Below are 60948 nucleotides of genomic sequence, written 5' to 3' on the forward strand. Positions count from 1 at the left end.
CATCCAGACAATGATATTGATACCGAATGCGGAAATTAAATTGCTTTTGACACGCGGAAATTGGGCTGTGTTTTGTGTATGGTATATGCTTAAAACTCAATTTTAGAATCCTTCAAGATTCTCTTTTGTCGAAAACAATTTTATACCACATGCTTCAACCAACGTAAAAGATTGGTGTGAATCACAACACATTTTTCACTCGTCGTTTTCGTCAAAACTGTGATGCACATTTGCTATTTCAATAGAATGCGAATATTCCATTTCGGCACATCCAGTAAAGTAAACGCTTAAAATGATATATTTTTTCCATGCGTATATATGCTATAATTCTCATCACGCAAATGAAATAGTAAGCCTTCGCAGTTTTATGACGGGAAAGCAGTCAGTGTTTGCAAGTTTTAAGGAGGCAACTACTTTGTGATCTTTATTCGGGTATGGTATATATATATATATGGGTCTGCTACTATTCGGTGAGTCCGATTCGGTGAGTCCGATTCGGTGAGTCTGATTCGGTGAGTTCCTAACTTCTAACCCCTAACCTTAACTCCTAACCCCTAACCCTAAAACGGCAATGATAATTAGGCTATGGTACCCGATAATTTAAAAAAAAAATTGAAAAAATCCCCCGTTAAGGGATCGGACTCACCGAATCGGACTAACCGAATCGGACTCACCGAATCGGACTCACCGAAACGGGCCATTCCGATATATATAATATTATATATTTATCATGCAATTTATCGTTCCATTTTTACTAATTTTTCCCATTGATAGATGAACTTTAACCCTTGCTTGAGAAGTCTTGCACTCAACACCTACCTTGTGAAGAAGTTTTTTTTCGATTGTTGACGGACTCACTCAGCAAACTATTGCTTTGTACATTTTTTCAACGTTTACAAACATTGAATCAACTTAAAAGAATTGATTTACTGACCTGGATATTGCGGATTGTTTACCGAAATGCCTTTCAGTGGCGAGAGGCTTATGTTAAGATCCTTTGCTTATTTTTACTCAGAATAAAACTTAAAAGAAGCGGGAGTCTTTGTGTCACTGATGATTTATCTGATGAAGATCAGGGCTCAGATGAAGAATCGTCGCTCTCTTCCAGCATTTCCATCAATCCATGGATCGTTAAAGTTCACAAAGAAGGATTAAAACGCTATCTACGGAGCCAGGACAGAGCAGTACAAAGTGAGCTTGTTTGGGGTTTCGTTTTATTTACTTCTCCCGTTTTAGCTTTTATATATGTAAAGAGCTTTATTGTTTGCCACTAAATATTGTTTTTGTTTTCTCTCCATCATTTAACTTTAAAAGAACAATAACGATGGCGGAAAGTTGAATGTCTATGCAGTTTGATTGAATGTCTTTGCAGTTCTATTTAAATAAGCTGACGATGCTATTAGTATTACTGTAGCGAAATCGATTCTTAATAAATTACACTGAGAGGTTAGATTGTTGTGCAAATGCCAGCATTTGATGAATGCGAAATAGCAGTACTAGTTTGACTGACTACAGTCTACTCTTGAGTGCTATTAATTTAACTACTTTTCCAACCTCTGCTGACTTCGCAAAATACACGCCATCATGTAGTGATGTAGCCTACTGCATTTGACTCGGCACGAAGTACAAAGTTCAGGGACATCACAGTTTGACCTCAATGTTGAACCGGCCCAGACAGCAAAATCCGTCTTTTCTACAACGGATATAGACGTTAAATCAATGTAGAAAGGACCGATTTTGCTGTCTGGAGATTTGAAAGTTTAAGATCGGAACACAAGTGTTGCAGCTAGTTTGATTACTGAAGAACCAAGGCGTTAAGTGATAGTTTGTCTGGTATGTTTGTTCTAAAACTGCCTCCGAATTACCTTAATCAGCTTGCGATCGTGCTTAGCGTGTGGTGAAACATGGGCTGGTTAGTAAATTGCTTAATCGTAAATTGCTAAATAAGCTGTTTCAATTTAAATTGTTTGGACAATTTAATAATCGGTTCTAAGGAGGATAATACTGTATTGTCCCACGAACATGTAAAACAAAGCAGTAGAGTTTTTGACATTACTTTTATTAAGGGGATGTGCCGATTTTGTGAAGTCATTACGGCCCGATCGAACGAAACTAAAAGACACCTACTCGAGTTTCACCCTTGTTTGGAATCATCAGCGGTGCATATTATTGTGCTTTCCTATCAAGTTGGAAGTTTTATTCCTGCTTAAGGCGCATGGATATGCACCACTTCTATTTTCGTTCGATCGGAGCCTTAATTATTTTTACTCAACACATCAACATATTGAATGAAAATTCTGCAATTTGCACCTTTCGGATTTCTTGAAGCCCTCATCAGAAAATCAATATGTGTACCTTACATAGTAACTACAAACAGGTCTGCTTTCGTTTTGACCCAGATAAAAAGTAAATTTCAACTTGCAAACTACAGATGGTGCTGTTAAAACGGAACAGTACAACATTAGATATAATGGCAAAAGCAACAAATCGCATATCAAGGTTTCTTGATCAGCCGAAAGGAGCCGAAAACGTTCGCTTTATTATATAAATTTTCATTTCCCCTTTTTGTGTTTGAATAAAATTAATGCTACATTCTGTGTTGTTGCTCAGTGTTATATTATCATAGGTAGTAAATTTTCCATGAATCTTGTGCATTCTATGCACTACTTTACATCATTTTACATTATTGTGTCATAACATGCGTTAAAAGAAATGGCTGCCATGCAATGAATAATTCACGACTTGCGGGGATGCTGTGTCGAATTATTGCATTAAAATTCATCTAATAAATCCAATCGAGTATTAAACTCACTATGTTTTAAGACGGAATTTTTGTATTCAAAAAGTGACCGATCTTCATCATAATTTATTTTTAAATAACAAGAAGTTAAATTCACGTGTCCTCATTTCATTCATATGTGATATGCCAACTTTGTTAAACCGAATGTTGTCAAGCTAGAATTACCGTTTCTTGCGTCACCAGTCTCCTGTTGCGTATTACAAACGATTGCTGCACTATCCCATACAACAATGCTGCAATCACGTTTTTGAAACACCATCTCCATTTAATCTATTGCAAGGACGTCGTGCAGCTTCATTGTATAATCCAAAAGTCGAGACAAGACTATGTGGCTCGATTTGTTGAACCGCTATAGGTTGTATATATCTTAACGCTCAGGCGCCATGAAGCAGCCGGCGTGAATTTCTATGAAATCTATTGAAACGTGAAGCTGCTATACGTGCCGAGGTCTGTGTCTTGGTGTTTTTTATGTCGTTCGTGTTTTGCATCGTCTGTAATAAGTGAGCACATATAGGTAAAATGCATTGAAATATGTATGTATTTCTTTATTATTCCACAATCACTTAGGACCTGGGAAATTCTTTATGCTAATTTAATTGACTTCCTGTTTGTCTATTCATGTCATTCTTTGAAAAGGCTAAAGTAATCTGCACTGCCATCGTTTACCACAGTCTATTAATTCAAGCAGTTCAAACAATGGCTTTTTTTCAGAAACTTGCGACGTGATCAATTATATTTAAATAAACTCCTCCTACAATTATTGATAAATCCTCCTACTCTGCGCTTTCTCTTCAGAGTACATTCTTCTTGAGAACGTCGCCTCCCAATTTCGACGCCCCTGTGTCCTCGATTTAAAGATGGGCACTCGTATCCATGGCGACCATGATGACGAAGACAAGAAATTACGCCTCGAAAAAAAATCGGCGACGACCACCACACAAAGCCTTGGTGTGCGCTTGTCCGGCATGCAGGTATGAGTCGTTGAACGTTTGGAAGTTTGACAAGTTATTCCTTGATAGACGATTAGTTATTAATTATAATAAATTCTCAATGATTAAAAATCAGCACTTGATACATGCATAAGTTTTGGTGCTTTCAATATTTCTTATTGAAAGTACGTCTTATGATGCCTTGCGTCTTGTAAAGCCAGTTTAATCTTTTGCTGTCATGAAGTGTTTCGTCGTATAAACGATTTTGCAAATCAACATAATCACGTGCAAGCAACTCAGCGATATGGAATCACACATCGCTCAATCGTTGAGTAATTGGAAATGCAATGCCCGATTATTACTTTGGGATAATAGTCTATTCTGCATAAGGTGACAAAGTTGTTTCATGGGATTTCACCGTGGCAACCCTGTTTATTTTCATACTTTCTGATAAATGATGTCAACAAGGCATTCGTCATCTTCGTAGTTAGGGACAAAAGATTTATCCAAAGCGAATGACAATTAATTTAGTCTTAAAATAGTCCTCATCAAACACATGTGGCGACAATACGGAAGGTTCTTTTGTCTTGTTCGTAACAGAAGTAGTAAACAATCGTTCGGATTCATTGTTTAAAGATAATGTTTACATTACACGACGTTAGAACATCGTGTGATCAACATAGCGTGTGCTACTTATATAGAGTCACAAAGTAAACAGAACTTCTAATAGTGAATATGTTTTGCTAAACAATGTTCTTCATTAGTGTTTGTGCTGAAAAGTTTTTGGTTTGTTTGCACATGAGCACAAAACTTACAGCATCCGCTGCTATGATCGTACGCCTTATATTAATATCTGTATTGCCTACAGTGGGTACGCAAGTTTAAAAGTAGATTTAGGTCTAAAGTGAAATTACTTTTTTGGTTCTTGGATGACTACTCCTTGAAATTTTGCATACCCGCTATAAAAGCAATTTATGACTTTTCCTAATCTGAAGTAGGCCTACTGTAAGTATATGTTCGCAACGTAATCGCTGATGTGCTAACAATGAAAGAATTTGAATTTAAGGCCCATAGCTTGTGGAAACAGAACCTTCAGCGCTAACTCTCTTCTGTATCGGAATGGCCCGTTTCGGTGAGTCCGATTCGGTGAGTCCGATCCCTTAACGGGGGATTTTTTCAATTTTTTTTTTTATAAATTATTGGGTAGTGTAGCCTAGTTATCATTGCCGTTTTAGGGTTAGGGGTTTGGAGTTAGGGTTAGAGATTAGAGGTTAGGAACTCACCGAATCAGACTCACCGAATCGGGCTCACCGAATCGGACTCACCGAATAGTAGCAGACCCCTTCTGTATAATTACTGGGGCTGATTCGTTCTCTCCTCGGTTATAAAATTTTGTTTTAATTAAATCAATGATGTATATAAAATTTGACTTTGCAACCAACTTCCCCTTATATGAAAGTTTGATAACGATGTGTAGCGCTACTTTTCATGCGAAATAATAATTACTATGAGCCTCGTCAGTGGACGACCAAACACTTGTGCAATTACGTCATAATGTTATCCTTGAGTGTTATGTATGATTTAATCCGAGGGTTTCCATGATTTGATTGTTAAAATAATTGGACGCTGGTTTTCAATCAAAATAATTCGAGGGAGACAGACTTCAATGAACTTATTTTCTGCCAAGTAAGAATTATCAAATCTCTAGCTGCTTTAATTTCTTGTTCAGATGTTTGGCTTTTGATGTAAGTTATTTTTAGAAAAAACAATTTTGAGAGAAAAATAATTAAATTTCTCAGGCGACATTTGTAGTATGCGTTAATTTGCTTTTCAATAGCTTTGGTCTTTAGTAGGCTATCATGACGTAATGTTTTGTGTACTCACCGTGGCGTGTGTGTATTGTTTTCAGTTCCATGCCTTTTCTATAATATGTTCATAGGCCTGATTTCTGCCTCATTTGGCAGACTGTTGCTATCTGCAGTTTACTAAAAACCACACTTTCTCCATTGCGTACCTTTAGGGATGGGCAATTCAGAATAATTCACTATTCCAGAATTATTCCGGAATACTAAATCGAATCCAGAATACCGAATCCTATTAACTTCCAGGCTCCAGCAACGCAGAAAGTAAACAATTTCATGCAATGTTTATTTGCAATTTTAGACACAATATGATAAGCAACACAATCAAAGTAGATGTGTGCTGCAGTGCAACATATTAAGGCATTCCAAATGGAAGAAGGAAGTTTTCTTAGAAAGGCACTAGATCTAAAGGTGGATGAGAAGAGGAAACGCGGTCGTCCAAGAAGAACGTGGAAACAACAAGTGAAGGATGAATTTTAAAAAGTTGGACTGAAGGAGGAAGATGCAAGGGACAGGGTGAAATGGAGAAAAGGGATTAAAACAATTGCTGCGCGGAAACAATCGGCCACCCCCACTAGTGGGAAACAAACCGACGATGGATTATGATGATGATGATGAAATGACTGGCACCAGTCAAACGGAAGTGCAGCTTAGTTGCCGTCAAGCCCGCACGAGAAAAGCATCGCTCGGAAGATGCTGATGTGGCAGGTATGCCGAGATATTTCAGAGCCAACTCCTTTAGCAGGGACATTTGCTCAATGTTATTACGCCACCAGTCAAACTATCGCAGAGTCGCATACGCACGTGGATTGCAAAACAAAGCATTGCATGATGTGTGTGTACGTGTGCATGTGTACAAAGCGTGAAGAAAATTGCGCGCTTAGTTTCTTTGATTGCTCATGCGAGCGAGTGACGTAGGGATGCATGCGCTGTGCCTGCACAACCCGTGCAAAAGGTTTTTGAAAGTGTGGGTGGTGTCAGTGCAAAGAAAAAAGTGAGTAAACCACACTTTTTTCCGTTCACTGTCTCAACTCTCAAGCTGACAGCTTGCAAAGTTGCAAGACTTATGCATATCTTTAAAACCGAATTTTATTACCCCGTTTTATTGCCATTTTGGATTCGGATAGTTTAAGGATCAGAATCCTTCTGGATTCGGTATTCTGAATTGCCCATCCCTGCGTACCTTCCTGAAACCTGATTGGTGGTATCTTTCATGCTTACGCCAATAAGTAGCTTGCGACTGCCCACTTCAGGCTACAGTATGATGCATGATTGTAAGGAGGTTTTTGGAAGTTGAAATTGTCCAGATCTCATTTGTGCTAAGGCAGTACTATTTTTGCATTCCTTGCCAATGATGTATTTTTGTGAAATGGCACTGAAGATATTTTGCGTGGGTGCTTCAGGATTTTGTGATGTTTTCAGTAGTGATGTATCTTATTTCTGTAGAAGGATATATTTGAAAATTTTTCAGTTCAATTCCATCAAGTTATCCTTTGAACTATTGATGCCGTACGTTGCACCGAACTGAAGTACTTGGTACAGTTTTCTATTCTTTATTGGACCTACATGAAAGCCATGTACTTCCTTCCTTCATATCATATTGAACCAAAAAATGTCAAAACGAAATGAGAACAGAGCTTTAATATACATCTTTTTTGCATTATATCTATTAATTTGACCTGTGTAGTCTAGAGAATCTTTCTTGTTTCAGGTTTACAACGCAGATACCAGAGGATTTGTCTGTCACGATAAGTATTATGGAAGGACATTAGATGTCGACGGCCTACGGGAGGCTCTGCATCAGTTCTTTCATGATGGACTCCACACAAGACATGAGCTTCTTCTACCGGTGATTAAAAGATTGCGATCCATCCGGGACAGTCTGATGCGGCTGAAGAGCTATAGGTTTTACTCCAGCTCCCTTTTGATCATGTACGATGGTGACCCCAGAAGCATTACAAATCTTCAACCGAATATTGATCCATCTGCACACGCTCTGAAAGTTTCATTTGCTAAACCAAATGAGCATAATGTGGAGAGGCAAACCGCTGTCGTATCCGATAATTGCGATTCGTGTCCGGAGCAGGATACAATTGATCCATTTCCTTTGGATTCGGTGACCTCTACTTGTTATTGTCATTCGCATAATTGCCATTGTGTCAATGACAAGTGCACTGAACAAAGCGGTTTCTGTTGTGACAACATCCGTTTGCAACGATCGCCATGCCCGTGTGTGCGCGTTTCGTCGCCGGGAAATGAAACTGGTAAACCCAATATGGCAGCAATGAGCAGCCAACTAACCACAGCAGCACCGCGTCACGAATCACGTTCAGTTCATGTTGACATCCGAATGATCGATTTCGCGAAATCCACTCATCAACATATGGACACCTCTGTCGTTCACGATGGCCCAGACCATGGCTACATACTTGGCTTAACAAACTTGATAAAACTTTTCGAAGATATTTCAAAGGGAAACTTCTGATGCCGTTGTCTCCTGCAAACTTTAACTTTCCTGGTCGTGACGTCATGGTAATTGACACCGTCAGAGTTTCTGCATCAAACAAATTAATTATCGCAAATAGACGTTTATTCAGGGTTTAGTGTTATTACTGATTTACTGTGCTGCTTTGAGATGTAAAAGTTGTTATAAATCTTCTGTGGATTGTATTTATGACCAGATATCATGTTGTTTCTTTTGAAAATGCAACACATTCCCTTTTATAAATGCTTTTATTTATGTGCTCAAAATATTTTCCTCTTATTGAAGGGTTTTCACTCCCTTATCCGTTGGTTGTCTTTAAACTTGAACAGTTCCAGTTTTCAACTATTTGTCATTTTGTGTTTCGATAATTACAGTATATGTCAAGATTAACAGTTCCATTCAAACCCAATGTTAATTGTCGTTTAGAACTTGGTTGATGCCGCGTGTAGCCTATATATGATCTGTTTCCATGTTGACAAAAAACAAACCAATGTTCGGTTTGTTTAGATAAGCTTGTATTGTAGTACTTTGTTCATCTTTCGGTGTTTTAGTTATGTTTATATAGACACAGTATATTATATCACAGTATAATGTTACATGATACAGTATTGATTCATTTCCGACCAAACATTTAATCTTAGTCCAGTCGTTCGCTTACCGTCCTCGACCGTACTGAAACTTACTGGCAGACTACCGTAGATTTATTACAGTAAGTACATTGGAAACATGATTATTTTTAAGAGGAGAGTTATTTCGTATGAAGTTTATTTTAGCTTCATATTAACTTATTCAAAGATTTGCTGTTAAAGAAGAAAGCTGTAACACTCAAATTACTCTCACTTGTCAGAAATAATCTATGTTCGATCGCTGACGAAGCGAATGATCGATGAAGCAACTCTCCCTATGCGGTTGCCTCCTTCGCTGCTTTCACTATTTAATTTATGCAATATCACTTGCCCCTATCCCTGTCGGCAAATCGGTCATTTTTTAGGTTGATTCAACGTCTGTGGACTTGTAAAAAAGGATTTGCAGACTGGGCGTACTGTACTTACTACCGTGTTTTTGCGTCAAATATACGTCTTGTATCCAATAAATGCCAACTGCAGGCTGCATTGTTCGAGAATATTGTGTAACTATTGATGAATACAATAATACTTTGTGGTCTGCAGCAATATATTGCAACGTAAGTCCTTCTCCATTAAGGTGTAGTTCGATGACGTACAATCCTCAACGGCCCTGGGCACAACTTACTACTGTACATTTTATATTAAAATGTCACCACGTGAAAGAAACATGGATTTGACGGCCTTCAAACTATGATGAATTTATTACAGCGTGCTCTTGAATGGAAGACATAATATTAGTGTCTCTACCATTAGTTCTACCTGGCCAAGGTTTATACCAGGTTTGACCATTGTAAACGCTTCTTCATCTTCAACAGATTAATTATGTATGATCAACTGTCGCCTCCCATATGAACTCCCTCCATTTCGCTCTGTTTATTGTAAACGCATTAACCATTAATGCCCAAAATTAAAAAAATTAGAATTTTTGTATTCCACTGTCTTGGTAACTTTTTCAAAATGGTCTTTAAGCACATTGTATGCAATTTTTCTTAAAAACAAACTCTTGAAAGTATTAGTTTTATGGCGTATGGTATATCATACACTGGGCATTTAAGTTAAGTTTGTTACACATTTCAATCATCTTCTGGTGTATTTTTATTGAAAGCTTCGTCTTTGATAGAACTGTTAGTAGGCTACAGTCATTACTAGTTTTACTGTGATTTAGAAAGTGAAATAATTGGCATCAACACAAAGTAGTCAAGGCTAGGCATGTTTCACAAAGTAAACAGTCAAAAATTGATCACGGCAAAATATTAATAAAATAAAGCATTTTTGTAACAAAGCTTAGCACATAAAACAAAAATTGCGATGGGAAATCAGTCCACAACATTCTTTTCAGGTGTTTTACTTTTTCACTAAACACGAAGCAGACAAATAAAATGGCAAACATCTACGTTTTTAGAACACTACATATTGTAGGCCTAAAGGCTATCAAAATAATGTAGTGCAGTGCAATAACAACTTGACTGGTGTATTTAAGCAAGGACATTTTGTTGTCCACATACCTCCACAGCAGACATAATTTGATTAAGCTAGCATTGAGGCAAAACCTAAAAGCACTGCTGTAAAATAACAATTTACTAAAAAAAGTTTGAATATTTGGACACTAAAATTTAACACACCCTCTTCTTGGCAGGTAGTTTGACACTCCGTACTTTTAAAAGCCTCTGACTTTATCGAGTAAACCTGATGTGGCAATGTCTTCAAGTTTTCAAAGAGATCTACTCTCCCCATTGTTTGGTTGTATAGCTTTATGAGACTTGGCTGGGGTGCAGCCACCTGCTTCCTCTCAGACCTCTTTCAACGCTCACATGTACCAACAGAGGCCGCAAGGCTTTTTATTGGTGATAAGTGATCAATAACTGCTGTCGTTCCAGTATTACCTTTTCCCCCCTTAACGTAGCCAAATCAATGTCTTTCTCAATGTTTCTTCTCAATGTTTCACGTTTTTGACGCAAAGTGTGACGTCACTCGACTTGCAAGGTGATTTTTGAAACCTACCCGACAAACAAAGTAATTGTAAGTTTAGAAAGTTGTTCGTGTAATTAGGGATACTTTATTAATGACATCATAATACCTTTTGTTACATCACAATTGAATTTGAAAACGCAGTTTCCACTTCCAGTAGCAAGTATGAACAAACAGCAACTTGTACAAGTACTGTACTGTAGAGTTTTTTCTTTTATATATATCTATAGAACTTAGTTGATAAAAAAAATGGTTGTAGAAAGGCAGAGCCTCATCTTACTGAATGTATAGCCATAAAATAGCTTACCTGCATGCTGTAGCCTACTACAGCCTCTGCAGGTATACTTCGGAAATAGTTTTTACAACAAAAACATAAAATTGCCGAAGTGATAAGCATTGGTTAATCATGCATCCAATATTTTGTTTGCTAGCAAGAGGAGGATAACAAACGTTTGTTTATTTTTTACCAGAAAACGATTTACTTTTTAGCAATAACATACTTTATGGATACATTAGACTTGCTTGAAAGATTCATTGAAGATGAAGAACCAACGGTTAACTTATCACGCAGGATGATTAGGGATGCACAAAATCCATATGACTATTACGAGGATGACCAGTTTCATGCACGCTACAGATATAGCATAGCTGTTGTAGTAGAACTGTGCCAGCAACTATCCGATAGTTTCACAGAGCGAAGTCAATCCCTCTCACCAATGCTACAGTTGCTTGTTACCTTGAGATTCTATGCAACTGGACATTTTGAACGGAGTGATGGTGACTTGATTCAATGTCACCAAACGACTGTATGCCGTACAGTAAAAAAAGTTTCAGCATATATAGCTGCAAGGAAAAACATATACATAAAGTTTCCATCATCGCCAGCAGAAATTCTGCATACCAAACAGAAGTTTTATGGTATTGCCAATTTTCCTCGTGTAATAGGTGCAATTCATTGCACACATATACGGTAGGCCTACCTATAGTTTTACCTGGTGGTAAAAACGCTGAAAGTTTCCGGAACAGGAAAGGCTATTTCTCAATAAACACCCAGTGCATTGTTGATGCAGAATTACACATTACAAATATTGTCGCATCATGGCCAGGAACAACCCATGATTCACGGATCTTTCATAATAGCCGGATTTGTTTCCAATTTCAACAGGGCAATGTTAATGGAATACTGCTAGGAGATGGTGGTTACGCTTGGCGAAGTTATTTACTGACTCCGCTGCAAAACCCATTAGGTGCAGCACAAGTGCGCTATAATAGAAGCCAAATCAAGACACGAGGAGTTGTGGAAAGAGCTTTCGGTGTTCTTAAACAAAAATTCCGCTGCGGACCAAATTAGAAAATACATTGGTTATCATTGTGGCAGTGGCCTGTCTGCACAATGTTGCTATCTCTCACAATGATATCATTACGGGAATGGACTTCCATGAAGACTTTTCAAGTGATTCACATCAAAATGACAATAATCAACAAGGCAACTTGTTTCGAAGCCAGTTCATCACTGAACACTTTTCTTAAAGGACTTCTGTTGCTCTGCTGCATTACCATCATTTCTGTTAACTCTGTATATTTTATTGTCGAATTTACAAACAAAACCAATGCAATGAATGGTTATAGGTAAATTGTTCGTCAACAGTTGTTCGTAAAACAATTGTTCGTAAACAGTTGTTCGTAAAACAATTGTTCGTAAACTGTTGTTCGTAAAATGATATCCGTAAAACAATTCTTCGTAAAGCATTTCTTCGTGTACATCAAATTTCAACTGCATGCACGAAAAAATGCTTTAGGAAGAATTGTTTAACGAAGAATTAATTTTACAAACAATTATTTTAGCAAGCTTCAAAAAGTGCCCTGCACGATGGACTGATTACACAACTTCACCGCAATCCTTTGTAATCCAGTTTGCAAAAATGCTTAAGTCAAGATCCGCCGCTGTTAAGTCGCCTTTTTTGGCGACTTAAATTGGTAGCTCAAAACCTGGAATGAAACGAGTTTTAAGCTAGGCTTAAAGTAAGAATAGTTTCTGCAGCGCAAAACTCGGCTCAAGCCCCCAGCTTGCTCAAAATAAACCTAGCTTAACGCCAAGCTCTTCTCAGGCAAGCGGAGTTTTAGTCAAGCTCGGTTTAAAACTTGAGCGCTCTGCAGAAACTAATTTGCAAGGTCGCTTGGCCAAGCCACCCTTTGAGCTGCACTTCATAATAAAACTGGTTTTAAGCCACGTTTTTGACGCAAAGTGTGACGTCACTCGACTTGCCATGGTGATTTTTGAAACCTACCCGACAAATAAAGTAATTGTCAGTTTAGATTTTAGAAAGTTGTTGGTGTAATTAGGGATGCTTTATTAATGACAACATATAATACCTTTTGTTACATCACAATTGAATTTAAAATGCAGTTTCCAGTTGGTGGTAGCAAGTTAGCAGCCTGTTACAACAAGACAAGCATACATATTGATGTACAGTAGTAGCAACAATTTGTAGGCTACAAGTAGCAGTTGTTTTTTAACAACTTTGTAACTGAAAAATGGCAGTGAACCATAAATGTCTGGAGGTTTGTCAAGGGGCTAAATAGGGAAGGGTATTAATAAAAACAAAAATTAGAAGTATTATTGAAGTCTACAAATAGATTGAATGAAGTTGTAGCCTACGTTGCATCATTCATAGTTTCAAGCAATAACTTCTTTTCTGCCTCTGTATAATTGCTGGATCTGCTTTTTTGTATTCCACCTGTAACTCAAATAAATCTAGTCAGAATTTTCTCTTTAACCTGGTCGTATGAGATGCTGTTAGTAAGCTTCAGCATTTCCAGAAAGGCCTACAGTTCTACAGACGGAGAATGCACATTTTAGCAAGCTTCAAAAACTGCCCTGCACGATGGACTGATTATACTGCGTGGTTGATCCATTGTTTGCCCAAGCATTGATCTTGTTTAGTAACCAGGGCAGGCCCGGACTTTAGGGGGGCAGAGGGTGCAGGTGCCCCGGGGCCCCCATCAGCTAAATCCGGCCCTGAACCAGGGTATGGGATGGAAGACGTTTTTCCATCCTGAGATTTTCTTCCGTTCCATCTTAGATATCTTCCATTCCATCTCAGAAATCTTTTCCATTCCATCTTCACATTTTGTGATCTCCACGTTGAATATGCCACAAATAAACCTAAAACCATAGCTTTCTGATTGGTCAATTTTGCCTCACGACAGTAGGTTTGACAAATACGCGTCAGGCAACAGTTCCGTTGGTTTAATACGAACCGAAAATCGAGTTGTTTCAGCAAGCAACGCAATATTTTGCTTGTCTTGATAAAGTGTAAGAAAGTTAATGATGGAATTGGAATGGAATGACGGCAGATTGTCTTCCATCCCATCATCAAGATCTTCCATTCCTTTCCATCCTTGACATTTTCCATCCACAATCTGTCTTCCATCCCATCCCATTCCCTGTTAGTAACTCGTTAGATTGCAAAGTTGTATTCTCGAAAGTTGCATTCACGAAATGAATACCGAACATATTTTAGAGGTAACGAACACACAACTTCACCGGAATCCTTTGAAATCCAGTTTGCAAAATGCTTAAGTCAAAATTCGCCGCTGTTAAGTCGCCATTTTTGGCGACTTAAATTGGTGGCTCAAAACCTGGAATGAAACGAGTTTTAAGCTAGGCTTAAAGTAAGAATAGTTTCTGCAGCGCAAAACTCGGCTCAAGCCACTATCTAAGCTCGGCTTGCTCAAAACAAACCTAACTTAACGCTAAGCTCTTCTCAGGCAAGCGGAGTTTTAGTCAAGCTCGGTTTAAAACTTGAGCGCTCTGCAGAAACTAATTTGCAAGGTCGCTTGGCCAAGCCACCCTTTGAGCTGCGCTTCATAATAAAACTGGTTTTAAGCCACGTTTTTGACGCAAAGTGTGACGTCACTCGACTTGCAATGGTGATTTTTGAAACCTACCCGACAAATAAAGTAATTGTAAGTTTAGAAGTTGTTCGTGTAATTAGGGATGCTTTATTAATGACATCATAATACCTTTTGTTACATCACAATTGAATTTGAAACGCAGTTTCCAGTTGGTGGTAGCAAGTTAGCCTGTTGTAAGACAAAGCATGTTGACAGCAACTAGCAAGCATGTAGTAGACAACAATTTGTAGGCTACAAATAGCCAGGGGCGCCGGGAGCGGGGGGGCGAAATTCAGTGGCGTAGCCAGAAAAAACTTTTGGGGGGGGGCCAAATATTTCATGAATTGAAGAGAACAACAAAATGTTTGATTTAAGACATCGCTACCTGATGTGCAGTGGCGCATCCTGGTGGGTTAAGCAAGGGAAGCAATAAAGCTGGTGGGGGTTAGAGCGTGCCGAAGGCACGCGTATTCTAGGGGGGTCCGGGGGCATGCTCCCCCGGAAAATTTTTGCAAAATTACACTTAAATAATGGATTATAACGCTTTCTGGAAACACTTTCAGGGTAAAATTTGTATGAAACTTATTAGCAGATAAACAGCTATTAACTTATTAAAGGTAGCTCTTATCTACACACAAACGGGCAAAAACTGCGGCTAAAATTAGAGAACACAAAAAACTCAGCTACACAAAAACCCTACAGAGTAAGCGATTCTGAAATTGCTTCCACAGATTAGTTAAAAGAAGCGTAAATCGCGTAAACTTTGCGCGATTTACGATTTGCAAAATTTATTGGTGTCTTTCTGTGTGTCTAAAACAAGTCCTGGGGGGTGTTAATAGCCAGATGTCTTGGAAAACAATATAAATTTATACAAATTATATTATGTTTTCAACAAAGGGTTCAACTTCGGAATCCAAACTTTGAAAATTTGGGGGGGGCCATGGCCCCGTTCGCCCCCCCCTGGCTACGCCTATGGGGCGAATGCCCCTCCTGCCTTCAATTTTTGTGTGGATTGGGGGGCAATGGTGCCCTTTTAAGATCATTTAAGCTACTGCACATTTTGCAATATAGCAATTTCTGCTATTTCCTTTCAGCCTAATTATAATCTTTTATTTTTGCCTCAACATAATATTCACGACACAAAATTCTGTATCACTGTAGGTTACATCATTATAACATAGCATGATGCCCTTCCGTTCCATTGTTCTTTGTATACCTGACACTTGTATCATTACTCGATAATGAGCTGAAAGATGAGCATTATCGCTATATGTTGTTTTAAAACTATAAAAAAAATGGGCCTTTCAGCAACAAAAGTGCCCTTTTTTTATAATCCTGCCCCCCCAGTGAAAACTCGTTCCGGCGCCCCTGCAAGTAGCAGTCGTTTTTTAACAACTTTGTAACTGAAAAATAGCAGTGAATCAAAAATATCTGGAGGTTTGTCAAGGGGCTAAATAGGGACATTCCACCTGTAACTCAAATAAATCTGGTCAGAATTTTCTCTTTAAAATATATCTATTAATTTATAAAGTTTTCTATGGTTTTGCTCGGAACTATCTGGACACTTTGCTTGTTCATTATAAACCTGCCAGAACTTTGCGTTCTCAACATCAATTGCTCTGTGCAACCCTTCATGTAAGACACAATATGGAAATCGTACCTTCTCAGTTGTTGCTGCCAGTTGCTGGAACTGTTTACCTATTTGTGTGAAAGAAGCTGAAAATTTACATGAATTCAAAGCTCGCTTGAAAACGTTCTATTTCAATGAACATATGACTGAAAGTACCGTATTAATTATCACCATTGTCATGTACAGCGCCCAGGAGCATAGTTTGACTGTGGATGTGGCGCTATATAAATATTGTTATTATTATTATTACCGTATTTAACCTGGTCGTATGAAATGCCTTTCGAAAGGCCTACAGTGTTCTACAGACGGAGAATGCACATTTTAGCAAGCTTCAAAAAGTGCCCTGCACGATGGACTAATTACACAACTTCACCACAATCCTTTAAAATCTAGTTTGCAAAAATGCTTAAGTCAAGATCCGCCGCTGTTAAGTCGCCTTTTTTGGCGACTTAAATTGGTGGCTCAAAACCTGGAATGAAACGAGTTTTAAGCTTGGCTTAAAGTAAGAATAGTTTCTGCAGCGCAAAACTCGGCTCAAGCCACTATCTAAGCCCGGCTTGCCTAAAACTAGTTTTGAGCTACGGTACCTTTCTGCATTCGACCCTAAGAGTATCCTGCCGAAGTGATGTAAAATAGTAGTTACCGGCAGGGCCTCCAAGAGCCCTGCCGGGCCCCGGTGCAGATGTTGCTGCCGGGCCCCCCAGCACGACATGTCGCATGATATCTCACAAATCACAAGCAAAATTTGCGGTGCGCATTAGTCCACAAGGCCAATGCATACATGGTGTTCCGCACAGTGTTTTTATTTTAAAACCAGACCTGTTATAAAAATTATACAAAGAATACAAGAGGTTAAAGTGTAACACTCCACCATGTCACAAAGAATGCAGTATTGTATGTACTGGTGTTTATGACTTTGAATTCACAGATACACACTAGTTATACACAAAGATAAAAGGCTGTGGCTATAGTTACACTATGTAGTGTAAATATAGCCTCAATAGTGTTGCCAGATAAGGAATTCTGCCCAAATTTTAGGAAAAGTTTATAGCTGTTGAAAACAAAAACTTGTACGGTACTGGTATCATGTTTTGGAAATTTTTTTTAGTCCTAAACAAAGATCAAAACCCTAACCTTATTCCTAACTCTAACCTTAACCCTTCCTAACTTTAATCCTAACTCTGGCAACATCTGATTGTAACCATGGCAAAAAGTGGGTAAAAATATCCACTTTGAAGATAAAAATGGCAACACTATCCGGCATGGCTGACATACATATGTAGCATTACATATGTAGGGGAGACCGGGGCACAGTGAATCACAAATGTTTATTTTTGCATTTATTCACAGTCAAATCAACAGAGAAACATCAAATTTTGTCACACGATTCCGCATGATCTAAACTATACATGACTCTAATGCAAGATCTGTTGCACTTTTACTTTTTGAAATTTTGCATTTTAAATGTAAACAAAAAATTGATTCACTGTGGACCGGTGCCGGTACACAGTGAATCACGGTTACAATCAGTTACTTTTTAAAAGTGAGACATAAATTTCTTCTTGTAAATAGGCAAAAGGAACAGATCCATGAGCTACACAGAGGCGTCGCCATGGGGTGGGGGAGGGGGAGCTATCCCCCCGATTGCAAGCTTTCCCCCCCCCCGGCATTGAAGTTTTATTTTTGATGATCTGCTCTACAGCTTCTTTTCATCAACTCCGGAGGAGTTGCACCAATGTTTCTTGGCTTATTTTTAGCTCTAGGCATATTTAGTTACAAACGTATCTAAAATAAAAAAAAACTTTTTATACACATATCACAGTATGCCAAAGTCCGGTACACAGTGAATCAAATCCGCCATTGATTCACTGAGGCATGATTCACTGTGTACTATGCCTATCCTCAAAACAAAAATGAGAAAAACGTGCTTTTCTCAAACGAGTTTAGTTTTAAGTTTTATTCCTATTTATGTCCACTTATAACTGTACTTTTCTATATAAACACTCTTGCATAAGTTTGACCATGCACAAAGATATGATTAAAACTCTTCAACATCATTTTTTTACTTTTTACTAACGAAATCGACAAATTCTATCTTGGACAAAATGCTGAACTATGCTCCGCCTGTGGTTTTGCACGTGAAACGAAAGCTTTACTGTGGTCACGCAACAGTGATTACAGAGAAAATTTAATATATACTTTTTACGTTTGATCGGATGATTCACTGTGTACCGTGATTCACTGTACCCCGGCCTCCCCTACTGTACAATATCATTTCTGACCTTAAAATCAGCAGAGACTAGGAGACCAAACTTGGATGAATGCATTGGTATTGTTCATGACACTAAGAAATATATATATATATTTTTTTTTTTATTATCTTTATCCTGCATTGCGGGAAAGCGGACTTGAGCGCTATGCATCGGTGTACGCCTTCCGACGTACACCTGACCCATGCTGCAGCCGACTGCAATGTCTGTTTCCGGTTGTCTACTCTATTTATGACTTAAATTTGGTACTACCCATTACTCGAAATCGATCACTGGGTAGAGGCAATTATCGTAAAGTTTCTTGCCCAGAGAAACAACAGCAAGTGCGGGTGGCTGGAGTCGAACACGCAGGCTCTCGACTGCGAGCCCAACGCGCTAACCACTCGGCCACTCCTGCCGACATATATACATATACCAACTTCATTTCAGGATCAATAGGCTGCTTCTTATTTTTACTCCTTTAGTTTTCTTTGCTTGTTTGAGTGAAACTGCATTCAAGCACGATTGAGGGTCACTTTCTCTTCATTTCTACAGCAAGCAGTCAGTAGAAAACAAAGTTGAATATATTTCTATTTTCAAGTCCTATCAATGTAAATGTACCTACATCTATCATTATATACTATGTATCGATACCTTTACAAATACTCTGCATAACTACAGAATGGCTGTTTTGAGTCAATATTGACACTGTTCCTGAAATTCAAGAGTAAGATTGGATTGGCCTGGCTGGAGAAGACTGCTAAGAAATACTTAGTGAAAACAAATGAAAAGGAAAACTTAAGATATATAAAAAAATACTTGTTTATATACTAAGCATATTTTAGAAAATCAACACCTTTCTGCAATGCTGGAAAAAGTAAGTTGCATTGCAATTAGGACACTTCTGATTCTGTCTAGAGTTAAAAGAAACTGTACTTCAACAGAAGTAAAGATCTATGATTTTTTACTCAAAAAATCACACTTTCACTAATCTTTTAACTTTTTTTCGATTTTTGTTAAACTGCTATGACATTTGGCCCTGCTACAAGGACAAAATTATTTTCCAGCACTGCCTCCATGAAACTTGCTTGCATTCTTCCAATATAGCAAAATCATTCAAGTCCTAAAAATTCAAAAATACCGAATTACATCATACTGTCTCAGGCTATATTAGAGAAGTTCAGTATAATTATTATCCAAAAAAAAAACACTTGAGCATTTTTGTACTGAAAAAGTTACAGTAACTACTTCTTGCTAAGCAATTCTAACAATATTTCAATACCGGTACGTTTTACTATTTTCTGAACTCTTAGAATATCACACTAAACAAGATTATCTACAACTAAAATTGTACCAGTTCAACATGATTACACATAACTGTCACTGCTTGCTTGTGTCATAAATTGACAAGATGTCAGAAAAATGCATGGAATACCTTCTGTGTAATGACTGTAACCTAACCTGATCAATCAATTGCTTATTAAAACATACCGTACACACCCAAATATTCACATTAAAACACCACTGAAATTAAAACATTGAAATAAACTGAAATATTCATTCACACTGCAATGTATGTGTTTTCTGTAGTTTTTTAAAAAATAATGCCCATGATGGGCCCAATCGAAATACGAAACTAACATAAAAAATGATATTTCATGCAAAATTGACCTTGGCATGCAAATTTAAACATTTTGTCAGGCCCCCCTGAAAGTAAAAAATTGAAAATTCTGTAGTCATAAAAAAGAGCATACCCATGAGGGGGGCCCAATCAAAATACGAAACTAATATAATATAATATGAAGTAAAAATCAATATTTTATGCAAAATTGACCTGAGCACGCAAATTCAAACATTTTGTCGGGCCCCTTAAACTCAACAAATTGAAAATTCTGTAGTTTTAAAAAAGGGCATACCCATGAGGGGGCCCAATCAAAATATGAAACTAGGCTACCGGTAATATAAAAAACAATATTTTATGCAAAATCAACCTGAGTACGCAAATTTAAACATTTTGTCGGGCCCCTTGAATTCAACAAATTAAAAATTCTGTAGTTTTGAAAAAGGGCATACTCATGAGGGGGGCCCAATCGAAACACGAAACTAATATAAAAAACAATATTTTATGCAAAATCGACCTGAGCATGCAAATTTAAACATTTTGTCGGGCCCTTTGAACTAAAAAATTGAAAATTCTGTAGTTTTGAAAAAGAGCATAACCATGAGGGGGGGCCCAATTAAAATATGAAACTACCGTTAATATAAAAAACAATATTTTATGCAAAATCAACCTGAGCATGCAAATTTAAACATTTTGTCGGGCCCTTTGAACTCAAAAAATTGAAAATTCTGTAATTTTGAAAAAGGGCATACCCATGAGGGGGCCCAATCGAAACACAAAACTAATATAAAAAACAACATTTTATGCAAAATCAACCTGAGCTCGCAAATTTAAACATTTTGTCGGGCCCCTTGAACCCAAAAAATTAAAAATTTTGTAGTTTTGAAAAAGGGCATCTATAGGCTACCCATGAGGGGGCCCAATCGAAATACGAAACTAACATAAAAACAATATTTTATGCAAAATCGACCTGAGCACGCAAATTTAAACATTTTGTCGGGCCTCTTAAACCCAAAAAATTGAAAATTCTGTAATTTTAAAAAAGAGCATACCCATGAGGGGGCCCAATCGACATACAGAACTAATATAAAAAACATATTTTATGCAAAATCGTTGAAATCAACTTTAACGCGTGAATTTAGACATTTTGTCGGGCCCCCTTGAACTCACCGGGCCCCGGTGCAATGCACCGGTTGTCCCCCCCTCTTGTGGGCCCTGGTTACCGGTACCCAATTTAGGGTGGGTCGAAATTTGGACTTTTTCTCCGATTTCATTGCTACAAACTTTTTTTCTTGCGAATAGTCATAAAACGACATTCCTGAAAGTTTGAGCTTAATCGGACATCGTCTTCATTTCTAAAAATTGCGATTTATAAAGGTACAGCAGAATTCGCCTATAACGGCTTCGTTTATAACGTCAATTCGCCTATTACGTCACATTTTGCTCGGTCCCGGCAGAATTCCTATCTTTTACGTACATTGTAGTTCGGCTACAACAGCATCGCCTATAACGTCAATTCGCATGTAACAGCACCCTTTATTGGTCCCCAGACGTCTTTTATTCGTTTATAACGTCACTTTAAGTCATCACCTTCACCACGAACGGTCAGTCTTTTAATCCAGTTAGTGCTGCTGCTTGCAAAATGTATTCCCTTTATTTTTCTACGTCGTTCGCAGCAGGGACTTTAATTAACTTGTTTCCCGCGTGAAAAACTATCACGTGTAAAAAGCAGCTCGAACAACTCAAAGCAACAGTTGTAGCCTACGTGCAGGACTGTATAAACTAATAGCAGTAAAACTAATTGATTAGAGCAAATCTTACATTATTAGCCTAAGCAAAAGCTGAACGCTATGTGGTAGAGAAATCCGTGTCAAAACCGAAACAGCTGAAGATCAATGCTTTTTTTGCTAATAAACAATGAACTTCTCTAGTCTCTACTACTGTATGTAACGAGCTGTATTGCGCAAATTTCCTGTACCTTTCGCTGTAGGTTATTTTTTTTTAAACAATTTCTTTGTTTATTGTATTTTCTGCGTGACTTTTGTCAGTTTGCTGGTACACAGTAAACCTGACTGGATTATACACCTTTTTCTTTAATCAAAAGACAGTTTTGGAATACTGTAGTTTGCGGTAGTTCGTCTATAACAGGGGTGGGCAAACTTTTTATCTCGAGGGCCGCATTCAGAATCTGAATTTGTTCGAGGGCCGCAGTATAGTATAATTAAGATTATAAGCCAAAACGTCAAATCTAAAATAGTCAAAACACAAGCTTTTATTTCTTTTTAAAGTGACGAAAGAAACGGAGATTTTATATACAGTACATGTATTACATAAAAGATATAAAAAAGGTTGTCTCGTTTATTTGAATACAACCCACATCAAGATAACACTTTGCCAGACGCACTTTGAGCGAATTAAACAGAATACATCTGTGAGCGAATTAACATAATCAGAAAAACTGAAACGAAAAAGAAAGTCTCATGATTCTACAGGCCGAAGTCAGAAATTTCGCTTGTGACATAGCCTAACCAGCTGTTTTTTGACACTAATATTAGCCATCCATTCATGCAAGATCACAATGTGGCTGGGGAAACAAACTACTACAATGCGACAAAAAGACTATAATTTATCTCTATCAAGATGAAATATACGAAGTAAAAGTTTAATTAAGTCATTGTAGAATTAAAATTTTCCAGCAATTTTAGGATTATTTTATTATATATTTGCTTCAGGCTTTCGCGGGCCGCACAGAAAGTAGTCACGGGCCGCATGCGGCCCGTAGTTTGCCCACCTCTGGTCTATAACGTCAATTCGGCTATAACGTCAGTTTTTGCAATCCCTTAGAGGTGCCGTTATAGGCGAATTCTACTGTAGGCCTATCTGAAGCGATTTGTTCGAGGCTTGAAAATGCATTGTTTTTAATAGGAAGTTGTTTTCACGAGATTTGAAAACGTCATAACTTACTTAGTTCTTATTGTAAAAAGATGATTTATGCGTCAACAGATTCAATACAATTAGGAGAATCCAATTCATTGTGTACTGACTCCGAAAAATGATGACGTCGTTAAACAGTAATTTGCAAATAGCGATAAAACTGATAATCCTACATGCTTCATCTCTAAGTTATTTGATAATGAATTGATGTACTTTCCAAACATAATGCTGGTACTTGATGACGTCACCTACAATGAAACTGTTAAGATAGAATCAAGAACAGGTGGCAAGATTTTTGTTCGTGTAGAACAGTGCAGGGGCGGATCCAGAGGGGGGCGATCGCCCCCCTAAAACCCAAGAAAGTAGCTTTATTGTTCATTTATATGTATACGATTTGGAAAACAACATGTCGAAAGCAATGCTGAATAAGTCTTTCGCCATGTTCAAAGATTAGGTTAGGCTAGGGTAGGCTATAATAATAACATAGTATAAGGCTATTATTTCATCGTAGAGTCTAATTACCGAACGAAATTACTAAAATTTAAAAAGTTACTAAACTTTTTGCCGGCACTGTAGAGCCATCCCCGTGTAGAGCATAGCCAGAAATCCCTTAGCCTAGATAAGTTGGTTGACGGAGCAGATTTTTGCAACTTTGACGGTCAGACGTGGAACTAAAACCATTGGTTTTAGTTCCATGTCTGACCGTCAAAGTTGCAAAAACCTGCTCCGTCAACCAACCTAGCCTATCTGGAAATTCTACCTTGAAATTGCATCTAGAAACAGCAAAGCTCAATTTTTTTTCAATGAGACTTTAGCATCTTGACACCTAACATCATTGCTACCACGAAATTGCTCAAGTAGGCTACGACCCGATAGCATTGACAAAAGTCATTTGGTGGAATCTGCTCTATGTTCAGAGATCCAACTATGGAAGGAGAAGTGGGAAAATAAAACTGTTCTGGCGACTGCTGCAGTCTTACCGATGACTGCAGAAGAAGCTTTACAACCGTGTGATAAAAATGTGTACACAATCGTACACTCTCTTCTAAAAATACTATTAACCTTGCCAGTCAGCGTAGCATCAGCCGAAAGAAGCTGTTCATTTCTTCGGTCGTTGAAAACTTGGCTAAGGAACAACATCGGCGAGGAAAGACTGAATGGATTGGCCTTACTATACCAGCATCGGGACATTTTAATTGACACAGACTCCGTGATAAATCGATTTGCCAACAGTAGAAACCGCAAACTTGACTTTGTGTTATAGTCAAAGGTACGACACCTGTTAGTAGGCTATTACCCGTACCAGCAAAGTAGCTTTTATTTTATTTGTGAAGTCCAGAAATAGTTGTTTCTGTTATTGTTAGTCTCTTTTTTTGTCTGGTGCAGCGACCGTGCATGACACGTTTTAAGGAGGACTAGGCCAATATCTTTTGGTCGTCATTAAGTTATGTTTAGCTGCCATTCTATTGTACAAATTGTAGTGTTTCGCTGGTCCAAAATAAAAATTTACAATCGATACCTAGCCTATAGTGGCGATTCTACAGGGGGTGGAGCATAACCCAGTGTTTTGACCTGGCCCCCACTTTTGTTGCTCATTATATGTTGAATGTATGCATAACCTTTCCTCATTGCTTTTTGTAACAATTCAAAACTTGTCAGAGGAATAAAACCTCGAAGTTATACAGTAAGTCTATAACCTCAATGTTTGCATCAATATTGGGAAGACAGAATTAGGCTACCTGTTATTATCTTTCCGAGGTCAATTTTTAAATTGCCTTGAAACAATCAAGAGTGAAACCTTCAGTCTCAACTACAAATGCGGCTAGGTTGCTCAGGCTTCAACTTGACATGACAAGGACATATCAGCTCTTCATCCCTCCCTTTGTTAAACAACAGCATTGTTGAAGGTTTTTTAAGTTATAGAATTTCAATTTCTCATAATTTGTGTTCGAAATGCTCTCGGAACTCATCAAATTCAACCTAAATTTTCTAGGGGAGACCCCCGTCGTTGTTTGTGCCGGGCTGATCACTTGCCTGAATATCAATGACATCGCCCCCCCTAACGTTAATACCTGGATCCGCCCCTGCCACAGTGTTGTTTAGAAACCTGGAAATCAGTATTTACTGTAACTGCTGTCAGTCCAATATCAGGAACAGCTGAAGATATTACAAATGCTCTCATGGACTGTATCAAAAAATATAATAGGGTGCATTGTGTCAAAGCAGTTGCGTGTGATTCCGTGAATGTAAACACTGGATTTAAATCAGGTGTGATAACTGGACTGAAACAACGCCTTGGTCATCGTGTGAGTTGGTTTATATGCATGTTGCACAGTTGCAGCCAATGAGTTACCCCTTCGACACGTCTTCGCTACATTAGATGGACCTAACAGTGGTGACACACCATTTAAAGAGCCAATAGGGAAGCTTCTAAGTAGAGTTGAATTTGAAGAAGTCAAGCCTTTATTTGTGCCTGTGAAGATGGGGCCAGGAAATCGTTTGCTACCGGAGCACATAGTAAAAGATCTATCGACTGATCAAAGATACTGTATCTGTACGAGATTACCAATGTCATTAGGAATGACTATGTTTCATCTAAACTGACGTACGCAAAGATTGGTCCGTTAAATCATTCGTGGTGGCTAACTTTCGCTTCACGTTGCTACAAACTATACATCAGTGATCACAAATTGCCAAGTAACATTGCAGAAAACTTGAAAATAATTGTTGCGCATATAGTCATTCAATATGCTCCATGTTGGTTCAATATAAAATGTGAACCATTGTACAAAGACGGACCAAAGCATATCCTTAAATCATTGCAGTGCTGTTCACTTTTGCCTGATAAAATTCGAGACATTGCGTTGAAATATGTTAAAAAGAATGCCTATTTTGCACACCCGGAAAGGCAGTGTGGAACAAATCTTTGAAGAGCAATATTGTTGTTTAAAATCAAGCGAATCATAACTAATTGATAACGATCCATATCTATCACAAACACGCAATATTTTCCAGAAGCCATCATACTGAAATGTAATTTAATAATGTATATGACGTCATCAAGTACCAGCATGATGTTTATGTTTGGAAAGTACATCAATTCATTATCAAATAACTTAGAGATGAAGCATGTAGGATTATCAGTTTTATCGCTATTTGCAAATTACTGTTTAACGACGTCATCATTTTTCGGAGTCAGTACACAATGAATTGGATTCTCCTAATTGTATTGAATCTGTTGACGCATTAATCATCTTTTTACAATAAGAACTAAGTAAGTTATGACGTTTTCAAATCTCGTGAAAACAACTTCCTATTAAAAACAATGCATTTTCAAGCCTCGAAAAAATCGCTTCAGGTACCTTTATAAATCGCGATTTTTAGAAATGAAAACGATGTCCGATCAAGCTCAAACTTTCAGGAATGTCGTTTTATGACTATTCGCAAAAAAAAAGTTTGTAGCAATGAAATCGATGAAAAAGTCCAAATTTCGACCCACCCTATTACCCATGTATTGTACAGTATATACATAAACTGGGAGGAACAAGGCCAGAGAAGAAGCTTTCTGTGACACTTGTTACCACTGACTTTCCAATAATTTTGTCACTAATTACAAGGCTAAACGTTATGAAGTAGGCTATCCTTGCGGACTTGTCCAGTACCAAAGTTTAAACCCGAATCGCACAGGCTTGCCTCTGATGAACTGCTTCATGAAGTGACGGCCATAATAAAGTTCTATTGCTTCTTCAAGTGAGTTGTTTTTGGACATAGGCTGGGTTAGTTGTTGAAAAAAATCTCTTCAGCATCTTTTACGAAAGTACAGACAGCAACTTTTTTTTTATACGGTTTAGGCCTATAATGGTTTTGACTGAGTGCAACTACAGTATAATAATTGAAAGTAGGCCACCCTACTAGCCAATAAGAATGTAGGCTAATAACGTTTGAATAATGCTAAAATGATGCGCAAATTTCAAAAAGGAAGTCTTGCATGATCAGTAGATTTATAGCCTACGTGAATTTTCACTGTTTCAGGTAGCCTATTTGTGGTATGCAGGTTGCTGCAGCAGATAAGGTTTATTAACTAATCAGAAGGCAAGATTTATATCAGCTGATTGCAGTCATGCACTTTAGAAAGTAAAATAAATCAACGTTTCAACGTAGCCGGAGTTGCCAAGAGGGTTTAATCGTTTCTACGGAATAATCGTTTCGATGGCGTGGGTTCGATTCCCACTGCTGCTTTTACTCTTTTTTTCTTCTGTAAATATCACATACAGCAAGAATCAGCTCTCTGGCTGAGTGCTAGAAGGCTCACACAATGACTGCAGTCAGCTGGTTCATAGAGAAAATTCTCCTATGTTCAAAGCGTCACGGTTTAAAACACTCCGTCTGTTTTAGCGACCTACTGATTATTAATACGCGTACAGGCTAACGCTCATGTTACTTTCCAGCGTATGATATATCATAGGCAGCGAAACTAACGGTTATTAGGATTGCACATGATGATAGAATGAAAATGTCACTCATACATCAAAATGTTGTTTACAGACTGTAGTAACAGCACATCACTAAAAATTCCAAAATTTTACGCTGATTTTTGAAAATACAAATACACTTTATTCACTCCTAAAAAGTCTGAAATAGTTTTTTGCTCTAGACTAGAGGTTTTTGCTAAAAAGGTAGATACACGATCAAAAAGCGAGGAATGTAAAACAGCTATTTATCGAAAACGAACAAGGCTATTTGGCAATAAACAACACAGTCTATCCTAATTTTAATTTTGTTAAACACAAAAAGCTATAGGGTACATTAAAACTGCCTATAAGTATATAGCCTAACTAGGAGGGGCACGGGGCAGTGTCCCTCGTTGAAACCCTTCTGGCTGCGACTAGGCTTCGCATTGCCACAACCCGTTCCTTGTTTGTGACACTGATGGCGAGACAAGCGGAACAATTCGAGGTAAAGCTGGAGGCGTCATACAACACTAAAGCATACAAACACTTCAACTATACAGTATTCACAACTGTAAAGAATACAACGCTGCACACAAGAAGAGTAGTTCCCAACCTTTCGGAAGTCCATAACGAATTGGTGAATCGGCGGGATGCAATGATCCTAGGAAATAGAAATCAAATGCAAGCAATAAAATTAATATATTTACAAGCATGAAATTTTGCTCAAGCTTCGAGGGTTCCTAAAGATCGATATTTTCTTAAAAAGGCGTTTATGACCAAAAAGTCGGATACCACGATCTCAGAGCGATCTTAAAACAATTAAAAAGAAGGTTTAGCAACGCCAGTCATGTGATAGTCGAAACAGTTTTACGATTGCTGGAATCGTTCATTACGAGTTCCTTGTTGTCCATTCTCTTTTCTGACCACTGGGCTCGGTTTGTCTGCTGAGTGTGACCACTGAGAGTGCGAAAGGCATCTTGTAATGCAGAGCATGAGTTGTTTGTACTGTAGTTGACAACCAATAGTCAAGCATGTTTCACTTCACTCTTGGCAATCAGAAGGTTCGTACAATGCTAAATTATTTCTTGGACAAAAACTTTTAAGGGCAGCAGATGCATCTTCAGTCGATACTCGGGTCAATTCTTTCTGGTTTGCGATGGGCAGGTAATTAAAATTTGACATCATTACTGAACAAACTTTCTGCACAACAGCGACGTTAGAGTAATCCAAGAGCATAGACCATTTTATCCAGGTAATGCGAGACTTGCGAATCGTGGTATAAGGATTGGTCAAAATTGTTCTTTTAATCTGTTTGTAATAATAATTATTTAACCTTTGTCGAAGCAGTTCTAACTTTTTTGCCCCATTTTCAGTTGCCAATCTTATTTGCCTCTCTCGTGCTTTCTGGAATCGTTGTAGAATTGTTCGAGCGCTGCCGTTCATTGGATATGAAAGATTCCCCTGCAAGATATAGAACAGTGGTTCTTAAACTTTTTGAGACACGCCTCCCTTTTCCAATTGTAACAAAATTCGCGTCCCACCTCGTTTCAAAATCAAAAAACATTACGCAGAAGCAGAACAGCAATTCGTTTCCAGGTAAGTTGCATTAATGCAAAGGATGTAACTGTTTTTTGGATACTAAACGTTTAATTTGATGATTAGTAGCAGAAAATGCACATCTCAGATCGACTTCACAGTCAAGTTTGTGTCTAGATTTTGTCTTTATGTTCATGGGAGTAAAAAAACCATTTCCGCACAAGTGGATGAAATTGGAAGAAGTTTGCGTATAGCCACATCACCCACACTCTTGTAAATGTCTGTACATATTTCACCCAGAACTCAGTTAGTGGCATTGCTTTAAAGTCGTTCCTTTCAGTAGAATTTCATTTTAGCTCCAAGAATAATTCGTCTTGTAAATTGTCGTTGGGGTTTCTTCTCCCGAGTTACCATGTGAGCAATTCCGAAAGACGCTTCTACAACTTCCGCCGACGACGATTGGCGAAAGCACTCGCTACTTGCAATCTTATTTTTTTTAAAGAGTCTTTCATGCATTGGAAAAAAGCTAAATGTTTATTCTGATGGTCAAGGTGTTTTTTTATTCGAGATGACGCTGCGAACGAGTTGGTCTCAAAGCGTCGTTGCTCAAATTTTGAAAACATATGACGCATTGTGGTACAACTTGGTCATTTACTATAGCATCTATAAAGTCAAAATTCAGATAATCTTTGTCATACCTTCTCTTTTTCCCCCACTTATTTTATTTTAATAAAGTTGATTAATTAAAAATTAACCTAATCAAATCAATGCTAAATTAAAAAAAAGTTTACCCATGGTACTGTTGTAGAGTTGGGGATACTGCTGCACTTCTAGCCGCTGTCACTTGTCAGTCAGTCGTTGCCATTATTAATACAATTAATAATCTTAAAAAAACTGGAACAACTAGTTGAGCTCAGCTGTTTTTTATTTCTGACCATCACAGCAAAAAACAATACACGTCAACATAGCAAAGGTCGAGAAAAAGATAGAAGAGACAAAACGCGAACGTTAAAACGTGCTTGTGACCAAAGTAAGTTATTAAGTTGAAGGATTTGGCACGGTCGCAACACCTTCAGAAAAATTTAAGATAGAAAGGGAAAAAAAAGAAAATGTTACAAAAAAAAATAGCCCATATAGCTTTAGCTGATATTTTCAAGAATTGTATAAATAAACATTTGCTATGAAAATCGGCCATGGTGCGTTATCAAGAGTGCTGATGGTCGTGAGAGGAACACATCTTGATGCGTTTAGCTCATAGCGAAAAAGAGCAAGGCAGGCAAAGAAAACCCCACAAAGAAATCCTACCACGGGCAAAGTCATTTCAAGCGCAACGCACCAGGCCTTGCACGACTCACAAAATAGTTACAACTTGACGACGCAAAACAATGACAAAAAATAAATTAACAAACAAGCAAAAACAACATCATTATCTTGCGGAAATCCAATTATACCCATGAAAGTTATGTCAAGCATGCTTTGATATAATAAAGTTACGTCGGTAAGGCGATAATTATAAGACTCCAGCCAGCTAAACTCGTCACCTTTACGCCGATCCAACGTCAGCAAACGTTGAATCAATGCAAAAATGACAGGCCCCGCTAGCCGGAATGTAGTAGTGGCATGCCACAGAAATATGAGCAATTGGGTTACCGTATGTGTTACGCGTTAAATAAAAAAGTAATGCAAGTCGGCATATTACGTTGAAAAAAGTAGCAGACAAACAGACAACTAGAATGGCGAACTAATAAATAGCAGGTCAAAAAGTGGCTCATTATTGGCGCATCCGTGGTAGACTGGTAGTTTTGTTTTGTTTGTTTTTCATATCTTTATCCTGCATTGCGGAAAAGTGGACTTGAGCGCTATGCATCGGTGTAGACCCACGCTGCAGGCGACGGCAATGTCTGTTTCCGGTTGTCTACTCTACTTATGACTTCAATTTGGTACTACCCATTACTCGAAATCGATCACTGGGTAGAGGCAATTATCGCAAAGTTTCTTTCCCAGAGAAACAACAGCAAGTGCGGGTGGCTAGAGTCGAACATGTAGGCTCTCGACTGTGAAGTTTCAAAAACTTTAACAGAAGGCAATTAAATAGGCCTACATTGCAATTCGTTTAACATGTCATGTTTGACATTTCGTAATCAGTGATTTTGCACTAACTGGTGATTGGCCCATCAAGTGCCATCGCAATGCGCACCTTTGGGTTAGATAAAGTAGACTTTTGATGCCTAATTTTGAAAATATTTGAAACTCGTATGCGATTGTGAAGAAGACTTCTAGAATTTAGATAGCCTGTGTATTAATGATATATTGATAGATTAAAATCACTAAAACCATATATATAATAGCCTAGTAGGCCCTAGATCAGTGGTTCCCAACCTTTTTGATCTTGCGGCACCCTATCAAAGAGATAAATAGTTCGCGGCACCCTGGCAAAACTGGATCAATTTTATGAGGTTTCTGTATTTCAAATAACTGTATGAAATAACACAGAATGAGTTGTACAGTAGCCTATAGCGTGCGTAAATAAATGTATTTATTCAAAAGTTAGTGTGAAATTTGGGCTTGACTTCTTGCACAAAGTCCCTTAATATCTGGGGGCACATTCGATAAAGCCACCCGCATTTCTTCCTCGATATAAGCAGTGGTTCTAGTTTATTAGTTTTTATGTTCGTTAATGCGGAAAATCCACTCTCACATAATAGTCAGGTTCGTTATGTAATTTCGTTCAAAATTTTTGGAGATTAGCAAACCTATACATTTTCGGAAAGCTTTGACCATGCGGAATCCGAAAAGCGTTGATTACATTTGCAGAGACGTTCCCATGGCCGCCATTTTGGATTTTCAAAATGGCCGCCGCAAAATATATATTTTGATGTATCTCGGCTCCAAATAAACTTAGAAACTTTATCAAACATGCTAATTCTATGTTTTAAGGGTCAAGAAATCCATTAGAAGCATACTTAGATACCTAGCTTAACCACTTTGCAATTATCCCCCATATTGGTTTTCAAAATGGCCACCGAAATTATGTTTCGTTACATTACTACTTATATACAGTGTTACGTCGTATTTGTCCGCCTACAAAAAAGTATTTGTCCGTAATTAAGTATAAAAAATGAAAATGATGAAATAAAAAAGTATTTAATCGTATTTGTTGTCCGCCTACTGGAAAGGCACCACACATGGAACAATCACTGCAGTGTATCAGAAAGCACATGTTCCAGGAAAACTAGTCGCTCCAAAGCTCAAACCTATTGCAGGTAAGAACTTATCAATCCTCCTATATCATGTGCCCATTAAGCCATGTGCCAAGCCAAAACCATAACTTGGCAACAGAGGGCGGAGGTTTGAGGCCAACACAACAGGTGTTGCTCAGTCATATTAATTGACCCAGTTAGGGTGGGTCACAGCATCTACTTTGTTCAGAGCAAGAGAAAATGATGAACAAAGCAAGGTCCCCGGATGGGCAGGATACAAGTCACTCATCTCATCTTGCCAACCACCCACTCACGTTGGTGCACTGCCCCTGCTACCTGAAGTTGCTCACGAGTGGCCTACTATGCTGACTGCTATTCTACAAGTATCCCAGTTAAAGACGTTAGTCCTTGGTTAAAGGTATCCAACTGTGATAACCTTCGGCATGGCCCTCTACGAAAAGGCAGTGCAGTTGCTAGACGCACGGGTCGACCTGAAAAAAGAAATTGTTTCCAGACTGGGTGAGCTGAATGCTGTGATGTCTGCATGAAGAGCTCTCGGAACTTCCATGGAGAACTCTGGGATTGATGATGCCTGGATCGAAGCCGATGTGTATGGATCTGCGACCACAAGACAAATTCTCAAGTGTGCGCACTACAAGAGAATTCTTCGTGCGCACATCCACACTTACATAACTTTGTCTGAACTGGCCTTGGATCAGTTTTTCACAGAGAAGCCACATCTGAAGATTATCTGCTCAAGATCGGCAGATAAGGTCCAGAAGGCATGTACATCGTCATCTGATAACAGAAACATTAATCCTGAATGCATCTCGACTGCTCATGACAATCTGGAACGAATCCTCATAGATGAAGATGTGATGCAGCAATCGAAAGCATGGGAAACGGAGAAGTCCTCTAATGCGATGTGCAAGTCAATGATTAACTATGTTTACCGTGTGGAAACGATCTTATTCTTTGTCGAGGCATCCCAGAATGCAGATCTCAATCTCCATTTGCAAGCTGGTGAAGACCTGAATGAGCCGTAGATCGGATAAAGTACAAACGCCTTTGGCCACAGTATATTGCAGATAAGCATGACCTGAAGATCAACCAACCAGAGACTTGGTGTGAACTTCAAGAAGGCAATGTGTCTGTTACCAAGGGTGAGATCCCATTTGTGTCCATTGGTGCAAATCGTGCATACGAGCAGTTCAACAAGATGATGAAAGTCCACTTTGGACTAGTTGGCATTTCTAACAACACGAATGCCTGGCAACGGTTTTTCCTGGTTGCACCAAACATATCACGCCTCTCAGAAAAGTTCAAAGAACAGTTTGGAGACACTTGTTTCAAAAAAAGTCACCCTGAAGTACAACCAGGCATTGTCAGGAAAGAGCATGAAACTGTTGACAAGATAAAAGCTACCATACTGAGTCACGGAAGTCCATTCGTAGTTGAAGGTGATGAGTTGTATAACTTCATCACACACGCATGTGTTACACAAGAAAATGTCAAACAGATCCTGACCGTCGATGAGCAAGGGCAACAGCTCTACAAAGAGTAGCCTATGTTGCAGAACGCATTAATGGTGATGTCAGCTTATGGGCACCAGTTAAGAAGCAGAACAACCCCATGTACAATTGTACTGTTGTACATGTCAAGAAACAAAAAGAAAACAGTCAAGGTTCGTGACCAGTCGGTTGATCTGAAAGAAACAAAAGATCTCTACGGGCGCTTCAGGGTCCTATCCAGATCAATCCGGGACATTGACCAGAAGAACGCTATCGGTAACTATGAGTTCACCCTCACACCGAGAGCACTATTTGCTCCAGATGGATCAGTTCTACCATGACTGATAAATCAAAGCTTATCCATTGCATGCAGGATCTGGTTGAAACTGAGAGTTGACACTGCTAATACAGAACTGTTACCATCGGCATCGCACATGAGTCAGAAAATTGCCATTGTCAATAGCATGGTGGTCGTCCAGAAGACTGCAAAGAATACGTGGCCATCACGACAGTCAAAGATCTTAGCCAAAACTTCAATGACAAGCTCATCACGTTGACAGCAGAGTTTGACGAGATTATTCTGGTGTTCGACACGTACAAATCTAACTCTTTGAAACAGAAAACTAGAGCAAGATGACGAAAAGACAAAGATGCCGTCTAATTCCAAATCATGGATGACACCAGAACCAAGCACATACCACTGAGTAGGTTCCTGTCCCATGACCAAACGAAAGAAGATTTGACACAGTCTTGCTGAAGAAGTGAACGGATACAACAAGCATTATCCAAAGCTGGTGATAACTTCAGCGTCAGGCCAAACCAGAAGCAATCGGAACATCACGTTTAAAATGAACAATCGCGAAGAAGCTGTCGCCTTGATGATCTACCTCGTTGCACCAGCAACACAGCGGAGTCCTGGTTCGCAGTTAGTCTTCTTCAGTCTGGACACAGACGTTCTTGTCCTTACTGTTGCAAACTGCGACCAACTCTGCAAACACTCGTCCATTGCCATGCTATCAGGTACACTGGTGATCGCACCAATACGGAGAGCTCTAGGACAAGAGAAGGCGAAAGCATTGCCCGTTTTCCATACTTTCAATGGAGCTGATAATGTTGGCAGATTTTCAGGATTGGATAAAGCCAAGTGGTTCCAACAGTACTTGAAGGCAGGAATAGAAACAATCAGTGCACTAATACAGTTACCTGAGGACAGCACACTATCTCAGAATATGAAAGAAATGCTGGACAATTTTGTCTGCACGATGTACTGCCCGAAAGGTGTCCACATAAATAACATTCCAGAACTGAGATGGCACCTGTTTTGCAAGAACTTGGTGGAGAATCAAAACTTGCCTCCAACAATTGGTGCATTAGAGGAGCAGGTTGAACGCGTGCAATTTCAGAGTCGTGTCTGGTGCCAAGCCACTGTCATGTGGCAACAGCTCCTTGATCCACAAGCCATTATTCAGCTAGACCGATGCCAATGCAAAACCAACTGCTCAACTCAGAGATGTTCGTGTTGAAGGAACAACTTGACCTGCACCGCACCGACTTGTGCCTGTGTGGGACAGACTGCTAAAATGACGTTGACTGTAATGCTGGAAATAAGACTCAGGACAGCTGTTGGAAAATTGAATTGTTTTTTGTTTGTTCAAAATATGACAGTGGCGTGAAGGCTTGTTTCTAATGAATTCCTTAGTCAACATAACTTAGCACTAACATGTTGAATGAAGTTTATATCTCAACTAGTAAGTAGTAATGTAACAAAATATAATTTTGGTGGCCATTTTGAAAACCAATATGGCGGATAATTGCAAAGTGGTTAACGCTAGGTGTCTAAGTATGCTTCTAATGGATTTCTTGACCCTTAAAACATAGAATTAGCCTGCTTGATAAAGTTTGTAAGTTTATTTTGAGCCGAGATATATCAAAACATATATTTTGCGGCGGCCATTTTTAAAATCCAAAATGGCGGCCATGCGAACATCTCTGCAAATGTAATCAACGTTTTTCGGATTCTTCATGATCTAAGCTTTCCGAAAATGTATAGATTTGCTAATCTCCAAAAATTTTGAACGAAACTCTTTTTTTGGACATATTGAACCTGACTATAAGTAGGACGTGAAAAACTGCAGCAAAAGCACAATAGCTTTCTTTCCAACGCAAGGATATTCATTTTGAATTTTTATCCAGAACTCGTCAAAAGGCATCTGCTTGTACATAAGCTTAAAATTTCCATCGTTACAAATTTCAATTAATTATTCTTTTTCTTTAAGATTCAAAACAATATGAGAGTCCAGTAAAAATGTATTTCGTACCCATGCGTAATTTTCCGTGGACAAACTGGGAAAATACTTCTCAATTTTTTCTTCCAATGATTTTAGGTGCTGAGTTATTTATGAGACAACTTCTTTGTTTTTCATTTCAGAGAAATGTGGAAGCATGTCAAAGTTTCTGTTCTCCACTTTTAAGGACCACATTTGCAATTTTTCTTGCAGTGCTTTCATTTTATCGGTTGAAGTTAAGAGAGTTTCATTTTTGCCCTGCAATTTCGCATTCACGTTACTTAAATGGTCGACGATATCTACTAAATACGCTAATTTGGAGACCCAATTGTAATTGCAAAGCAATTCACAAAATTCCTCTAGCTTTTCAAGGCTGAAAAATAAGAGCATTTCATCCTTCAACTCACATACTAGGGTGAGGCTGATGCCCCTATGACTCCCAATTTTTCTGGCCCTTTCAACAAATGTTCTATATCATATAAATAGTAAAAATCCAAAGTTTCAGAAAAATTGGTTGACCCCTTGGGGTGCCAGTTTTATGTTCAAATTCCTGCAGTGGTGTGCTGTGCATACCCTCCAGCTTCGTATAGCAAAATCTAAAGAAATTGCCATTTTTAGCAATGTTAAGTCAATTTTGGATCTACTCAACAGGCCATGAATATGATCAATTGATCAAGGTGAGGTAATGGTCATACCGCTTGTAAATACATGTGAATTGGAGGCATTGCTTTGAGGGAGGCTATCTGCCATCAGCATGGCAGAACAACAAGGCAGCAACATATGCTATATATAAGGCTAATGTACTAATGTGGTCAACGATTTGCTGTAGGTTCTCAATTCATTTCAGTTCAGCCTACAGAAACATAGAACATGGAACTATGTACTATGGCGATACTATGAACTATGTACAGAAGTGCATGCAGTGCAGTGGTGTACTGCTTTCACTGATGATATACAAGCATTGCATCCAGGTGGAGCATGAAATAAAAGAGAAGCTGTCAAAAAAGTTTCTAATCAAATGGTTAGATCATATTCACTTGCAAACATAAACGCAATTACCTAAAAGAAGATGGATGGAAAAATTGTTAATTTTTACGACTAAGATTTAAAAAAGTTGCAAAAGATAAATGCCACTGATCGTGATCACAATACAGCAATAATAAATTTTCAGAATGTTTTAAGCAAAACTTTGCCAATTTGGCTTAAAAACATATTCAAGTTGCTTAAGGAGGAAGAAGATGTCAAATTTTTAGAAAATATGATGACAAACGGGATTGCCACATTTGCAGGTCGAGACATGGTAACAATAGAAAAAACAAAAACAAAAATAGAACCGAGCAGCACTCTGTAGAATTAGCTAAAAAGGAAGAAAACTGGAAAAAGTTAGACAATTCATAGACACAACACTTGATGAAACAGCAGACTTTTCATCTGATAATGTCTCTGAAACTGAAGCTATTTTGCCAACATCTTACAAAAGGTGTCATCGTCAAAGATGGCACAACGATTCGGGTGCCTTATGATATCCTCAAATACCCTTCGATAGTTGGGTGTTGTTTGAGGAACAAAATTAGCCCTGTGGCCGCTTCCATAATGATAAGGGAATTTATCACTGCGTGTGGTGGAGATATGTCAAAGGTGAACCTTAATTATACACACTACACAGGCACTGAGGTATCGCACCAAAACAGCTAAAGAAACTGCCAGTGCCATTAAAGAAAAGTGGCAACCTCCGTTACCTGGGACTAGATCCCTACATTGGGATAGAAAGCTGATGTCCAGCCTCAATTTAAAGGTCATTGATGAAAGGCTGCTACCTGTCCTTGTTTCTGGTCCGAGTGGCGTTAAACTACTAGGAATGCCTAAGTCGCCTGCTAGCTCATCAGAACCTATAGGAGAATTGATCAGTACTGCAACAGAAAAGCTACTTGATGATTGGAACTGCAAAGCATCGGTGGGAGCTATGGTGTTTGATACCACCAGCTCCAATACTGGCCACATCACAGCTAGCTGTATTGCCATCCAAAATAAGTTAAATAAATCGTTATTTTGGCATGAATGCAGACATAACGCAGGTGAATAAATTGTCGGCCGGGTGTTTAATCACCTGCGAATAGAATCATCAAAATCTCCTGATGTTATGATATTTTAAAGATTCAAAGAAAACTTCAACAACTAGTCGTATAGTGGTTTAAACAAAATTTAGACAAAATTAGACAAAAAGTGGTTTAGACAAAATTTCATTTTCCTATATCGATGATGCTCAGTGCTCACCCTGAACTTGATATATACAGTACAAATAAGAGCTGATGATAGTAATGAAAGCTATCTCACATTCCAAGAAAACACCAAGAGATGATTACAAAGAGTTAATTGAGCTCACAGCCTTCTACCTACAAACAGACATCTCCGATGTACACAAAAAGTCCAGGTTCTTGAGCTGTGGGGCAATGCATAAAACCAGATGGATGGCAAAATTGATTTATGCTATTAAAATGCCACTTTTATCCGAAGAAATTCTTGCCCTTCCAAAGAGTCCTACTATTTGTACCCCAAAACAACTGTAGAAAATTCAACGTTTTGTAAAATTTGTTGTGTTTTTTCATGTTAAAGAAATTGATGAAGAAATTGCAGAGTCAGCTTTATTTGCTTTCAAAAAACATCTTTAGTATCTGACAGCAGAATCTTTCCTGTGATCTTGTTCAGTGACAAAGCAAATGAAAATGACAAGCAAAGCTACAGAACTGCTGTCTTTTGAAAAAGCATCAAAACCCTTAAAAAGATACAGCATTGGGTTTGGAAAACCACAGTTTCCTGATATTTGCACTTTCACCTACTCAATTACATACAAGGATTGGTTCGAACGAGACTCTTGGTCTTTCTTTGAATTGCTGAACATTAACACAGAGTTTTTGTATAAGCCTGTCTGCTCGTGGAAAACGGTCTTAAAACGGATATCAATTTTTTTAATGCCAAATATGTTATCAAATCTCTGCTGGTTACCAACGATTGTTCAAAAAGAGGTGTTAAGCTCACAAGTGATTTTATCGGTGGATATAGGCTGGAAGAAAACTTTCAAAACGTGCTGCAAGTTGTGGAACATGAGCAGAACCAAATCTCTTTCTCTAACCAAAGAAAACGACTAAAATTGACTTCATAAATCATTCCTATTTTATCCTTGGGTCTTTTCAACAACATCAAACTGTGAAAAATGGTACTGACAATAAAGTTCCTTTTGGCAAAACAAATTTTTGATTGTATTACAAACGCACTTTATGTGGGTTTTTTTAACAAAAATGACATTTTTTTCAAATTTTTAGATCAAAACTGGCACCCTTAAATGCTAATTTTTTACATTTTTTTTTTAAATAGTGATTGTAGAGAGGCTGTAGAACATATATACAAAGGGCCGAATGACTAGCTCAAGTTTTTAATTTTAAAGGGGCACCAGCCTCACCCTATCACATACTCGTGACAATGCTTTTCCATGCGACAACCATCTTACTTAGAACAGCAACGAGTCAAAATCTCTTTCACGCTGTTTTTCCTGGGCAAGAAAACAAACGCTTGCCGCGGATTATCTACTTACCGCCAGCGACTTCCCCACTGAGCAATTCTCCAGAAAGGAGCAGGGAATAACTGCGAGACGCGAAACTTAATACGCACTGAAACTTGACTAGAAATAAATAAATTCCGCACTTAACGGGTTAAAGTTAATATAAAGAATGGACCGCAGTATAGCGATATCTCAATATCTTGCGGCACCCTTGAGCATTGCAATTGGCACCCCAGGGTGCCGCGGCACCCCGGTTGGGAATCACTGCGGCCTAGATGAAGACTTTATATTCACTTTTCACAATACGTATACGCTGCAAGTGTACAATGATTGTAAAGAAAGACTGCAACATCGTATGCCAATGAAATCTAGTTTCACCTGAGTATTTGCTATAATCCACTCTTTCATCTGTGATGTCATACTTAACCCAGAAAAACGATAAATCTGATGACCCATTTCAAGTGGATGTTGACAGACATCCTCATATCTGTGAATTCGAAATGCTGTTGTTGATAAATTCACGTAGTATCAGTTGATGGAATTTTTGAGTTAGAAAAAAAAACTCCAGTTTATGACGCCAGAGAGTTTTTGTTCTTCAACCCCTTCACTTTTGAAACTTTTACCCCTAACCCAACTGTTTCAATTCCAGCATCTGACATGCTGCTTGGAGTTGAATACGATTCTTGATGATCCCATCAGCCAAATGCGCGCCTTCAAAATATTAATTCTAGCTAACAAAATTTTATTATTTGAAGCTTTTTTTCGGACAACCCTAAACAAAACCCACGAGTAACCGTATAGGTATGAATACGATTCATTGTAATAAACTCTAGCCTAGGATTGAGAAGCTTTTTGGAAGCTTAGCTTAATCCTTGCAATTTTGAATATGGGCCCACTAGAAGTTTTTACCAAAGATGCAGATCTAGTTGCCAACGTTAATCGTCTGAAGTTTCCGATTGTTGTGGGAGTGAAGTTTTCTGAAGAGAAGGACTCCAACGAACATTGTTTATTGAGACGTAACACATACAAACCTGACTAATTTATACTTGTTTTTCATCCATTGATGTTTTTGTTTTGCATATTTCCAATTGTGATCGATTGAATTGCATGAATCAAAGGTGTGTTTTCCAAGCCCTGTGGTTCTTAATGATTTTCTTGAGGAGTACACTCCTCGTGGATCCCGCACAAGTTCAAGAATCTACAAGCATGAAATTATGTGAGCATCTTTGAAAAAATATGTGCAGACCTGCTTCACATTAGTAGCATTCACAATAGTTAGCATAAATTGACAGTCTGAGTTGTCTGTATACTTTGTGTAATTTTGGGCTACTTTTTATGCCATTATTCCCATACAAATATTGGACTAGATTTTGGCACGTGTCAGAAATTTTAGAGGCATTTAGCAACACCAATAATAGGGCAAGATTTACGTTTATAATAAAAAGCGTTTCACAATTGGTCGCCATCATATTAGGTTAGCTTGTAAACACGACAATCGCTACTAAATTGTTTGTTATATGGGAAGGGTGTGTATTTTGAACTCCTTTTAAAAATATAACCATAACCCAGTCAACCTCCGGTCAATGCGTATTATTTTTTTCACAGATACAGTTTGGGCACTTGAAAACCAGCTCAAAACACATAAGTCACATAAACAAAAAATGTAGAATAATTATTATGATAGATAAAGAAAAAGAAAAGTGGTCCAAACTACACACTTGGTGCGTACTTTGGACTATTGGGGTGTGTCATTGGAACCATAAAAAATAAATTCTGTTATTTGTAAATTTAATGACCAGCGATGGCGTAGTGTTACAATAAAAAACAATAATAAAACTTGGAGCCAGTAACATTAACACAATCTTTATGAGCCTAATCTTTGTACTTCGAATACTGAATCATGTCTTCATCATTTGTATCTCCACATGCTAGGCAGGTGTAAAAAGGACTTAATTCTTGGACATTTTTTGTGTTTTTGAAGAAGTTTTAGTTATAACATTTATTTAAAACTTATAATAAAATTAGGTTTAAACGATTAAAAAGCCGTTTATAAAACAAGTCCCTTGATTAAAAAGCCCTTTACAAATTATACAAAAAAGGTAAGTTGGCTAGTCCAAATTACACTGTGGTGCACTGCTAAAAATTACGGAATGGCCCGTTTCGGTGAGTCCGATCTCTTAACGGGGGATTTTTTCAATTTTTTTTTTTAAATTATTGGGTACCGTAGCCTAATTATCATTGTCGTTTTAGGGTTAGGGGTTAGGAGTTAGGGATTAGAGGTTAGGAACTCACCGAATAGTAGCAGACCCAAAAATTACAAGCCTGTGACTTCAGAATCTATACTTAGTCATACGTCTTGTGATTGATCACAACATCTCTTCATAATAATTCAAATATAATTGCAACACCACATAGCTAAGTCTTGAAAGCCATGCCTAGAACATGCGAAAGCTTAGCGACTGAATACTCAAAATGACATGAGCATACCTAAAACCAAAACTCTTAATCTCCTGACCACGTTTTAAAACCTAATGAACTAATTTTTTCACATCCGAGCTTTTATGTTGATTCTTTCAAGCTGTTCACAAATATTGAGAAAATGATTTTTATTTTTGAAGTGAGGGGTCCGGTCCAAGTGACATAGGCTACCTTTCCCTTACACAATATTACTACCACAACCATAAAAATTAATTGTCGAAAAAAAGCAGTTAAAAAGTATTTTTATTTTTGTCGCTTCTTCTAAAAATCGTTACTTGAACAATGAACATTTCAGTAGAATAATGAACTCAAGCATTTCAATATTATGCATTATGTAGTTAGGCGTACATATAAATTTCGATCGACAGTAAATGATCTATATTATATAAATTTGGAACAAGATCTATAGAAATTTCGAACTATAAGATCACACTAGAAGCAAATGATTACAAAATATCAATTTAATAATAAACATAAGATTAAAAGTTACGTTTTAACTAATAAAATATGGAAGATTTTTGTAATGCAGTAGTCACTGCTTATCAAGTCCACTTCGGGACCAGACGACTTTGGGCTTATTAAGCGGGTAGGCCTATTAAACAGGGACGATTTTCTGCCACTTCTGTACCTTTAGTAATTTCAAACTTAAAAAAAATGGGCTTAATAAGCGGGTGGGCCTATTAACCGTGGGCTTGATAAACAGGAACTACTGTATAGTCCCAGGGGTATGCAAACCGTAGCCCATATTTGGCTCGCAAGCTTAAACTTTTTGTCTCACCCGCGAAAAAGTCCAGACTTTAAACAATGTGAAGCCACTAGACGATTTTTATTTATGTCTCAAGCTTGCAACGTTTAGTAAACATTGTTTTTTTGTTTGGCAACCTGACAAATTCAACCAATGTAAAATTAGGCTACTAGGCGTGAGGTAGCTGCGTGGTCATTTATTGGGTACATTCGTCATAATATAGAGAACAAGAGATATTGCCAGTGAACGCATGCACGATTGCAAACGGGCACTTGGCAGTAGGCTATAGGGTTGCCAGATTGAGCGCATTCACGCCCAATTGGGCTACTTTTTTTTGAAATACAATATAACCTTTTATGTTAAAAATTGTATCATGTTAAGGATTTTTACCTGATTCGTAGTGATTTCATTGATGAGCAGCGTTTTAGTAGGCCTCGGTCAGGCAGGGTTACCAATTTGGTATAAAGATGCTAATTTTCAAAAATGTGAAAGTATAGACTTTAATACCTGGAAACATAAGTGAAAGGTAAGGATCACCCTGAATTTAATTGTTGGGTGGTTTCTGGCAATTAATAAATGTGCACATGCAGGTATTCAGTTCTCTTTGATGTGCAGCTTGTGCTATGTTGTATAAACTATTTAAGTATTTTTTGTGTTTAAGTACTTGTTTGTAGTTATTTTAACAAACAGTTGAGTGAACGCATGGTTGCCAATCTGTCAAAAAGATGTGAAAAGCTGGAAAAACACTTATAATTTAGGAATGATGATCAAGCATTCCGGAAGAATTTTGTATAATAGCCTATCTCTTTGCTTGGGCTCTATTTTAGAACCTCAAAAAAAACTTGGGCTACTTTTTGCATGAGCTTGGGATCTTTTTACATTAACCTCTAGCAACCCTAGTAGGCTGGCAGTAGTATTGTTCCTTTCAAGGATATACTGTAGCTTAGTTATGACAATGCTGATGGTACATTACCGCACTTTGCCTACGTTGAGGCTACTTATGTATTTTGCGTAATGTTGTGGAGCACAGGTGTGGCCAGCGGACCAAGCTGGTTATGTGTTATCCGCCCAGCAATGCCACAAGTTTGCACACCCCTGGTTTCGTCATTAAAAAGGTAGCTGGTTACATATCTTACATTCAAAACCACCATTTTCTACCTTCATATCCATAGAAAGATCTTCCAGCAATGGCCTCAAGTTTTCGATGTTACAGAGTCGTATAACTTTGATGACAACAATATCTGCTTGACTGCAAATTTGAGAAGCCTGCTTCAAACTTACAGGCTTGCAATAGTGGCAATTAGTGATGTTTTTATTTTCACAAAATTCTCGTGTGCACAAGGCTTTCGTTTTAGTCCTGTGATAAAAACGCTATTAAGAAAATAACGGGTTAACTTGCTTGATAAAAACTCATAATGTCATCACGACGTAAAATAAACAAGTAAAAATGTAACTTAACGATTAAAACCGGCAGTCGGCAATTTTGAACATTTGTTCTTCGATTTACTTTTATTGCTCTCAGTGATAATATTCACAGGGTCCGCCCGTGTTCTCTGTTTGATTCGTAAAACGCTTAATTGTGGTACACGTTTCTTTGTTGTTGTTATTACTACTGTCGTGAACTAAACGGCAGGAGTTTCTACTGTACAATGCAAATTACACGACGACGACGTCACAAAAACAATGAAGAAGCAACAATGCAACGTAACGAGTATGACATGAAGCCTTTGTTGAATGATTTTGTATAATTAAAATTCGTCTCGGTGCTACTGTAGGGTTTTTGCTTATCTGAATGCTGGCTTTTTATTTAAAGGATAATTTAAGCTTTCTGTCTTTTGGTTATGGAAAGACTCTAAGTTTCTAATTAAAAAAAGGATAATTTAGGCTTTCTGTCTGTCTTGGGATATGATTTCCTACAAAAATTTAACAAGTAAAATGGAATATTAGACATATTTTATTAATAATCAAAGTTACAAATTTTACTATTCGGGGAATTGAAAAAAATGTCTAACCAATTTAGTTTGTTGAGACGGGTGTTAGATGAGCGACATTCTCCTGTCGTGAATTTAACCTTCTCGTTCTGGTGTTCAGTCCGTTCGCTGTGCAAGTCTATTTCTGAGTGTGAACCTTTTTCAATTCCCCGCTTACTCCATAATATACCGTTAGAGCCTTTTTATCAATAATAGCTATCCTGAGAGTCAAGGGAAGCGATACCGGTTACATAGTCATGTCCAGGGCTGGATTTCAGCCGGAGCGGTCCGGAGCACCGCTCCGGAAGCTCAATCAAAAAACTGACTTCTCCGGAATGGCGTTCCGGAAGCTCAAATATTTTATACTCTTATTATGCTTTGCCCTGTTCAGTAAAAGTGTATCTATAATTCTTAATGAGTCGAACACGTTAAATCGGGTATTTACTCTGATAATAATATAGCTTTGTACCAGTCTTGACGGAAGCGAATCTGTGAATGTATTTGTCTTGTTGAGCTCGCTATTCTTACGGCGAATGGCATCTATGATTCCCTGAAGAGCTGCCTAAAGTCATATGGCATGTCTACAACATTTTTATCTTCTTGTTTGATTGGTGTTGTATGTGATGGCGCGGCTGTGATGATAGGTCGCAAAAATGGTGTAGCAAAATGGCTTCGTGATTAATTTTCCAGACATTGTGGTGTGGTATTGTACAACCATAGATTGAAACTATCGGTTCGTCATGCTGTAAAATCAGTCAGTAATTTGAATCGATTTCGATCTTTTATGGACAAACGCTATAGCCTTTACCACGCTTCTCCTAACAATAGCAGGGAATTGGGTGAATGTGCTGCGGCTGTTGAAGTGCAGTTGTCGAAAATCGGAAGGGTAGGCTTACTGGACACACGTTGGGTAGCCTCGAGTTTCCGCACAGTTAGTGCCGTCTGGAATGATTTCCCAGCACTTGTCAAATTTTTCAAAAAGGTGGCTGTTAGCGACACAAGAGATTCTCAGGAACATGCGAAATATCAAGGATTCTTGTCGAAGATAACATACACGGATTTCTTGTTGGACTTGGCTTTGATGTACGAATACTCGCAAGAATTATCCGAAATAGCCTAAGCATTGAACTGTAAAACAGAGCATGTAGGCTACTATTTGAGATGCAGATAACAAAGTTAATAATCTTGCAAAATTATTTGAAACACGAAGGAACAAACCCGGACGACATTATGGTATTGCTAAGGATGCTGAAGAAAACTTAGAGTTAAAAGGTGTAGAATTACATGTAAACAATTGCAGAAATAGCGCGCTAATCAATCCCCGCATCTTCTACACTGTAAATCAAAAAGTGTAGTTTTAACCACTTCTAGGGGTGGTCTAAAAATTCTACTTCTACTTTTTCATTCCCACCCCATAGCCTATTGGGAAAATGGTGATTTCCACCCCACAGAGAAGGGCGTATAACCACTTCGAAATTCCATCCAAGATCGCTTGTTGAATTCTACAGACTTGTCATTTATTAACAGCTGAAAAATACTTGATTCAACTATTTGGCCAGAGGACACAGTAATAAAATGACACACGGAGAAAACGAAATCATTGAAGTGGCAAAGAGATTGCGCTTAGATGAACGCGAAGCTGCTGTGAGAGGACTTCGTGAATGTATAACTACGAAAAGAAGATCCCAAAGTCTTCAAAATTTGATAACGTCACTATAATCCCTTCCAATTTCATCGAGCGAGTGTGAGCGCGGATTTTCACAAATGAACCTCATACTGACATCTAACCGTGCTTCTCTACACACTGTAACTGTTTCAAGTTTACTCTTTATACGAATGATCCGTCTTCCACTGAGAAATTTTTAACCAGCGAAGTATGTTGGATCCTGATTACGCCATGGACGTAACCCGGCAATTGAGACCCGAAGTCGCCAGAGATTTCATGATTTTGAATACGATAAGTGTCTTAAAAATTGTAGGCTATAACTTGAAAAATCAAAAGTGGAAAAAACTAAAAACAAATTTTTTTCTTTTTTTTTCTAGGCTATAACTTGTATTTTTTGTATTATTGTTTCACTAAAATATGAATATTTGCATTGAACAACGCTATACCATCTATGGGTCTGCTACTATTCGGCGAATCCGATTCGGCGAGTCCGATTCGGCTAATCTGATTCGGCAAGTCCCCTATTCGGCGAGAGCCTTTTTCGGCGAGTGCCCTATTCGGCGAGTTTTTGAAATTTTATGTTTGAAAGGGAATTATCGGGTACCGTAGCCTAATTATAATTGCCGTTTTTACATCGTTAAACGTTGAAATCGTGCAGAAAGGAATAAAAATAAAATGTTTGAACTATTAAATTAAAATTCGTTACGTCAGTTCAGTTGTTTTTATTTCTGACTATCATGTGAAAAACAATACACGTCAACATAGCAAAGGTAGAAGCGACAAAACGCGAACGTTAAAACATGCTTGAATTCGTCATGTCAGTTCAGTTGTTTTTATTTTTGATCATGTTATCAAAAACAATTTACGTCAACATAGCAAAGGTGTAGAAAAAGGTAGAAGCGACAAAACGCGAACGTTAAAACGTGCTTGTGACCGAAGTAAGTTATTGAGTTGAAAGAAATTTGGCACAGTCGCAACACCTTTAGAAAAATTTACAAAATGAAGGGAAAATAAAAAAAGAAAATGTTACAAAAAAAAATCATGTTTAATGTTTATAAGTTAGTACTTTTGAATAGTTAAAATGATTAGTTTGGATCAACAAAAGCTTGGATTGAAAGGAAATTATCGGGCACCGTAGCCTAGTTATCCCAACCAGCAGAAATTGCCGTTTTAACATCGTTTTAACGATGCTAAACGTTGAAATCGTGTAGAAAAGAGAACTTTGCTGACTAGGATACGTTGAAACTGGGAAACATTCACAGAAGCCCTTCGATTTGTTCCAAGAACCCATTTAGCCTAACAGTTCATTTGTACATTGATTCAACGTCTGAATACATTATCTTAAAAATGCATAATCTTAAAAATGCAACGTATCGAAGGGTTACTGTGAATGTTTCTCAGTTTCAACGCAGGCCTTAAAACTCGTGTTTTTTTCCGGCAGCCATCGTGGCCTACCGAGAGCTCCTTCTCGGCGACCAAATCTGCATGCTTGGAGGCCAAAATACAATAACGATAGCACAAGTAAATAGCATTAAACTTGCAACAATGTTAAAATAATCACTTAGCGTTGTTGAAGTCTGGGCGACGTCCTGCAATAGAATCGTTGTACCACGCATTAAATGCTCTATCGGGATTGTAATCCGGTATTGCGGGACCATTTAACGACCCTAAATTGTTTTAACTGCTCGCAGCTCAGTAAATTGTTTCAACTGCATACCGCCTTTCATAAAACCTGACCATTTATATCGTTATGATGTCACCATTGAGGGTGTGAAGTTACTAACCCAAAGCGGGGACATTTCTCAATTATGAAGGCACGTGTTTTACCCAGGGATGTCAACTAACAAAGTTCTCCTTTTTAACAACGATTTAATGTCCGACAACATTGAATCGATATAAAAACGACAATATCGCCAGCCGATGTAAATTAGCACTTCGGATTAACACTTCGTTAAAATAAACATTCGGGAATTGCAAACAAGACTTCCAGCGCTGGTGCTCGCAGCTGAATATATTCAATACAACAGTAGTGATTCTGACGCGCTGACCTAATTCTGCGTCACTCTTTGATACTACATATTTTCGACATTTAATCCACGATCATTCTATTGCGAAATTAAATAATTGAGAAACCGGCGGCCGAACTTGGCCGACGGAGGAGGTAGCACAGGCGGTCATTCAAGCACTACTTAGCGGCCATGGCCGCCGGCTGCTTTAAGGCTTGCAACGTATCCTAGTCATCAAAGTTCTCTTTTCTACACGATTTCAACGTTTAGCGACGTTAAAACGATAGGCCACACATTTGGTTAGCCTTTTCATTCTGTTACTACAATGTAAAAATGAACTGTTAGGCTAACTGGGTTCTTGGAACAAATTTTTGCTGGTAGGGATAACTAGGCTACGGTGCCCGATAATTTCCTTTCAATCCAAGCTGTAGGCCACACATTTGTTGATCCAAACTAATCATTTCAACTATTCAAAAGTACTAACTTGTAGACATTAAACATGATTTTTTTTTGTAACATTTTCTTTTTTTTATTTTCTCTTCACATCTTAAATTTTTCTGAAGGTGTTGCAACCGTGTCAAATTTCTTTCAACTCAATAACTTACTTCGGTCACAAGCACGTTTTAACGTTCGCGTTTTGTCGCTTCTAGCTTAAAAACAACTGAACGGACATGACGAATTCAACCACGTTTTAGCGTTCACGTTTTGTCGCTTCTACCTTTGCTATGTTGACGTGTATTGTTTTTGATATGATGGTCAGAAATAAAAACAACTGAACTGATCTGACGAATTTTAATTTAATAGTTTAAACATTTAATTTTTATTCCTTTCTGCACGTTCAGCGACGTTAAAACGATGTGAAAACAGTTAGGCTACGATACCCGATAATTCCCTTTCAAAAATAAAATTTCAAAAACTCGCCGAATAGGGAACTCGCCGAATCGGACTAGCCGAATCGGATTAGCCGAATCGGACTCGCCGAAACAGGCCATTCCGACCATCTATAGACCATGATACTTACTTTAGCAACGTTTTAGGTACATCAAGTGTGTTGTTTCAAAGTCTTATAAAGATATATTTCTGAATTTCTTCTACATTTGCATTAAACAACGCTATACCATCTATAGACCATGATACTTACTTTATAGCAACGTTTTAGGTAGCCTACACCAAGTGTGTTGTTTTAAAGTCTTATAAAGACATATTTCTGAATTTCTTCTACGGCACCTAGCGCATTTGGAAAGTAAAAAACTAGCACTCCGGAAGCTAATCTTCTGGAAATCCACCACTGGTCATGTCGCATTAGAAACAGTGACGTGCGGTGAGGTTCCTAGATGGTGAGGCACTACTTTTTTCAAGTAACTTTTACAATAAAATTTTTTAACAACAAAAACGGTGTCATAACTTACTAATCAAAAAAATTAGCAGCATGCTTTCACATTTATTAAAAATAAAATCCATGCGCCTATCCTTTTGGACTAAAACATCTGTGACTTTGTTGTAGAGACCCTTCTTTACTCCAAACATTATCACTAGATATTGAAAATAAGAGACGGGAAAGCAGAAAAGGCAATTTTTAAAGCATAGCCACACAGCCACTTCTTTTTTGAGTACCAATCTCTTTGAAAGTTGCAAGTTATTTTTTTTTTGTTCAGTCGTCTGATGCAAACCTTATAAATTTGGAACAGGTCTTCCTTTATTTATGACTTCAACTTTAGATTGAAAGTTTAGTTTTTAAAAATCTCTCAGATTTGATACTAAATCTTCCTCCATTTTATTTACATTTTATAAGAAACAATCCTTTATGCTGCAAGAAGTCACATACCACGTAGGCTCGCGGGCACTTCAGCTTGACGAAAAAGGTTTCATAGCTGTGACGTCACATTTGAGGCGTGCCTCAAATCGTAGCTAAATCGTTCCTGATGATTTCTGGCGACTTTGCGAAAGAAAACGGCACGCATAGTGGCACAGTGTATGGAAGTTTTCTGATCTGAAGTGAGGCAAAGCTGGCGTTGCCTCTCCTTGCGTATTTCAACGATTTTGACCACATGAACGCTCGATAGGAATATCGCCACAGAAACAGAAACAAATTAAAGCACAGTTTGGGTGTAGAAACGTAAAATTTGGGGGAAAGGGGGCACGACTACAGCAATTCACACAAACTAAAGGACCTAAAAACGTGCAATATTTACTACTTTTTAACAAAAAATATTTATTCTGTGATAACCATTTCTTTGATATAACTTTTGCTTTGCCAGATGTTGGCAGGTGAGGCACTGCCTCACCTGCCTCCCCTGAGTGCACGTCCTTGATTAGAAATACAGATGTGTTGAGCTAAATTCCGTGTGAGTGACATTGGTTGAACAGGAAGCGTGACCTAAGTTTCGTGAGAACAGAACTTAGGTTTTGAATTTGCAGCGTTGAAATGCATTTTGCAATTCTGATAAGTTTCGGTTAAATGTTAAAATATAAATTTGTTGGTTAAAAACATGGTACATGTTACACTACTACCGTATTTTACGGACCATAAGGCGCACCGGACTATAAGGCGCACTGTCAATAAATTGCTTTGATTAGTTTTTTGTTCATACATAAGGCGCACCGGACTATAAGGCGCACCGGATCATAAGGCGCACCGGACCATATATAATAGTATATCGGTACTGGTTTTGAGTGTAGGCAATAAAGCACTACCGCACTTGATCCATACATAAGGCGCATCGGACCATAAGGCGCACGATCAATTTATGAGGAAAAAAAAAGAATTTAAAGTGCGCCTTATGGTCCGTAAAATACGGTACGTAGTCTTGCAACACTTTAATACTAACAATATTGGTATCGGCAAAAATAAGGGTATCTTCAAAATATTAGTATTGATACATCTCTGCTAAACATTACCTGAAACAGAAATTTTGTTTGTAGCATTCCCTCCGAAGACGAGCCTGAATGGTTTTGTTGTGCAAGGTACCTAGTTTTTTCGAAAACTGGTGTGGACTTTGCATTTTGCACTTAAATAGGTTTCTTAAATGAGCAACTTGCCGCCGTTCGTTCGATCCTTCTGTACATCCATCGTCGAACTGGAAGAGTGGTTCGAAGATGTAGAACGTGTCATTTCTTTGGTTAAAATATTGACCAACGAAACTCGATCCCGATCGATGGTAAGTCACGATGAGTAACGCTGCCAATGTATTAGAAATAACTGAACTCAAAACAACTAAATTACTGCTAAAAAATCTAGATGTTTGAAAGAATACAAACGCAAAATACAACACAAAAATCGATGATGCAATTTTCGAAAGGGTAGTTGCACAGCAAACATGTAGGCTACTTTGTATAAATTTCATAATGTTGGTCGCACTTTTGACATGCCTAATTATGACATGTCACAACTGCATAGTACAATAGTACATAGTCTATTACCAGGGCCGTGGAGTCGGAGAGATTGTGGCGTGATCGGAGTCGGGGTCGTTTAAAAATGGCCAACATCGGCTTGATACCAAATTGAATACTGAACAGTTTGAAACCGATACACATTAACAGGTAGGCCTACAAGCAGTGGTGTACGCAGGATTTTCTCAAATGGGGGGAGAGGCATTTGAAATTTTTTTCGAATTGAAATGAAAACGAATGGAAAAACATTTATTAGCCAATAATAACCAGTGAGTCATACTGTGTAAAATTAGTATACCACACTCAGCTTGCATTGATAATATTTTTTTAGTTTGCAACAACTAGATTACTCACTTAGATAAATTTTGTATTGAAAACAAAAAAATGTGATGTAACACTGTTGACGTCGCATATATTAGCTGATGTTTTACGTAGAGGACGTAGTAAGCTTACTCAACCCAATAAACCACGCGTATTGACAGTGTGTTCAGTGGCGTACGCAGGATTTTGTTACTGGGGTAGAGAAGTACAGCGTTCGATATACAGTAACTTCATAGGCGCCGACTTTTCAAAAAACCTTGGGGGGCGAGAATGGTGATGACGTCATAACCATAACGCTATTTTACTCAATTAAAATAGTCTTTGATTAAGCTTAGTGTCTTATTTATATTGACACCTAGGTCGCAAACCGAATTTATTAGAACCGCTACTTGAAACGATTACCGTAGTTTTACGTATGCAGTATGCCTAGTCGTAAAAATGTTGATATTGTTAACTCATAGTTGGAAAACAAGCTGATTCATTTCCTTTTCGTGCGAGTGAATAAAAACGATCAAGAAAGTGAAGTTATCGAAATAAAACGCAAAGAATTGTGATCTCAATTCTTAAGCAGAGTGGAAACCAGCTATCAGTTTTATTAACCTCGTTTTGCTAATTCCTTACCTTCAAAGCGTTAACAACGGCGAAGTGTTTTCTCTTCTGTTTTTTATCGAAAGTCTTTATAGTCTTTTATCGAATACCCATTACTGTATATACTCGAGTATAGGTCGAGATGTTCGCAAGTGATTTTCACCTCAAAAAGACAGGTTCAACTTATACACGGGACAAGCTATTGTCTCCAGCTCCACAGTTTTTAAAATTAACGCATTTTTGCTGCGACAAAATCATTGCCGACGTAGATTATGGAATGTGAAATGGCGTCGTCTGAAGCAAAAGTTTCGAATACGTTTATTGCAGTGATTCAAACTTAATTTTCAAATTTAATGATTTCTTGTCAATTCTAAACTTCATGCACTTGTTGAGCAATATGCAAAGCTCACGAGAGAAAACAGCAGAAAGAGCTGTTTTAAGAGATCAATTTTTTTATTTTTGCGTACGTAGGATATAATCGTTCTTATTACGTAACATTCCATGATCGTTGAAGTCGATGTCAAACCTTAGAGGCCGCATAAAACAATGATGTCAGGTTAGCTAGGTGATAATAGCGGTAAGAGACGTCGTTAATGCAGGCAATATCTGCGAGACTGCGACCAAGACCATTAAACACCTTTTTTATCGGTTTTCAATTTAATTCTCACACATTGCGAACAAAACAATGCGTTCTGTTGAATTATAATTGATCTCACAGCGGGAAGACCTCGTTGAAAATAGCGCCTCTAATTTGGCTAGTTTACTTAATATTGCGTGAATACTTACGTAACTATTCCTTATTTCACCAGCGTAAGTTACTATACGATATATAATACTTTGAAATTTCCTCACCGTATGTCAATTCCAATACTTAGATGAACCATTGAATGACAGCATCGGGAATAAGCTATTCGACTTAAACACAGGAGAAGGGAATACGGATGACAGTTTTGAAAAATGCATTTTTTCTTTAAGCTGTATTCACGTAATTGTTTGTTGTGTCGTAGTTTCAACTCGATAAAGTTTGCTAAAATCAATTTCATGTTTGAAGTCACAAAATATCTAACGGACGTTTGGATAATTCGTGAAATGAGAATAAACATTAAACTTCGCATTCGCTTTTTCGCTACTACGCGTTTTGACTTTGAAGTTGCTCCTCACGCGCGGGAAGATAGGCCTAAGCAGAGTGTGACTGTGAGCACGCGTGCCGTGCGCATCTCAGTAGTAATTCACGTTCCAGAGAAAGCCATGCGATCAGCTCCTGTTTTGCGGGCAAGAACAACGTAAGCTGTTTTTCGCTTTCGGCATTATTTAAGTCCGTTTAAATGATCTAAATCTCTTTCGCGAAGTATTGTTTCTTTGAAACACCAATTGTATCAGCTTTTTTTGTTGCCCCTCAATCATAAATTTACTGGGGGCGCCGCCCCCCGGAAGTCGGCGCGTATGAGTAACTTGACATTTTTTTTATCAAGAGTAGCCTAATGCTAAATATACTTATAGTCTGACGTGATTTTATTGTCTGACCAAGGCTTAAGGTAGCCGAGGCCATTTGTTGGTAAAATATAAACTTTCACGGTCTTTTCTTATGTCACTGTACTTTTGTATTGAGTTATTAGAAATGTAAATATGAAAGTAGTAGGCTTAAACGGATAAGTAAATACTGTAATAGTTCGATTACCAAGCAATATCCTAAGATTAAAGTACAGATCGAACCTCTCTGTGAAAGTTTTAATGTCGAATGCAATTTATTACGGTACTTTAAACAAAAATTATCCCACTGTGGCTTTTTCTTCAAGTATAAAGAGATTGATCCGTTAGATGTCGCCAAGGCTACAACGTGCTGTGCAGATGCTTTGAAACAACACCATCATGACAACGGAAACCCGGCGGCAGGACGACAAAGAAACCGCAAAAGGCAATCATCAAAAGGAAGGAAATGGCAATCGGAACACAAGGTTTAAACGTCAAAAACGCCAAAGCACTTTGAACATATATGTGCAACAAAAAAGAAGGCCTACCCTACAGGGCAGTGTGAGTACCATTTCGCCCCCTTCTCACTCCCTCCGAAACTCACTGAGTGGGCCTCTACTTTTTAGTAAAGGTGCCTAAAATGTTTTTCAAACCATAGATTGTGAATTCAGATCAAAAACATCAGACTGACTACATAAAGCAATGGTAGTTAATTGTGAAATTCAGACAAACCCAAGGAAATTACCAGTAATATTTGATATAAGAAAACTACCGTTTACTGTCCTGTAAGCTGAGAAAACTTTTTCTCTCAACATTGAGAACATTCCAAGTCTGACTAGTTAGATTGCTGGAAAATGAAGACTTCCGTTTCTTCGACTTGTTGTTTTTCTTGAGTCATTGCAAACAAACTGTATATTTATTCAGAAATGTCTGCATATAAGCAGGCACTAACCGATCAATGCAATTATTAATATTCAATTGAACACTGAGAATATGTTTTTATAATCTTTGTAATACATGTAATGAGTTTTTAAATTGTAACGTTGTTATTACGGGTTCAAACGTAGTTGCACTGATGAGAATTTATTATTCGAAAACGCCTTATGCAACATTGCTTTGCACTCTGCAATGCCTGATGGTAATTTCTTGTAGGTTTCCGACAGGTGTTGAAGCACTGAAGCAGTGTCTGATCATGTGTTTCGTTTTTCTTTGTTTATTGCATTGATCGGTTAGTGCCTGCTGATATGCAGACATTTCTGAATAAATATACAGTTTGTTTGCAATGGCTCAAGAAAAACAACAAGTCGAAGAAACGGAAGTCTTCATTTTCCAGCAATCTAACTAGTCAGACTTGGAATTTTCTCAATGTTGAGAAAAAAAGTTTTCTCCGCCTACGCCCTACAGGACAGTAAACGGTAGTTTTCTTATATCAAATATAAAGCAATGAAATACGAGTAAATATGTAAATACACGTATTTATTGTAATACTGTAATGCAGTTATTGTAATATCGTAATACAGTGTATTATGCAAATACGTGTGCTTGAGAAATTCCCACTAGAATATGTTGCTCTTCAGAGATGTCTCAAGAGATTCTCTAAAGAAACCATGCTTGAAGCAACAGCAACATGGCATCGAAGTTGTTACCTTAGTGCAATCAATCAGGTATCCATAACAACGAGCCAGGGGTCGATTTCAAAATGCCATGTCAACAGGAAAATATGCTTCCAAAAAACGAGGACACCAACGAACAAGCTCAGAAATGGATGAGAGCACATCAGCTACAGCAGTACCATTCACTAGATCTGCAACAGAGCCTCTGTCAAAAGACCGGTGCTTCTGTCGGGGAGATGATGGACAGTTTCTCTACAAAGTCTAAATAGAGAATTCGGGGAGAACACTCAGGCAAGCTATCGAAATTACTCAGGATCCTGTTCTAATTATAAGGTTGAGTAATGCGATATCTCCAAGTGATGCCCATGCGATAGATGTGAATTGCCACAAGCTCTGCTGGACTCGGCATGTGTTTCATGTCTTCAGAGATGAAGCCAAAAACAAACAGAAGTCTGTCAACAATGTCACCAATGCAGACGGCGTGCTTGATCGAATTGATCAATCTAGGGATCCAGACAAGGAAGCTCACCTTCCCATGGATAACTTTGAGAAAACTTACATTTCCCTGCTAGGAGGCAAAGAAGAGGCAGAGAAACACAAACCGAAATCGACACGACAGTGGCTGAAGGATAAGACTCTTTCAGAGTTGCCAAATGTCAAAAAAGTGAGACAGAAAGGCAGAAGAAAGCCATCCGTTTTATACAACCCTGAAGCTTGTAAAGAAGAGATGGTTCACATGTCCATGATGCAAAGTTATGGCAGAGAAATGGACAAAACCAAGATGTTGTACAAGACAGCCAAACAAATACGAAGTAATCGGATATAACAAGCATTCTCCAAAGCTGGTGATAACTTCAGCGTCAAGCCACACCAGAAGCAATCGGAACATCACCTTTGAAGTGAACAATCACAAAGAAGCTGACTCCTTGATCTGCCTCGCAGCATCAGCATCACAGCAGGGTCCTGGTGCGCAGTTAGCCTTCTTCAGACCGGACACAGACGTTCTAGTCCTTGCTGTGGCAAACTACGACCAACTCTGCAAAAGCTCGTCCATTTCTAATTTTCTATGCTATCAGGTACACTGATGATCGCACCAATATGGAGAGCTCTAGGACAAGAGAAGGCGAAAGCATTACTGGTATTGTTGGTAGATTCTCAGGATTGGGTAAAACCGAGTGGTTTCAACAGTAGCCTACTTGAAGGCAGGAATGGAAACAATCAGTGCACTAATGCAGTTACCTGAGAACGGCATACTATCTCAGAATGTGAAAAAAGTGCTGGCCAGTTTTGTGTGCACGATCTACTGCCCGAAGGGTGTCCAACTGTCCACACAAACAATATTCCAAAACTGAGATGGCACCTGTTTTGCAAGAACTTGGCAGAGTCGTGTCTGGTGCCAAAGCCACTGTAATGAGGCAACAGCTCCTTGATCCACTTCGGCATGGCTACCATCAGGATGAAAGTGGGATTTCACACTGGTTTTTTTTTTCGGTCATTTATCGGTCATTGACCGACATTTTAGCAAAATGTCCAAAAAAAATATAGTCAATTCGGTCAAAATGTCTGAAAAAAAAACAACGTTTCTCAGCGAAACTTAATGTTGTAGCTAGTCAGGAAGTGCAAATTTTGGTTTGTATTAGCTACTTGAAAGGAAATATTTTCATCACAAAAATGACCAAAATAAATAAAAAAAATGACCGAATTTTTTCAAATCAATTCCGACAAATGACCGAAAAGTCTCAGCAAAAAAAAAAAACAGTCTATCACCACAAAGATTCTACCTGCACCACAAGCCATCATTCAGCTAGTCCGATGCTAATGCAAAACCAACTGTTGAACATCTATAAAAATAGTTGAACTAAGTTGAACATCCATAGCTCTAATATTTTTTTTAGTTAGGAAAGCGAACCTTTGTGCGACGTCCTTTGAACATCCAAACGACGCACTATCGCGTCGCGACGCACAGTTTGAAAATCACTGTAATACACAAGTATAAAACACAACCAATTTTTACATGCTGTAATTTATTAATCATGCTGCAAACTTGGAAACTTTCAGGAACCCCAAAAAAGCTCCATGAATCTCTGGTTGAGAACCGCTGTTCTAAAATATATATATAGCAGCCGTTTTATTATATGGATCACTAAATTTGATAGTACGTCGTCATCCTTTATCCATTTAGGGCCACAGCGTCTAACTAGCAACCGTACAGCATATGGCGTCCTTTTCTTTTGTTGTATGAAAAATAATAATTGGTAACAGTTATTTGTAGTGATACACCAGAGGCAAAATTTTGGCCGGAGGCCGGATGTTTTGGCTAGATGTCAATTACTGCCGGAGCTTATGGCCTTTGTTAATATCTATCTTTTAATCAATGTTTTAACCAAGCAGTTGTTGGCAGTAGCGTTGACAGGGAAGTCGGGGGCCATAATCATTCCAAGACGCTCGGGAACTTGGAGAAACCACCTCATATTCGTTTGATATGGTACGTTTTTCTAAGAAGTGTCTGAATTCCGGGCCTGAGAGACTCATTGATGCCGGGCAGAGCCAGTGAAGCCGTAAAAGTAGTGAAGCCAGATAGCCAGACACTATTAAAGAAGGTGCTTCATGGCAATGATTACGGTCCTTCAAAGAGGTTCATTCAGAAATAAACATGTGGGTAGAATTCAACATTGACTATGTTTTCTATCTAATATATTGAAGATTTTAGATTGACTTCCTTGAACCTTCTTGCATCACTACAATACCACAATGGTAGGCCTACATAAAATTAGGTTTATCCAAAGTCATGAGCTTGATCACAGCCACAACACACCTCCGACGCCACTATCACCTCCGGCCCGGTGTCACGGTTGAAAGAAGTGGACGGAGCCGGAGGTTGTTCCATCACTAGTAATTTGTTTAATGTTTATATTTACTTTTCATCAACGTACAAAAAATTTTAAACCTTAAAAAAAACTATGTTTCTGAATATAGTTAAAAGTATTTATCTCACATCAAACAATGATTTCGAACAGAACAATCAATACCATAATCACAGCACAAAGTTAGTTGAAAATATGTAATTAAGCCAGCTGCAAAATATATAATACCTTCAACATAAATTTCATGACGCTACAAACTTGCCATAGAAACAGGTTATAAAACGTGAAAAGTATGGTTTCACAAGATTAAGCATTTAACAACTTAATTAGGGACTCGTGTTACCTTTCCTTTTTTGTCTTGTAGTGGTTTGGAATGCATTCATTTCAAGTAAAGAAAAAGACGACCAAAGTGAAATTGAAAGTAAACCTATCATCAAGCAGAAACAAAACGCAAGTTGGATATTTGAAAGTTTCATTAACTTGTCGCATAAAATGACCTCTTTTAAGTTGATAATTCTAGTTCCTATAAAAGGAAAAACATGAAGCATAAGCTTTTACATTAAAAAACGCTTCTACTTCAACTAATCAATCACTGTCATGCTCGATTTTATTTGAAACTTGCTTAGGGGCTGTCCATAAAAGATGTCCACAGTCCAGGGGGGGAGGAGTGTTCCTGGGATGCGGACATCCTTTTTTACATAATACAACATCAAAATTATTTACCAATCATTTGACCCCACCTTCCCATACCAATTTCACAATCAGGTTCCGCGTCTAATCGCAAAACCGGGAGCATATCAGACACGCACAACTTAACAATGTAGTTGGCTAGGGATATTCATTTCAGAATACCGAATCCCTCAGAAACGGTTTCAAATTTTAACCAGATCCAAAATATGAAACCAGAATAAGATACCTTCAAATGTTTGCCGCTGCCGTGTCACGTTCTGGCTCTGATCACTCAACCTTTTTGTGCATAAATTTGATGATAAAGCTTTGGTAGAGAGTTTGCTTTGTTGAACCATAGAGAAATAAAACATAGTAACTTTAGCGGGCTTAACATACTTTATTTCACACAAAATATAACATAATTAAAATAAAATAAACTCAAACGTTTTCGACACGTACGTGTGTCCTCATCAGGAATTAAATCTGCAATACATAAAATGAAAAATGGTAAGATAAATTTGACTATGCACTGTAACTGTAACGACACTCTGGACTGAAAGCACAAACTGAACAAATGATACGAGAATGATTGCGAGTAAATTATGCAGTGTGCGAAGAATGATTGCGAAAAAATTTGATGAATGTGCGAAGTGAAAGGACAGTATTGCCGAAGTGAAAGGACACGTCACAAAAGGACACCACACGTCAAACACGCTTACAATGGGAATGTTGACTGACTAACAAGTCAAGAAAGAGAGTTTGTTTGTTTTGCATATCTTTATCCTGCATTGCGGGAAAGCGGATTTAAGCGCTATGCATCAGTGTACGCCTTCCGACGTACACCTGACCCACGCTGCAGGCGACGGCAATGTCTGTCTCCGGTTGTCTACTCTACTTATGACTTAAATTTGGTACTACCCATTACTCGAAATCGATCACTGGGTAGAGGCAATTATCGCAAAGTTTCTTGCCCAGAGAAACAACAGCAAGTGCGGATGGCTGGAGTCAAACATGCAGGCTCTCGACTGCGAGCCAAACGCGTGAAAAAGTTGTGAAGTGAAGTTGAATTGAAGAAAAATGACGAGAAAGACATGAGGGCTTAACACAGTGCGGAGATTTTGCGGACAACGGAGAGTGGGTTAATTTTCTTCCAATTTTATGAGGACATCGTCGTCGATCAGCCGCGAATGTGTGAAACCGGGCTGGAGACTTCCAACTCTACCAAGCCTGTCACGGTGTCCCCGTTACCCGTGATATCATCACCATTGGAATTTGTTTGGTCCAGGTACAAATTGAGACAAACGCCATTCGTTTGTATGATTGTTTAAGGTGGTCATGACTACGCGAGAGCTACGCACACACTCTTGGCCAGCTCCATGTCCACTGTGGTCCAATAAGATTGAAACGTCCAGCTACAGGGGAACTGGTTGCAACGGGCTGCCGGGTGCTCTGTTCATCGAGGCCCGCTTTACAGGATGCCTGCCTTCACACACTGCCCTCTTCCGCCAAAACAATTGCCGTTGGGGACTTTTACGTGTGTCTACTAGCGAAAATGAATCCTCTACGAAATCTGAGTATCTAGGGAGCTGACTTGGTTCAGCCCCATTTCTATAGAGATGCCTCAGATG

The 60948-nt window shown here is 38.3% G+C and overlaps 2 protein-coding genes across 7 annotated transcripts in view; one reads left to right on the plus strand and one right to left on the minus strand.

The window, feature by feature from the left end:
* The window catches only part of LOC145766465 (inositol hexakisphosphate kinase 1-like), a 16582-nt gene extending 6838 nt beyond the window's left edge, over positions 1 to 9744 (plus strand). Inside the window, exons 5-7 of the mRNA XM_082578182.1 lie at positions 1016 to 1191; positions 3596 to 3771; positions 7303 to 9744. Coding sequence (XP_082434308.1) covers positions 1016 to 1191; positions 3596 to 3771; positions 7303 to 8076 — 1126 coding nt within the window. The 3' untranslated portion in view covers positions 8077 to 9744. The remainder of the gene's footprint in view (positions 1 to 1015; positions 1192 to 3595; positions 3772 to 7302) is intronic.
* Positions 9745 to 26098: 16354 nt separating this feature from the next.
* Positions 26099 to 59777, minus strand: LOC145767062 (carbohydrate sulfotransferase 3-like). 6 transcript variants are annotated; one of them, XM_082578804.1, is made up of 8 exons: positions 59568 to 59777; positions 58995 to 59174; positions 51304 to 51583; positions 43922 to 44120; positions 40572 to 40738; positions 39919 to 40027; positions 28786 to 28913; positions 26099 to 28113 (listed from the first exon to the last, which is right to left on the minus strand). In XM_082578804.1, exons 1-8 carry the CDS (start codon positions 59689 to 59691, stop codon positions 28005 to 28007), a joined length of 1296 nt encoding a protein of 431 aa, XP_082434930.1. In that variant the 5' UTR covers positions 59692 to 59777; the 3' UTR covers positions 26099 to 28004. The 6 variants fall into 6 exon arrangements, with proteins under 6 accessions (XP_082434930.1, XP_082434933.1, XP_082434929.1 ...); XM_082578807.1 differs by having other exon boundaries at positions 26099 to 28913; positions 51304 to 51482; positions 58995 to 59078; XM_082578803.1 differs by having other exon boundaries at positions 26099 to 28913; positions 58995 to 59078.
* Between the last annotated feature and the right edge of the window lie 1171 nt (positions 59778 to 60948).

This window comes from Aplidium turbinatum, chromosome 3 (assembly GCF_918807975.1).
Source record: "Aplidium turbinatum chromosome 3, kaAplTurb1.1, whole genome shotgun sequence".
Classification (NCBI taxonomy): domain Eukaryota; kingdom Metazoa; phylum Chordata; class Ascidiacea; order Aplousobranchia; family Polyclinidae; genus Aplidium; species Aplidium turbinatum.

Coding starts and splice junctions, on each gene's coding strand:
- LOC145767062 (XM_082578802.1), bottom strand. CDS start 59,691: ATGTTTTATTTCTCTATGGTTCAACAAAGCAAACTCTCTACCAAAGCT. Junction 59,175..59,567: donor GCAGCGGCAAACATTTGAAG/GTATCTTATTCT, acceptor TTCCTTTTATAG/GAACTAGAATTATCAACTTA. Junction 28,914..39,918: donor GGATTATAGCAAATACTCAG/GTGAAACTAGAT, acceptor TATATCTTGCAG/GGGAATCTTTCATATCCAAT.